Source organism: Hyla sarda, chromosome 10 (assembly GCF_029499605.1).
Source record: "Hyla sarda isolate aHylSar1 chromosome 10, aHylSar1.hap1, whole genome shotgun sequence".
NCBI lineage: Eukaryota > Metazoa > Chordata > Amphibia > Anura > Hylidae > Hyla > Hyla sarda.
Genome location: NC_079198.1, coordinates 36749842 through 36821930, shown reverse-complemented (window position 1 = coordinate 36821930; position 72089 = coordinate 36749842). Strand labels below are relative to the sequence as shown.

Sequence of the window (72089 nt, the reverse complement as noted above, 5' to 3'; positions counted from 1 at the left end):
CAAATTCAAATCATTTTGGTTAATGTACTCCAAAAAATTATCTGCTTGTTCCTTAGACCCAGACCAAACCAGGAGGAGGTCATCTACATTATGGCCATACCACTCAATCATAGACACGAAAGTCAACCCTTTCGTATCTATGATTGGGTGCTACGGTCGATATATAGATGACCTCCTCCTGCTTTGGTCTGGTTCTAAGGAACAAGCAGATAATTTTTGGGAGTACATTAACCGGGATTTTAATTTTCTAAATGTGCATTTATCTGGTAATGTGCTTAATAGTAAGGTTGATATTTGTTTGTATTGTAAGCTCACATCGGGCAACAGTATTCTGAGTGCATCTAGCTGCCACCCACGGCATGTGATCCATAACCTCCTGGTCGGGGAGTTCATACGAGCTAAATGTGCATCCTCCAATGACCAACAATTTAAAAATACATGTGCCAATATTAACACCAGAATGTCGGCAAGGGGGTATTCTAAATCTATGTTAACCAGGGCACGTAAAATACCCGATGCTAGATTGCATACGTTATTACTAAGTTCTGATTGTGAACGTAAAACTGATTCTGAACCAGGCAACATAGTTACATTTACAACCTCTTATAGTGCTGAATTCTACCAGATTAAATCTATAATTCTGATACACCTACCTGTACTTTTTGAAAATGAAGTGCTGAGAGATGTGTTGCAAAATGGAGTGAATATTGTAACTAAGAGAAGATGGTCTTTACGTAACTTATTGTCAACTAGCGATTTTTTTCAGGAGTAACAATGGTACATCATGGTTGGGCACAAAGGGATGTCATAGGTGTTCGAATAATAGTGAAATCTTTGCAAGTTCATCACTGAAACAGATTTAAATCAGTAATCAATAGCAAGACATTTTTGATCAAATCTTTTATTAATTGGGATACTACACATGTTGTATATCTTGTAATGTGTAGTGCTTGCAACATCCAATATGTTGGCTGCACGGCCCGTAAGTTAAAGAGACGCATATACGAGCATATGTACAATTAAGACAGTGCGTCTTTTCATTCCTGTTCTACCTCAGGCTTGACGAGACACATCTGGGAAGACCATGAGGGGAATACGTCAAGCTTGCAGGTAACAGGAATAGAACGTTTACACCTTCCAAAATTGTGTGGAGATTGGTCGCGTTTATTATTCATGCAAGAAGCATACTGGATTTTATGTCTTGATACCAGATTTCCAAGAGAAACGAACTACAAAAATGATTTAGCATTCATCATTTTTGCATAGGGTTAAGTGCACAATCCTATGTTGGTTGCCTACCTTCCCCCACTTCCAGCTTGGTGTTTCCAGCGTGGTGGGGGTGTTCCTGTTGTATCCAGTTTATAAAGGCATATATAGTCTGTATTTTCATGTGAATAGATGAGCCATGATTAAGATCCATAGTGATTGAAATGTGTTGGCGTATGAGGGTTTTAACCTACTTGAGCACTTATATGTGTGTGGTTTTAGTACCATGAGTTTATAATATGGAGATTCATTTTTTTGGGACTTTTAATAATTTTTGTGGAGCTGGACAACTACCTTCATTGTTTGCATATGTGTTTTAGGGTATCATCTATTTCAAAATTAAATATTTTCTAAGCTCTAGAGGCTTGTTGTATGAGAATCCCTCTCATATATGCTTTATGTTATCATATAATTATGGGGTCTTTAATTGAGATTTTATTCATATCAAAGAATACCTTTATTTTTTCATTTACCTTTTGTCCGATTTGAAGGTCTCCCAATAAAATGTATTAGCCCTACACTAGAATGTTGTGGTGGGGTATTTGGGATTATCTATGTTTAGGAAAACTGGAGCATGATTAGTCCATGTAATGGGCCCTATTGTATATAAATTGATATCATTCATCATCCATTTATCTTACGCCGAGCGCTCCGGCTACTCCTCCTCCTCCGGAGCGCTCGCGGCGTCTTCTGCCCTGCAGCGCTCCGGTCGGCAGCGCTGACCGGAGACGCTGCTCTGTTGTGCCCGGCGGGGATGCGATCTGCCTAGGGGGACGTGCCCGTCCGCGAATCGCATCCCGTCCCACTCACCTGTCCCGATCTCCTGCTGGGTCCCGGTGCGCGCGGCCCCGCTCTCTAGGGCGCGCGCACGCCGGGGCTCTCAGATTTAAAGGGCCAGCGCACCGCTAATTGGTGCCTGGCCCAATCACCCTAATTAGCTTCCATCTGCTCCATGTATATAAAAACCCACTTCAACTTCTTGTCCTTGCCGGATCTTGTTGCCTTAGTGCCCTGAGAAAGCGTTTAGTGTGTTCCCAAGCCTGTGCACCCCGACCTCCTGCTGTTGCCCCTGACTACGACTCTTGCTGCCTGCCCTGACCTTCTGCTACATCTGACCTTGCTCTTGCCTTGTCCCTGTGTACTGCGCCTGTCTCAGCTGTCAGTGCGGTTGAGTCGCTATCGGGTGGAATGACCTGGGGGTTACCTGCCGCTGCAAGTCCATCCCGCTTTGCGGCGGGCTCTGGTGAAGACCAGTAACCCCTTAGATTCCGTTCCACTGGTACGGCCCACGCAATCACCTCACTGACACAGAGGATCCACCTCCAGTGTCCTCACTGCGTACCAGTCCGGATGCTGACAATTTATCTGTAATAAAATAATCTAAACTGGTGTAGGTGTTGTGCGGACATGAGTATGTGTAGTCCTTTTCATTGTTGTGTGTAAACCTCCATATGTCTATTAGATTGTTTTCTGCAAACCATTTTTTGTACCTGTGTTTTTTTTGGATTTGAGGTTGTGTCAATACCGGGGTCTCCAATTGCGTTTAGGTCTCCGCAAGTTTGGAGCTTTCATTGTCTAGGTTTGCTTACTTTATTGATCAATTTGTTTAAAAAGGATATTTGTATTTGGTCCATATGCATTAACAATTGTGAACAGCTCATTGTTAATAATAAATACCAGTATTTGATATCTACCCTGAGAGTCTTTAAGTTCTTTAATGAGTTGGAATGTAACATTTTCACTAACCTACCATTAATAAGGGAAACCAACAGGAAAATACCAACTACTTGTTTGAATGAACAATATATAGACAAAAAGGGAAGGATGACAGATTTCAGGAACAATGGGCAATATGGAACAACAGATTCCCAATATAATAGGTACACATGCTATAGACCTCATACAACATGCATAGCATAAATAAAACCCATAAGTGTGAACTAACAACAACTCATCTGTAGGAGGAGAGGGAAGTGGTGAGATCACCTGGTGCTCCGAGGTTTGGACCTGTACAACATACCTCTCTGCGAAACAAAAGAAAAATGAAAGTAAGTAAACAAAAATAATCTAATTTGAATTAAAAAAAAAAAGACAAACTTATAGCCATACAAAAATAAAGAATATTGGTTCAAACAAATTATTTATGTAACCATAATCACAACTGAAACCGCTTTTTCATCTCAAATTCCCTGATGCAAGTTCCATAACAGTTCTTACGTTTACTTTTTTTTTGTATCCCTATTACCCTTTTGTTTTCTTTCTTTTTATTATTATTATTATTATTATTATTACTTCTCTTTGTATCAAAATAGGGATAATACATATTAAGATTGACTTCAGATGTTCAAGAACCACAAGAAAAAAAAATAGGAAATACATGTAATAATAGAAACAATCCCTGTAATAGAAGTAGCCCCCTGTAGCAGCAACAGCCTCTTATAATGGTAGCAGAAGCTCCTCAGTTGTGGCAGAAGCCCCCCCCCCTGCCCCTTACCATAATAGTAGCTGTCCCCTTCCTCTTCTAGTAGGACCAGCCCCCTCTATAGCCCCCACCAAAGTTACAAAAGTTGCCATTGGTTGATGTCACTGGTTGATGTCTATGGACATGTCTCTGCACCAAGCCTGCTCCCAGCAACCACTGCTTTGTTAATGTGGAAAAGCAGAGGACTGCTACATTCAAGTGGCAAGTACACGCTGCACCCCCAACTATCCCACAGGCCATTATTATTTGCACCTGTGAAATCTATAATATATCTGTAAAGGCTGCTCCCATATTTTTTCATGGCCATGCTGGATTGGGCCACGGGAAGGCAGTGTCCCATTACGAGAGATTCCTGTTTCTTATCTTAGCTGTAAGACTTGTAACTCCAATACCTGCACCTATGCTTGGTTTACATCAGTGTTTTTCATCTATGTCTCTATTATAAAAATGATCAAAAGAGGTTAAAAAAAGAGTTAATGAATCCCATTTTTTTTATTTTAGCAGAGAAAAGATATGCATGCAGATTTTTTTCCCATTATAAATTACAAAGGTAGTAATTTAACATTGAAGTCTATGGTGACTTCAATGTTATACTCCATTATTTTTATCCATTATTTAATCCTTTATTGCTACTGAGCATGTTGAGAAAAAAATAATTGGTGAACAAATAACTGACATTAACGAAGATAAACAGATGTTAACACTACCTTATTTTATATATGTTACAAAATATTTTAACATTTTACTTCTGTTAACATCAGTTTCATATCCATTATCTGTCAATAACGGCATATCATAACAGATTTGAACAAAGCTGATGTGAACATAGCCTTAATGTTTATTTGCCTCCTTCATAATACTGTTTTTGCATTTTCTTAATGTTGCACTAATTGTAATCTGCATATGCCTTTTTTGTATAGCAATGCATAAAGTATCTCTTGTATTTAAAGGAAAACTGTCACATGTTCACTCCCGCACTAACCACACGTACTGACTGATAATGCAGGGAATGCTGATTCATATGATCCCTACTCTGCCCGGATCCATCCGGCCTTTCACCTGCAATCTTAGATTAGTTGCAGCGTTTTCAGTAGCCTAGTGGCACTGTGATGTCAGTGCCGCCCGTCTGCAGCACCGCCCGCTTATGAACATTCATCCCCCCTCCCTCCGGCTCTCCCTGACACTCTTAACTGGTCTTCACTGCACATTTTCCGCTTCCTGACATGCATGAATGGTCAGCAATGATTCACTCGCTAGAGTATAAGCAAGTGAGCTGCTAATTTATTTAGGATATACACACAATGCGTTTTGATGGTACTCAGGCTTTATTCATCAGGCATAAAATACATTGAAATCACTTAACTTTTTAAGGACCAAGGGCGTACCTGTCCGCAGTTTAAAGCACGCTGTCTAAATGCGAGATGTACTGGTGCCGGCTATCAAAAATAAGCATAAACATATGTGGTATTGCCATGTGTGTAAATGTCCTAACTATTAAAATATAAGGTTAGTTAAGCTGCACAGTCGATGGCATATACGTAAAAAAAATATCAAAGCCCATTTTTGGTCACTTCATATACCATTAAAAAAATGTTTACAAGCTATCAAAAAGTCACATCAAAACAAAAATGGTACTGATAAAACCTACAGACCGCAACACAAAAAAAGAGCCTCATACATCCCCGTATACGGAAAAATGAAAAATGTATAAAGGGCAGAAGAGGAAACATTTTTTTTTTTTTTTTTTAAATGGGCACTGTCACTCAAACAATTTTTTGCTGCTGCACTCCTTGGTAAATAAAAATGTACTTTGCTTTAAAAAAAGGAAGTTTTATTTGTGTTTAAAAAAGCTGCCACTAGATATCTCCCTACTTGTCCAAAGCACATTTCCCCCCATATTTTGCACAGACGTTGTACTCCTGCTGGCCTGGCAGAAGTCCAAAATCAGGAAATGCAGTCTGGAGTGCATAGGGGTGTGTGTGCAGCCTTAGCCTATCATAGCTCATCTCACACTGAACTGCTCTGGGCTATGTGTAGCAGAGTGAGGAAGTTCTCCCTTGTATGGCTTCAGATGATGACACGCCTACTAGTAGTAAAATAAAATAAAACCTACATAAATTGGGTATTCTGGTAAAAGTGTTAAATTACAGAATAAAGACAAGGTGTCATTTTTACCTAAAAGTGCACTGCGTGGAAACAGAAGTACCCAAAAGTTACAAAATGGCAGGGTCTTTTTTTCAATTTCAAATTCAAATATTTTTTTTATGGATTTTGCTGTAGATTTTGTTATGCAATGATTTATGTCATTACAAATTACAATTGGTGACACAAAAAAACAAGCACTTATATGGGTTTGTAGGTGCAAAATTGAAAATTTTATGATTTTTATCATTAATTAAACCGCATGGTCAAAGGCGTACATGTAAAACAATTCCAAAGTCCAAAATAGCTTATTTTATGGTCACTTTTTATACCATAAAATAATAAAAAGCGATAAAGTCAGATCAAAACAAAATTGGTGGCAATAAAAACTTCAGAAAAATTAGCCCTCATACATCCCCATATGGGGAAAAATAAAAAAGTTATAGGCATCAGAAGAGGACATTTTTAAAAATATAAATTTTCCTGCATGTAGTTATGATTTTTCCAAAAAGTATGAAAAAATCAAACCTATATGAGTATTTCACGCTGCGCAAAATTTACAGCAGCAGTGCGAAATACGCTGCGTATTCCTTGCTCACTATACACACAGGGCTTTCCGGCGGCAGCCCTATGTGTGTTGTGAGTTTTGGAGGCGGAGCCGCGCGTCACAGTCACGCCGGCACATGGCCCCGCCTCTAAAACTCACTACACGCATAGGGCTGCCGCCGGAAAGCCCTGTGTGTATAGTGAGCAAGGAATACGCAGTGTATTTCCCGCTGCTGCCGTAAATTTTGCGCAGCGTGAAATACGCTGCGTATACGCCGTGTGGGAACACACCCTCAGTCAGGATCATTCAAATGTCGCTCACACCTGGATGTAAATTGACATAATGCCTAGAAACACTTTAGTAAAACCAGCGTAATATTAAAGCAATGATTATTCAGTCAACAGTGTAGTGGTTGAGTGGTATGTCCAACAGGAATATTCTGCTATGTAAATAACAAATGAAGACTGGCACGTGAGCCGGTATTTTAGATGAAAACATTCCTTTGAGGTGCAGGACTAAAAAGATGTGGTATTATTTCCAACTGCTTGGCAGCATAAGCATCTATAGAGTAGGCGTTTAAAGATTCCAGGTGGTTTGATGATAGTTTTTTTTGGAAAAATGTTGTCTTCTATGTTGAAATGACTAACCAGGTGCCAACATGGATTTTAGTGTTGGAGCCCGCCTGTAAGTCACTATAGACAAGTTTGTGAGTTAAAGTCATTAAGTTATTTTTATTTTCATACAGAGTAAATCCAAAAAAATGTTATATGAAGAAAAGCAAAAACAGAAGGTGCTCACATGCTCTTGATGTCCACAGTCCATAAGAATGCACAGGTGCTGACAGGGCGTTGCTGCCGCAGGCAAGGTAGGTAGACCTAAACAAGGAAAGCTCCCAGATCCGGGAGCACGAATCCGTAGCACTCTCCACAGAATTTTTAAAACATGAGACTTTTATTAGGTATCCAATTAAAAAAACATCATCCGGAGATTTTTGCTGAATGACTTCAAAAATCAAATTAAGCTGAAACTATTTCCTAACTTTAAATCTTTAGTTATTAAAGGGGTATTCCGGGATTTTTTTTTTATTTGACTATGCTACAGGGGATGTAAAGTTAGTGTAGTTCACAATATAGTGTCTGTACCTGTGTGTGACGGTTTTCTCAGAATTCTTATGTGATTTTCACCCCAATATATATATTTTTTTATTACTTGTTTTTATTGGGTTTTTTAAGAAAAGTACAAACAAGCCAGGTATACCCAGCAACCGTTGAGATACTGTAACAATAGTACACAATAATATAACATTAAAACAGTGAAATCAACATTGGTGAATAAACACTTGTTAACTTATCATTATTATGACAAGGACTATTAGATAAACATTATACTGAAAATTAACTTTTGCAAGGCTGTGAATGATAATAGTATTCTCTATAGGTACATAGATATAGTTGTTTCTGGCCTATTAGTCGTATCACACTACAGAGGTGGATTGTGTCTTCTGGCTGTACGGAGGTACCAGCCAGTAGTGCCACTTAGAGAGATATTTATGGTAAGTGTCATTCCCAAAAGAAATAATTTTCTCATATGTACATGTAAGTCCAATTGCCGCAAGTAGGTCTTCTTAGTTCGGGACTTCGGCTGATTTCAAATTTTGGAGTAATACAGTTTTAGCAATTGCACATATTATACAAGTCAATGCCCTTCCTTTTAGAGGAATATTATCCACCCCTATTAAGAGGAGTACCAATTGGGGAGACCATAAGGTTGGCCAGGGGAATATTTCTCTCAACAGTTTCTTACAATGCAACCAGTACTGTTGAATGCTAGGACACATCCACAATACATGCAGCAGAGACCCTCTGCAACCACAGTCCCTTCAGCAGTTATAAGAAATCAATGGGTATATAAGGGCCAAACGATCTGGGGTGCAATACCATCTCAAAGTCGTTTTCATAACAGACTCAACATGTGAAGAATATTTTAAGTATAAGCGTGACATTTTAAAAGGCTCCCTGCCATTCCTCTGCAGTGAATGAGGATTGTAGGTCCATCTCCCAGCTTTTTAGAGGGTGGGATTTTACAAAAGAGGTATGGTGTATTAAGGCATTATAGAAGGGCTTAAGGCCCCTGTGGGCCCCTGTTATATATAGGAAGGCAAGTCTATCCATCCTGAGACCCGACAATGACATCCCCTGCAATAAATGGTGTAGTTGTAAGTATTTAAAGAAGTCAGTAGCAGGTAGGGAGAATTTAGTAGAAATGTCCTGGAAGGGTAATAGTGTATTGTTGAGAAAAATATCTGCTATCCAACCACTCATGTCAGTTTGTGGTAATAATGCTTGAATGAGGGTTAATGAAAGACATGAGATGTTGGGTATGGTACCCGAGTCACATATTTTGTGAAATGAATGTCATGCCCCAAGTGCTGCTGTCACCGTTGGACCCAGGCCTCTAGGTAAAGGTAAATTTTTAAAATGATAAGTATAGTAGATCCTTCAACACATAAGGTGATGCTAAGGACTGTTCAAGATGTATCCAAGGTATGTCACTATCAGGTTGTACCCACCCCTTAAGCATAGATACTAGTGTCGCTATGTAATATAGTTTTAGGTCTGGCATAGCCAATCCTCCTGTGTCTCTATTTTTTGCCATAATATGTCATGCTATTCGTGGTTTCTTATAACCCCAGACACAAATACAAAAATTTCGGGAGAACGAACATTTTAAAAGTGGCTATTCTGCCGGTCCATGAAATCTCACTTTTAGAGATATCCTCCAACTCCTTCTGCACTTCCTCCAGGAGGGAATCATAGTTTAGTTTGTATATTAAAGATGGAGATGCTGCTAATGTAGTGCCCAGATAATCAATCCCCTTATCTCTAAAGTCAAAAGGGTATGTGGATTTAAAAAATGGCAATTTGTTGTGGGGACATATTAATTGGTAAGGCTTGGGTCTTAGATGAGTTTAATTGTAGTAGGAGAGTCTACCATTGTTGGAGATTATTTCCATTACTGCTTCCAACGACTTCTCTGGATCTGTTAGGGACAGAAAAACATTGTCTGCATAGAGAGAAATAGTATGTGTCCTTCCCCCTATTTCCACCCCACTAATCCGCGCATCCCTTCGTATTGCTTGAGCCAAAGGCTCCATGGCCAACACAAATATGAGGGGGGACAGGGGGCACCCCTGTCTAGTGCCGCTTGTAAGGGAAAAACTATCCGATAATGCCCCATTCACAAAGGTCTTAGTCGTAGAATCATGATACAGCAACTCTATGGCCGTCACAATTGACCCCCCAAACCCCATATGTTGGAGGACGGAGAAGGCGAACGACCACTGAAGGTGGTCGAAAGCATTCTCCGCGTCTAGGGCCAAAGCCAACATGGGTGTCCCTCTAACGGAGACATGGTGTAGTACTCCCAGCATCCTTCTGGTGTTGAAATATGTTTGTCTGGATGGGACAAATCCCGCTTGGTCCACATGGACCAGATGAGGAAGTATATTTGCTATACGGGACGCTAATATTTTTGCGTAGATTTTTATGTCCTGATTAAGCAATGAGATAGGCCTAAAATTTTGGGGCACATCAGGGGTCTTTCCAGGTTAGGGTAAGGTAATAATTAACGCTTGGGAATTTTCAGCTGGAAAGGTACCAGTTTCTAGCGCTGCTTGAAAAAAATCTTTCAAATATGGCGAAAGGATGGCCCTAAATTGTTTATAATAATGACTGGCAAACCCGTCCGGTCATGGAGCTTTATCTTTTGGGAGGGATTTTATTGTTGTTTCTACTTCAGATAGTGTAATAGGTAGGTTAAGTAGATTTAATTGTGCCTGTGTTCATTTAGGAAGGTCCAAAGATGACAAGACGGAATTAGTTTCTGCTTCTAAATTTGGCGGGGTAGATATAGAATCTCTAAGATTGTAGAGGCGGGAATAGTAATATTGAAACCCAATTGCTTGCAATTTTAGGTTAGTTTGTGGATGAATGATATATGGGAGTCTACTTTTTAGTTGCCGCGATTTAAGACGTGCTGCAAGTAGTTTCCCTGCCTTGTTATTCTGTGAGTAATAAGTTGCTTTGGTTTTACGAAAGGCACATTCATAAGACTGTAATAGCAGGCCCCTGAGTTCTAGCCTTTGGTTCCTAAGGGAATCCGCTAAAGTAGAGGAGGGTGAGGATTTATTTGTAGATTCCATCCCCTGGATGGAACGCAGCAAGTCTGCAATACGTTTTTCTTTTTGTTTCTTTAGTATCGCACCCTGCTTGAGGAAAGAGCCTCTAATGCTAGCCTTGTGTGCATTCCATAGTATACTGGGGTTGGGCGAAGAAGGTGCATTATATTGGAAAAACTCAGATCTGAATTAATCTTTTCCCTATGCTGTGGTATCGAGAGCAGGTAGGAATTACTTCTCCAAATATATGTTTGGGTGGAATCATACTGCTCTGATATTGTTAAAGTTATAGCTGCATGATCTGTCCATTTGATCAAACCTATGGAAGATTCCTTCACCAGTGACAACAGGGATCTGTCAATCAGTATGAGATCTATACGGGAGTAGACATTGTGTACCCCAGAATGGAATGTGTAATCACGCTCCCCACCATGATGTATACGCCATATGTCATAATACTCCTCCTTCCACAGAGACGTCGCTAAGGATGGGGAGGATCTTATCACATGTGTAGTAGTATTTACCTGCAGATAAACAGTCAAGTTATAGTCTCCACACTTAATCACATGACCCTGTCTCACTGATCTAACCCTCCGAGCCACTCTACGAAAGAAGGACAGTTGTGCTGTATTGGGGGCATATAGCGATACAATTGTATATGTAACATTGTTAAGGAAGCATATCAATATATAGAACCGCCATAGTGGGTCCACATGGTCTGCTATTTTAGAGAATGCTACCGTGTTTTTAATTAAAATTGCCACCCCTCTTGCTTTAGAATGATAGTGTGAGTGAAAAATATGTGGGAATGCTCTGTTAGACAATCTGACGGCATCCTGTTGCAAAAGATGTGTCTCTTGGAGACACAGGACATCACATTTTAAAGCTATCGCCTCCCTCCACAAATGTGCTCTCCGCATAGGACTATTTAGGCCATTGATATTGAGACTAGCAAACTGTAGTATCATTGTATAATAGTAGAAAAATCATATACATTGTAAAATAGAACAAATCATGTATAAGAGACTTGGCACCTCCCCGCAAGGGCGCCTGCCACTCTATAGACACAGCAATGCAATGAAAGAAATAGTCTGGACATACACCAACAAACATAAAAACAGACACATGGAACAAAAACAAATGCATAACATATGCATAAACCTGTTGGTCAGATGAGTTGTGAAAGGCCGAGGTCTGTCAAAGAACAGGGGGTAACTGTCCATGCTGCAGCCTATAGCTGCACACACCGGAGAAACGTAAATTCGTTACACAGTTCTGCACCTTATATCGGAATTCCACCTGTAAGTCCAGCTTCAGCGAACTGTAGCCCATTCTTCTCTTAGTTTGGATGGGGGTTTGGCAGGTGGATCCGGAATTGCAATTTTCCAAGTGTTAAGGAGCTTCTTTCCTTCCTCCGCTGATCTAATGAGGTGATGTTCATTCTTGTAGTGAACTAGCAGGTGCATTGGGAAACCCCACTTGTATGGTATCTTTGCTTGTCTCATAGCACTTGTAATACAGGATAGGTCCCGGCGAAGCTGTAAAGTCACTGCTGATAGATCTGCAAATAGTAGTACGCCATGATACGGGACAGGGAGGCCCCCATTTTTCCTGGAGAAAATCATGAGAGCTTCTTTCACTCTGAAGAAATGAACACTCGCCAAAATGTAACGAGGAATAGTATCCAGCAGGTGTCTGGGTCGCGGTACCCGATGTGCACGATCTATTTCTAGGTCACTATCAGAGCATTCAGGCAGGGTGGTTTTAATTAATGCACGCACATAAGCATTCACTGGACTGTTTCAGGCACTCCTCATAGCTTAATATTATTTCTCCTGCCTCTGTCTTCAAGATCAGCCATTTTTGCTTTCAGAGTGAGTACTTCATCCTCTAATGTGTTGTGAGCATCTATTAAGGTGTTATGGGAGTTTGCAAAGTCCCCACATTTTCCTTCCATATGATCCACTCTGTTCCCTAGATCTATTAGGTCAGCTCTTATGGGGTTAATCAAAGTTTGCATGTGCAGCAGCATAGATCGGTACTGCAAAAGCAGCATCTCTTTCATAGCAGTGTCAGTCAATGTAACATTAAAGACTGGTAGAGCTAATAAAGCTGTCTCTCCTGTGTTTCCAGATGTTAAGCTGTTATTTCTAGATAAGCAGAGCTTTGATTTATCTGCTGAGTCTAATCACACTCTCTATCTGAGCAGGTTCTGAGAGGGGGATGAAGCATCTGAGTGTGAGGCCTCCCTGTTATCTCGCTCTGTGTCACTCACCGCTCGGTTCACTGCTTCAGGAGATTCGGATCGTCGGGTGGCATCCCGGTCCTCCAGTGTCTCCTCCCGTGTTGACCCTGTCAGCAAGGTAGGGTCAGAAGTAGATCTGCGTAGTGAATTATTTGCAGGGCTGCGAGGTGAGTCAGGTGAAGGAGTGTGGCGCGAAGTTTCCCTTAGGTCGTGCCCGGCGCCATCTTGGGAGGTCTCCTCTCTCCGCACAATATAGAATTTCGATAACTTTGCCTGCTGTGCAAGTCTATTCTTTCTTGTGGTAGGCATGCTAGGAATGCTCCGACACCCCAGGGTATATAAATCTTGAAGCTGGATGCTAGAAATGTCGCTTTATAGCGGTGCTATACCCGGGGCTCAGCACTCGCGCGTGCACACAGCTAGGTAGCCAGACCACGCCCCCTCCAATATTTATTTTTAACAGCATACAAAATGACTGCTGTCTCGGAATTTCTCCCAGCTTGCAATGCGGTCGAGACCTGACTCACTAGTCAGCTGATGACAGGGAGCCTGTCTGCTTCAATGGGTGGAGAGAGCAATCTCCAAGTAATGCAACAGCTGTAGGCATCCTGATTGAAGACCACAGGTCTGCAGCTCATTTAGTTTCAATGGGTGGGGAGGCTGATGTGTGGGAAGGAGGAAAATGGAATCATTGGATTTGTAGGCAAACAAGAAAACAGAAAACAGGAAATACAAGTTCACAGAAAGCTAGCCACAGTGTTATGGTAATATCACAGCATAGCCATTTATCCCCAAGACAAGCGCAGATCCTTCCTAAGCATGTCCATTACTGTCTGCCAGGTACGTACTAAAATCACCTTATGCTGGATAACCCCTTTAAGGTAAAACATTCAATGATTTAGTTGGGTAAATAACTGAATAATTGTTTTATTCATCAACTTCTTACATGCACAATGTATTTTACAACCTCAAACACATTTGCAAGACTTCTTCTCTTAAGTGTTTTTTTATTGAATTTCTTCATTATACAAAAACTGCATTTTGAGCTCATCTCTATACTATATATCTCTGAGCATAAATGTGATGTACATGTGTTCTTATTTTGTATGTACATTTGCGCAGCTTGTTTTCTCCATCATCTGTAGCTGTTTACAAACAAGTCAATTACAGCTATAATACAAATTGTGTTTTATGCACAACTGTATACTTATGTGTATATGTGTGTGTTTTCTAGTGTGGTGATTAGCGTGTTTTCTGACAGATAATAAAGATTTGAAGATTTCATCACAGGATGGCCTCAGAGTATCCCCCAGTGTGCCACACTGGATCCAAATGCAACTCTACGCTCAAGGTAACAGCACCAATCACGAGGTCCAGATATTTAGACTGATCTGTTGTGCTCCTCAATATTCCTGATTCACATTAAAATGTATCTGTATCTACAACAAACATCTTTAAATAGATGTCTACAAAAAGTGGTACTAGATCAGCAGTGGTCTGACTTCTGGGACCCCATCTAATAAGCTGTCTCAAAAGTCTTCTTCAAGCTCTGAAGTCTCTTCAGTGTCTATATCAGCTGCAATGCTGCACTATTAGTATCAGTGGTGCAAGGTACTGCAGCATTGTTCCAATTACTTGAATGAAATGAACAAGTACAAACGAGCTTGCAGCTGATGTAAATAGAGATGAAAAAACTTTGGAACAATTTGATTCGGCCGATTCGCTGAATTTTTGGAAAAAATGTGTTTTGATCCAAATTTATTTGTGGCAAATCTATATTAAAAACAGCTATTTCTGGCCTACAGAGAGCCTCAATAGGGGTGTAGAACACTTTCCTGTGTTCTAACACGCTTATGGAGTGTGCTGGGGTAGTGAAACAATACTGTTATTCAGTATGACATGCAGATCAGAGGTGATGCTTTTAGAATTACTGCTGCAGAATTGCACAATGACAGAACCTGGAGGTGGCATCAATATGAGGAGACCAAATAGTGCCTGAATGACACAGCGTGGAGGTGTTGGCAGCATGAGGAGACAATATAGTGGCTGACTGACACAGCGTGGAGGTATTGGCAGCATGAGGAGACCATATAGTGGCTGAATGACAAAGTGTGGAGGAGTTGGAAGCAGCATGAGAAGACACTAGGCCTTCACAATCCCTAATATTATAAAATTAATTCTGAAATGTAAACCGAAGATTTTGAGTAGCTAGTGCTACCATAAACAAATGTTTATTCCCTGACCCAGGCCCAGCAGAATCAGTAAACCATATATTGCCTGAATGACACAGCCTGGAGTTGGCTGAAGCATAAGGAGACCATATAGTGTCTAAATGGCACAGCGTGGAGTTGGCAGCAGCATGAGTAGACAACAGCGCTTCACAACCCCTAAGAAAAAAGACAAAGTTTTAAATTTAAACTGAAGATTTTGGGTAACTAGTGCAACCATAACAAAAGTTTTTATTCCCAGCCCAGGGCCAGCAGCATCAGTAAACCATATATTGTCTAAATGACAAAGCCTGAAGTTGGCTGAAGCATGAGGCGACCATATAGTGTCTGAATGGCACAGCCTGGAGTTGGCAGCAGGATGACAAGATCATTGAAATTTATGATTTTTACATTTAAGATTTTTAAATTGATACTATGGATTTTGTAATTGAAATTTCACTACTCTGCCTGACATACTTATTGCGTATATGAGGGGAGTATAATACGCTTCACTTCGCTTAAAACAGTATTTGTCTAGAACAGCAGCAGGTGTGTACTATTGGCTGTCCCAGATTACAAAATTCCTTTATAATCAGAAATTGTCAGAATACCACCTGACATTCAAAATAATAAAAAGATACATAGGTTCTCTGAAGAAAAGGATCCTTCATTAGATGACAAGTATTGTGTGTTCCAGTGACAATAGCTCGTCGGAGGAACAGGAAAACAAGATACAACTTAATTCTGCAACTGAAGAACCACAACAAAGAATGAACAACTTAAAGCCTGCTGGAACTAAGGAACTTCAAAATGGTTAATCTACCACCTGGCATAGTCAGTCAATTCCAACAGCTGGTGGTCAGTATCCACAGCTCCCTGTTTCTGCTAGTCCTTGGCAATATTCCTTTTATTACTTGTCTGGTATCAACAGGGCAATAATGCTGGGAGAGTAACTCAAGGATAGCCACATTTTTCCTACAATACACAGTCAATATATGGAGACCATGTCGTGGCTGAATGACACATCCTGGAGGTGGCTGAAGCATGAGGAGAGCATAGACATAAACCATGTAGTTGCTGAATAACACAGACAGGAGCAGTCAGCAGCAGGAGTGCACATGATGGTTTCATAACCCCTAAGATTGAAAGATCAATGTTGAAATCTCAATTAAGCATGTATGTAAGCTAGTGCTAACATCCAAAAATTTAAGGACCAAGCCCAGCAGCATACGTAAGCCAAGTAGTTCCTGAAAGACACAGTCAGGAGTAGGCAGCAGCAGTACTCAAGAGGGTTTCATAACCGCTAAGATTGAAAGATCAATGTTGAAATCTCTATTGGAGAGGTATTTTACCACGTGCTATCATCAAAGCCCAGCAGCATCACTAAGCACAGTTGTTCCTGAAACACACAGCCTGGAGCAGGCATCAGCATGAATTTACAAGAGGGCTTCACAACACAAATGTTAATGTTGACAATTGCTGCCTCAATACAGGTTTAGCACCTCCGGAACTAGCAGTAACTTCCCCTGGCCTAAGGAAACCGTAAAAATTAAGTACATAGTTGTTTTTATTTATACACTATGCAGAAAGCCAAATGGTGCTGTATCCAATAGGTCAGATAAACTTCTGAATATGTCACCTGAAACTGGCCACCTGACCCTTCTCCTAATAGCCGGGGTGCTACGTATTCCGCGAAGCACAGATTTGACAGCATGAACCAAAAATGGTGAAAGCCGGCTTGGATATTCTATGGACTGGAAATGCTGTATACCTGCCAAGTAAACCTTTATCGTGTTGTAAGATAAATTCTTGGTATGATGGCAAAAAGTGATAAAACAAACTAAGTTAGAAATGTAATCTTCAGAAGGGCTGGAAAAGTCTGCAAAAAATTTGTTATATATACTCGACGCTAAATTGTGTGATCGAGTAGTATTGGGTGCTAATGATTTCATCATTAGCTTACGAGCCAGCTGCTTATATTGTTCTAATCCATGCTGAGCAAATGGAACTGTGGAACTGGACAACCAAGTGTATCTGCCCCCGGCATCACCTGAAAGAAAACGTCAAATTTTAACCTAGACAAAGCATCAGATGCTATATTTTTGACACCCTCAATATGTTCTGCCACAAAATTAAATTTAAATTGTAAAGCAATCCATACTAATTTCCTTAAAAACAGACTTTGATCTACCTTTGTTTATGATATCCACCGTTGCCGAGTTATCACAAATGAATACCACTGATCTATTGTGCCAACAATCCCCCCAGATGAGCTGTAGCCACGATGGGGACGATTTCAAAGGTCGTGGAGCTATCCGTGAACCCGGAAATGTTCTGCACCTCTCTGGGCCACCTGCTTGCTATCCATCGTGAACCAGATATAGCTGCGGATACAATACTGGAGGAGGCATCAGTAAATGTGAGGGGGGATTCGGTGGAGACAATTGGCACAAAGAAGGACACCCCACTCCAATTGACCAGAAACTGCTGCCACATGAGCAGATCTGCCATTGCCGTTTGCCCCAACCGGGCCATGCTATCCTGATGAGGTGCAGATGCTAGCAACTCCAATAACCTTAAGATAAAGGCTCTCCCCTGAGGAAATACCCTCATTGCAAATGCCAGAATCCCCAGAAGACTTTGTAACTCTGCTTTATTTTTAACCTGGGACCTAACAAATTTATCCACCATATCTTGGATGCATTTTAGCCTATCTGCAGGTAAACGAGCCTCCATCCTTTGGGTGTCTAGGAATATCCCAAGAAAAGTTAAAACCCTGGTTGGCCCTTCCACCTTTGTAGGAGATACCGTGACTCCTAATAGCTTGAATGTTTCATGTGTTTTCACCAACTGCCAAGGTACCTGTTGAGGGGCCTCTATCAACAGGAAATCATCCAGCTAGTGAATTACGTCATTACAGCCCACTGAGTACTGTAATATCCACTGCAAGGCACAAGCCAATTGATCAAAAAGCCAAGGACTGGACTTTGAGCCGAACGTTAGCTTAACCGCAAAATAATATAGTTGTTGCCACTTGACTCCGTACCATTGCCAAAGTTATTTTTTTACTGGCAGAAGCTTGAAGACATCCATTATGTCTACCTTGGACAACCAGGCACCTGAACCCACCCCTAGCAATAGCTGAACTGCTTGATCTATGGAGGAATATTTCATAGCAAATTCACAAGACGGAATCAACGAATTGATGCTAGGTATGACAGACCCATGAGGTGCTGATAAATAAAAAATCAAACGCTTTATGTTACTGAACTTGCCCGTAACAATACCAATAGGGATTACGTGCCAAGCCTGGAAAGGAGGTACTGGAAAAGGACCACTCATGTAACCCCTCTCTACTTCCTTAACTAGTAATTCTGATACCGTCATGGCTGCCGACAACAAGTTATTATATTCATACATAGTCTGTGGCAAGGCCACCAACCCCGTATGGAACCCGCTACTGAAACCATTCAACAGCCAACGTACCCATTCCGCATCGGGATGGGGCTCCAGATACCTTTTCAATACATTCACCTGTATGACACCTAAATAGGAAGAATCACCTTTAATTGAACACAGTGAACGGGGATGGGCCCGGAAACACTTAAAACACACATGTAACAGTCTGCACTGATTATAATTATATGTTGCTAGATTATAATTGTTACATATATGGTTCTTGCCTAAAAACTTCACCGGTCTACCCAATTTGTCAACTGTATCCATTTGTCTGTGCCCAGCCTGTGACGTGTTAGGTTTACCAGCCGCAGAATCATCCTGCGCCAGATTGCACCAAGCCGTAGCATGCAATATGGATTGGCACAAGGCACACGACAATGCCCTGAAACCCGCATATAACTCTGTATCCAGTTTGGACCAATCATAACAGTAACCGTGTTGTTCGAAGCCTGCCGCTGCCTTTGCGGAAAATGATTTATGATAATCATAGAAATAGGTTCCGCCATACTTGTTGCACAACTCCGCGATATTGAATAAATATGTATCCAATTTCTCTCTCCTTTGTGGCTTGACTGAACAGATCACATCCCTGAACATACTAAAAGCCACTATGAATTCAGAAAGGGATAGTTTCTTATTCAACCTGGTGTCCTTACTTCTTAGTACCACTGACAATTCTCCGCAAGCAACGGTTCTGGTGTCTATCATGTCATGCGTAGCAATAAGCAAAGATGCTCTACATACATTGGTAGGAACAAAATAAGCTGAAGCAACACTAGGTGGCAACATCCCTCTACCGGTATCAGAGCTACATCTCGGTACTGGCACTGCTATTTGCATGCCAGTAGTAGCTTGATCAGGCACCATGACGGGTACAAGAACACCTGATGCTGCCCCTTGAAAGGCGCTGCTCTCAAGATTATCCAATCTAGCTTGCACGCTTGACAATGAGTCCATCATGGTTGACATCATGGCATGTAATTGTCCTAGAGAAGGGATGGTCCATGACCGATACGAGGGACCACCACCCCTCTCAGACACCCTGGATGGGGTATCTAAAATGGACAGTGAATCCTCAATATAAGATCCATGAGACATGCTTGAACAGGTACCTGTCCGGGCCAAGAGGGTACCGGTGGAAAGTGAAAAAGAATAATTAAAAACTCAATCCAGCATGTATCATGAACTTCTCTCCTTTTTTTATCAATACCCACCTAGGGTGCACGGGAATATATCTGAAACAATGACCGTCACTGGACCTGCAATACTAAACGAAAAACCTGACCGTAAACGAAAGATGTGAGTAAATATATAAGTGTAAATACAATAAGTGATATTGTATCTGATCTGAAAACGTGTCAGATCACTTACATGACCACGCTGTATCAGTTGCTCTGAAGATGAGTCAGCAACAACCGTAATTCACCCCCAATCCTGAAAGAACGAATCAGGTAACAGGGTAGTGAATCAACATATAACTGACACGTAAATCACAGCAGTCCCTTGAAGATAACATGAAAACCGTGGCAGTTCATAAAATAACTACTAAAATGAAACGAAAACGTAAGCATTAAAATACAACAAACGAGGTTGTATCTGACCTGAAAACATGTCAAGTCACATGAATAAAATACAATGCCAAATTGCGCTAAAAACGAGTCAGTAATAACAGTAATTAACCCCCTAACCTAAAGAGGAGTCAGGTGACCGGGTAAGTAAATTAAAACATAACTGAACATAAGTGACGGCTATAACTATAAAAACATACAATGCCAAATTGCTCTGAAAACGAGTCAGTAACAACCGGAATTAACCCCCTAACCTGAAGATGAGTCAAGAGACCGGGTAAGTAAATAAACATATCTGAACCTTTAACCTGTTGGGGACGAAGGGCGTATACATATGCCCTTGCGTCCTGGTACTTAAGGACGAAGGGCGTATCCATATGCCCGTGGGAATTTTGGTCCCCGCCGCGCGCCGGGCGGGGACCGGACCGGGGTGACTGCTGATACCATTCAGCACGCACCCCGCACAAATGCCCAGGGGGGTCATTAGACCCCCCCATGTCGGCGATCGGTGCAAATGGCAAGGGAATTCACACTTGCGATTTGCGCCGATTCCGGGTCATTCCGGGTCTATGGTGACCCGGCGACCCGGAATATAAGGGGGATTGCATTTGTCCATGATACCTACGATCCCCCTGAAGGGATAGGAGTGAGGTGGCAGAGGTGCCACCCCTCCTATCCCTGCTATTGGTGGTCTAGACGCGACCACCAATAGCAGATCGGGGGCGGGGGGGTTTACTTTTGTCTTCCCCATTCTGCCCACCCACAATAGGCTGGGCAGAACGGGGAAACCGGCGAGGATCAGCGCCGAAGATCCACTCACCAATCCGGAGGCTGAGGGCGACGGTGATCGGCGGGCGGCGACGTCGTGGGCAGAAGAGGACGGCTCACTGGATCCTACGGAAGTCGGTCAGTTGCCTAGCAACATCTGGAGGGCTACAGTCTGAGACCATTATACAGTGGTCTCTAACCAGTAGCCCTCCAGATGTTGCAAAACTACAACTCCCAGCATGCCCAGACAGCTGTTTGGGCATGCTGGAATATGTAGTTTTGCAACAGCTGGAGGGCTACAGTTTGAGACCATTATACAGTGGTCTCTAAACTGTATCCCTCCAGATCTTGCAAAACTACAACTCCTAGCATGCCCAAACAGCTGTTTGCTGTATGGGCATGCTGGGATTTGTAGTTTTGCAACATCTGGAGGTTCACAGTTTGGAGATCACTGTGCAGTGGTCTATAAACTGTGACCTTCCAGATGTTGCAAAACTGCAAATCCCAGCATGCCCAAACAGCAAACAGTTGTCTCAGCATGCTGGGAGTTGTAGTTGCGTACATCCAGCTGTTGCATAACTACATCTCCCAGCATGCCCTTCTGCAATCAGTACATGCTGGGAGTAGTAGTTTTGCAACAGCTGGAGGCACACTGGTTGGAAAATACTGAGTTAGGTAACAGAACCTAACTGAAGGTTTTCTAACCAGTGTGCCTCCAGCTGTTGCAAAAGTACAACTCCCGGCATGCACGGTCTGTCAGTACATGCTGGGAGTTGTAGTTTTGAAACAGCTGGAGGTTTGCCCCCTATGTGAACGTATAGGGTACATTCACACAGGCAGGTTTACAGTAAGTTTCCTGCTTCAAGTTTGGGCTGCGGCAAATTTTTTGCGGCAGTGCAAACTTCTAGCGGGAAACTCACCGTAACCTGCCAGTGCGAATGTAACCTAAAAACACTACACTGCACTAACACATAATAAAGGGTAAAACACTACATATACACCCCCTTACACTGTCCCCCCCAATAAAAATGAAAAACTTATTGTACGGCAGTGTTTCCAAAACGGAGCCTCCAGCTGTTGAAAAACAACAACTCAAAGCATTTCTGAACTGACTGTTCAGGCATGCTGGGAGTTTAGCAACAGCTGGAGGCACCCTGTTTGGGAATCACTGGCATAGAATACCCCTATGTCCACCCCTATGCAATCCCTAATTTAGTCCTCTAATGCACACGGTGCTCTCTCATTTTGGAGCCCTGTCATATTTCAAGGAAACAGTTTAGGGCCACATATGGGGTATTTCCGTACTCAGGAGAAATTGCACTACAAATTTTGGGGGCTTTTTCTCCTTTTACCCCTTATGAAAAGGAAAAGTTGGGGTCTACACCAGCCTGTTAGTGTAAAAAAAAAAAAAAATTTACACTAACATGCTTGTGTTGCCCCATACTTTTTATTTTCACAAGCAGTAAAAGGAAAAAAAGGACCCCCAAAATTTGTAATGGAAATACCCCATATGTGGGCGTAAAATGCTCTGCGGACGCACAACAAGGCTCAGAATTGAGAGCGCACTATGTACATTTGAGGCCTAAATTGGTGATTTGCACAGGAAGGGTGATTTTTACAGCGGTTCTGACATAAACGTAAAAAAAGAAATACTTACATGTGACCCCATTTTGGAAGCTACACCCCTCACGGAACATGACCAGGGGTATAGTGAGCATTAACACCCCACAGGTGTTTGACGAATTTTCATTAAAATTGGATGGGAAAATGAAAAAAATATATATTTTTTCACTAAAATGCTGGTGTTACCCTACATTTTTCATGTTCACAAGGGAAAATGGGAAATAAGCCCCCCAAAATTTGCAACCCCGTGTCTTCTAAGAAAATATCCCATATGTGGATGTAAAGTGCTCTGCGGGCAAACTACAATGCTCAGAAGAGAAGGAGCGCCATTGGGATTTTGAAGAGAAAATTTGTCCAGAATTGAAGGCCACGTGTGTTTACAAAGCCCCCATAGTGCCAGAACAATGGACCCCCCACATGTGACCCGATTTCTGAAACTACACCCCTCACGTAATGTATGAAGGGGTGCAGTGAGCATTTATGCCCCACAGGTGTCTGACAGAGTTTTGGAACAGTGGTCCATGAAAATGAAAAATTTTATTTTTCATTTGCATAGCCCACTGTTCCAAAGATCTGTCAAACGCCAGTGGGGTGTAAATACTCTCTGTACCCCTTATTAAAATCTGTGAGGGGTGTAGATTCCAAAATGAGGTCACATGTGGGGGGTCCACTGTTCTGGCACCACGGGGGGCTTTGTAAACGCACATGGCCCCTGACTTCCATTCCAAATAAATTTCCTTTCCAAAAGCTCAATGGCGCTCCTTCTCTTCTGAGCATTGTAGTTCGCCCGCAGAGCATTTTACGTCCTAACATGGGGTATTTCCATACTCAGAAGAGATGGGGTTACAAATTTTGGGGGTCATTTTCTCCCATTACCCTTTGTAAAAAATTTAAATTTGGGGAAAAACTGCACTTCAGTGAAATTTATTTTTATTTTTTTCATTTACACATCCGATATTAATGAAAAGTCGTCAAACACCGGTGGGGTGTTAAGGCTCACTGGACCCCCTTATTACGTGCCTTGAGGGGTGTAGTTTCCAAAATGGTATGCCATGTGGGGTTTTCTGCGGTTCTGGCACCATAGGGGGTTTCTAAATGTGACATGCCCCCCAAAAACCATTTCAGCCAAATTCACTTTCCAAAATCCCATTGTCTCTCTTTCCCTTCTGAGCCCTCTACTGTGCCCGCCGAACACTTGACATACACATATGAGGTATTTCCTTACTCGAGAGAAATTGGGTTACAAAGTTTGGGGTGCTTTTTCTCCTATTACCACTAGTAAAAATTCAAAAACTGAGTCTACAAGAACATGCTAGTGTAAAAAATGAAGATTTTGAATTTTCTCCTTCACTTTGCTGCTATTCCTGTGAAACACCTAAAGGGTTAACACACTTACTGAATGTCATTTTGAATACTTTGAGGGGTGCAGTTTTTATAATGGGGTCATTTGTGGGGTATTTCTAATATGAAGGCCTTTCAAATCCACTTCAAAACTGAACAGGTCCCTGAAAAACTCCGATTTTGAAAATTATTTGAAAAATTGGAAAATTGCTGCTGAACTTTGAAGCCCTCTGATGTCTTCCAAAAGTAAAAACATGTCAACTTTATAATGCAAATATAAAGTAGACATATTGTATATGTGAATCAATATATAATTTATTTGGAATGTCTATTTTCTTTACAAGCAGCGAGCTCCAAAGTTAGAAAAATGCTAAATTTTTGAATTTTTCATCAAAAAATCATGCAAGTATCGACGAAAATTTACCACTTCCATAAAGCAGAATATGTCACGAAAAAACATTCTCGGAATCAAATTTATAAGTAAAAGAATCCCAGAGTTATTAATGCTTAAAGTGACAGTGGTCAGATTTGCAAAAAATCTTCCTGTCCTTAGGGTCATAATGGGCTCTGTCCCCAAGGGGTTAAAAAAATTATTTTTTTCATGAACCTCTCTCCTTTTTTTTTTTACAATTTTATTTTTGTTGCTTTGAATGTGTGTCAATAACAACAATGACCAGAAACATGAGTCAGAAATTACCACATGTAAAATGTAAACCTACCCCAAGTTATCTGTTACTGATCAATTAACGACGAAAAGCAACCTCAACGTACCACCAGTATCCAGGAGACCAACGTAACTAATTATACAGTACAAAGCAAAAGGTGGCTAGAACCTAGAATATGACATATTTTCAGTTGTTTCCCACTTTTTTGTTATGTAGATAATTCCACATGTGTTAATTCATACCGTAGTTTTAATGCCTTCAATGTGAATCTACATTTTTCATAGTCATGAAAATAAAGAAAACTCTGAATGAGAAGGTGTGTCCAAACTTTTGGTCTGTACTGTATAATGAGCTATAATTAATAATAAGTTTTCAACAATATCAGTATGTGCGTTTTGCTTTGAAGAACGTGTTAGTAACAATCACTCAACAACCTAAATCACACCTACGGAGCGTTTAGGTGTGACTATTTATACATGCATATAATACCAAAAACCACCTACCCCTGAAAACTTGCACAGTTTTTTGACCACTTCTTTTGACCACACTCCTAACGCCACTGCAGCAACAGAAAACATACATAATCATCAATATTTTCCTTTTTTTTCTTAAGGGATATCCCCCAACGTCTTGTGACCACCACTGACCTGAGGGATACCCCCCCAAACATATGCACATCTTGGCACCCTGGGAATTGTTTGCACACATATTAATCAAAATGCTAAATCGCAGACTTGATTGCTCCAACGTGAGCAGCTGCCCAAAACATCTGATGTAAAGATGCAGAGTCATTGCAGCAGAAGGTAGCCTGCTATGATACCGCGGGAACGGGCAACATGCCCTGACCCCGATCATGCATTTAAACCCTGAACGTAACTTACAGACGCAGGTAAGCCGGCACTTCCCCACCACACGCCTAACTGATATGACCACGCGCGCAAGCCAGGAGCCGAACACCGGAAACAGGAAGTGAGGGCACAAGTGACCTCATTTGCAGCCACACGTGGTAAAACTGCAAAAACGCTGCACCCGCCCCGAGGGAATGAAGACCGGGGTTTATATATGTAAATCCCATCCCACAAATACAGCCCTCTGGGCTTTATACATATCAAGGTTTTACCCAAACCTGGGAAAGATCTACTTTCTTTGCATGGTTACTGTCCTATTTTTCTACTTAATATTGATCTCAAAATAATTTCTACGATTATGACAGACCATCTAGCTCTGGTGCTTCCTTGCTTGATTTCTCCCTCTTAGGATGTTTTTTTTTTTATCAAAGGAGGATCCACAGTTGCCAACATTTAAAAGTTTTGTAGCAAATTGTAAAATTTTCATAAAAATTTCCAAAATCGATTTCTTAAAGTTACCAGTTTATTCCTGAAGTTGTTAGACTCACTGCTGTAGACAGGAACACGGGAGGTAGTAGATCAGCTGGACCTGTGTGGCAGATGACACAGGCCGTGCCAGGGAGCAGAGTCTATGGTGCAGTTGTTTTTCACCAGAGCCCGCAGCAAAGCGGGATGGTCTTGCTGCAACAAGTCTCTACCCCTTGCATGACTTGACCACACAGGCGGCTGAGGTCATGCGAGGAACAGGAGGCATAAGACAGGACGTAGTCTGGATAGCAGGAGGTCAGGGCAGGCAGCACTGGAGTGTAAATAGGAATGTAGCAGAAGATCAGTAGGCAGGTGGCAAGGTACATGGTCAGGTCACGGAATACAAGGTCTGGTACACAGCAAGTAAACACAGTATAACGCTTTCTCTAAGGCAAACAAAGATCTGGCAGAGGTATGTGGGAGGTGCAGAAACGTATAAGTGTGTCACAGATGCAAACCATAATTCCGGGCACAATTGCCCTTTAAATCTAAGAGCTCTGGTGTGCGCATGCCCCTGCCTCCTAGGGCATGCGCACACCGTAGCTGAGAGGAAGTAGAGGAGGACTGAGGTGAGTGATGGGCTGGGATTCGCATGCGGGCACATCCCACGATGCGAATCCCAGCCCCGCCAGCTCGGGAAAAGAGGGGGATAATGCACTCATGGCCAGAGTGAGTGGCCAGAGCTCAAGTTGTCACAGAAGTGGATTTCAGAGATCTGCATATCACCTCATTGTAAAAACTGCACCCCTTTAGGTGGTGCACAGTTAGGCTAAGCTTCCACTTGTTTTTTTTTTTCTGGTAAAAAAAAAAAAAAAAAGTGGAAACTTTGTTTCTTGCGTTTTTTTCTGGCGTTTTTGCCTTTGTGTGGAAATTGCATTTTTGGCTTTTTTTTTTTGTGTTTTTTTATGAATTTTGTTGGGTACCAAAAAAAAAAAAAAAAGCAGTAAGGATTGAAAATAAATGATTTAACAAATTAATATTTTCTACAACAAAATTTTTATAAATTTTTAAATAGGGACCAATTTATTTGGGCGTGCAGGGACCTAAAAATGTAGCCGGCAAAATTTAAAATCACGCGCTGACCCCACGTCATAGCGGGGATCATAGTGATGCCTGGTATTAACCCCTTAGACATGGCGATAGTTGATCGCCGCATCTTAAATGTAAAAAAAATGCTTCCCAGCAGCACAGCGGAGCTGATTGGGACTACTGCGGTAAAACCGCGGTGTCCAGATCAGCTGAGAAGACGCAAGGAAGCTCCCTACCTTCCTCCTCAGCGTCCGATCGGTGATCTACTGCTCCATGCCTTAGATCCAGGCTGGACCAGCAGAGCGCCAAAAACACTCATCAATGCTATGGCATAGCATTCATCAGTGCATGCAATCAGAAGATAACATGTAGTAGTCCCCTAAGGGGGCTATGCAAGTGTAAAAAAAGTGAAAAAAAAAGTGAATAATTTTGATTTAACACCTTCCCTAATAAAAGTTTGAATCACCCACCTTTTACAATTTAAAAAAAAATCTCTGTGAGGGCTCATTTATTTATTTTTTGCTCCATGACCTGTCATTTTTTAAATTACCACTTCTGTGTCTATGTGACTTTTTGATCGCTTTTTATAAATTTTTTTGTGAATGTAATGTGACCAAAAAGCAGCAATTTTGGACTTTTTTCCCCCTACATTTACGCCATTCACTGTACGGGATCATTAACATTATATTTTGCTATATCGGACATTTATGCATGCAGAAATACCAAATATGTTTAATAATTATTATTTATTATGCCTTTTTTGATTAAAATGGGGAAAAAGGAATTAAAATTTTTATTGGGGGAGGGGATTTTTACATTTTTGTAAGTCTTTTTTTGAACTTTTTTTTACTTTTATATTTAACTAATTGTGCCCCCATAGGGGACTATTTAGAGCAATGATTAGATTGTTAATACTGTTCAGTGCCTAGGCATAGCACTGATCAGTATCATCGGTGATCTCCTGCTCTGGTCTGCTGGAAGTCAGATCAGTGCCGATGGACCCTGGAGAGCGGTGCAGGCAGGTGAGGGGGACCTCCAGCCACCATCTTAGCTGATTTGATATCTGCAGCTGTTCTGCAGACGATCAGATCAGCTATTACAATAGCCTCACTGCCACAGATGCCGTGATCTGTATTGATCACGGCATCTGAGGTGTTAATGGCGGACATCAGCTCCATCATCATTGCTGATGTCCATTTTCGTCACCCGGTACTGGTATTGCCACCCACCGCACCACTCTTTCACTGGGTCACTTTCAGGACTCCTGGTGCTGCTGCTGCCACCTCTAGGCTGTTTTATTCAGCCACTATTTTGTCTCCTTATGCTTCTGTCAACTCCAGGCTGTGCCATTCAGCCACTATATGGTCTCCTCATGCTTCGGCCCAATCCAGAAGTTACCATTCAGACACTATATGGGCTCCTTATGCTTTCCCCACCTCCAGGCTGTGTAATTCAGCCAATATATTGATTTCTGATGCTGCTGGGACTGTTTTAGATATAACAATTTTTTTATGTTAGCACTAGCAAACATACATGCTCAATCGAGATTTCAACATTGATCTTTTAATGTTAGGGGTTGGGAAGCCCTCTTATGTACGCATCCTGCTGCCTGCTCCAGGCTGTATGTTTAAGCAACTATATGGTTTAGTGATGCTGCTGGGCCTGTGCCTAAAATTGTTTGAGGTTAGCACTAGCATAAAATCTGTATACAGATTTCAACATTAACATTTTAATTTTAGGGGTTATGAAGCCCTCTTGTTAACTCATGCTGATGCCTAATCCAGACTGTGTGTTTCAGCAACTATATGGTTTAGTGATGCTGCTGGGCCTGTGCCTAAATTTTTTTTGATGTGTTAGCACTAGCTAACATACATCTTCTATTCAGATATCAACATTAACATAATGTTAGGGGTTGTGAAGCCCTCTTGCAACCTCATGCTGATGCCTGCTCCAGGCTGTGTGTTTCAGGGATTACTTGGCTTGGGCCTTATATTTTTGGATGTTAGCACTAGCTTATATACATGCTATACAACATTGATCTTTCAATCTTAGGGGGTTATGAAACCCTCTTGTGCATTCCTGCTGCAGACTGCTCCTGTCTGTGTCATTCAGCAACTACATGGTTTAGTGATGCTGCTGGGTCTGGGACATTACCTATATGTGTTTATGGTAGCACTAGGTACCATACATCTTCAATGGAAATTTCAAAATTCATCTTTTACTCTGAGAGATTGTGAGGCACTATTGTCTCCTCATCTGCCGCCACCTCCAGGCTGTGTCATTCAGCCACTATATGGTCTCCATATATTGACTGTGTATTGTAGGAAACATGTGGCTATACTTAAGTTACTCTCCCATCATTATTGCCATGTTGATACCAGAACAGTAATAAAATGAATATTGCCAAGGACTAGCAGAAACAGGGAACTGTGGATACTGACCACCGGCTGTTGGAATTGACTGACTATCCCAGGTGGTAGATTTACCGTTCCAGTAGGCTTTAAGTCGTTCATTACTTGGCTTATTGATGCTTCTGGGCTTGGGCCTTAAATTTTGGGATGTTTAGCACTAGCTAAATACATGCTTAATAAAAATTTCAACATTGATCTTTCAATGTAAGGGGTTATGAAACCCTCTTGGGTACTGGTGATGCCTGCTCCTGACTGTGTGTTTCAGGAACTACTTGGTTTATTGATGCTTCTGGGCTTGGGCCTTACATTTTTGGATGCCTAGCACTAGCTAAATACATGCTTAATAGACATTTCAACATTGCTCTTTCAATGTAAGGGGTTATGAAACCCTTTGGTGTACTGCTGATGCCTTTGCCAGACTGTGTCTTTCAGGAACTACTTGGCTTACTGATGCTTTTGTGCTTGGGCCTTACATTTTTGGATGTTTAGCATTAGCTTACATACATGCTTAATTGAGATTTCAACATTGATCTTTCAATCTTAGGGGTTATGAAATCCTCTTGTGTACTGCTGATGCCTTTGCCTGACTGTGTCTTTCAGGAATTACTTGGCTTACTGATGCTTTTGGGCTTGGGCCTTAAATTTTTGGATGGTAGCACTACCTAACATGCATCTATAATAGAGATTTCAACTTTCACCTTTTAATTTTAAGGGTTGTGAACCCCTCTTGTGTACACATGCTACCTTCTGCTCCACTCTGTCAGCCCATTGGTCCTGTGACAGTGTGCGACTCCGCCTCCTCATCCTCCACCATGTCCTCAGCCTCCACTGCCTGGACAAGTCTCAGTGGCCCTTCAGCATACCATGTGTGCAGGGCACGGCGGTGTCACACTGTTCTTCACATGGTTTGCCATGGTGAAAAGTGTTGGAAACAATGGCCGGTCAGGGCAATGGAGACATTGTGCCTACTTCTCACAGCTACATGAGCCCTGTGGGGGGTTGTTAAATGTTGGCCTTTGTACCCACACGCCAGGGTCCAAGACACTAAAACTTGGGAGTTACAAGTTCAATTTCAAAATCTTTAATTAAAATTTCAAAATTTTTAATTTTAATAAAAAAATCATACATTTCAATGGTCTCCTCATGCTTCAGTCAACTCCAGGCTGTGTCATTCAGACAATATATGGTTTACTGATACTGCTGCTAGGTCTGGGTCTGGGACTGAAATTTTATTATTGTAGCACTAGCTATCCAAAATCTTCATTTTACATTTCAAAAATTCTTCTGTTTTTTCTTTGGGATTGTGAAGTCTTGGTGTGTACAATGCTTTAGCCAACTCCAGGCTGTGTCATTCGGGCAATATATGGTTTACCGATACCGCTGCTGGGTCTGGGAATTAAAATTTTGTTATGGCAGGTAGCACTAGTTATCCAAAATCTTCATTTTAAATTTCAAATATTCTTGTGTTTTTTCTTTGGGATTGTGAAGCCCTGGGGTCTCCTCATGCTTCAGCCAACTCCAGGCTGTGTCATTCAGGCAATATATTGTTTACTGATACCACAGCTGAGCCTGGGTCTGGGAATAGGAATAAACATTTTGTTATGGTAGGTAGCACCAGCTATCCAAAATCTTCTTTTTAAATTTCAAAAATGATTGTGTTTTTTCTTGGGGATTGTGAAGCCCTGTGGTCTTTTCATGCTTCAGCCAACTCCAGGCTGTGTCATTCAGGCAATATATGGTTTACTACCAGTGCTGGGCCTGGGTCTGGGAATATTTTTTTTTTATGGTAGGTAGCACCAGCTATCCAAAATCTTCATTTTAAATTTCAAAAATTCTTGTGTTTTTTCTTATTTTGAAGCCCTGGGGTCTCCTCATGCTTCAGCCAACTCCAGGCTGTGTCATTCAGGCAATATATGGTTTACTGATACTGCTGCTGGGCCTGGGTCTGGGAATAAAAAATGTGTTATGGTAGGTAGCACTAGCAATCCAAAATCTTCGGTTTAAATTTCTGAATTCATCTTTTAATCTTAGGGATTGTGAAGGCCTAGTGTCTACTCATGCTGCTGCCAACTCCTGGCTGTGCCATTCAGCCACTATATGGTCTCCTCATGCTGCCAACACCTCCATGCTGTGTCATTCAGCCACTATATGGTCTCTTCATGCTTCAGCCACCTCCAGGCTGTATCATTCAGTAATATATATGATTTTCTGATGCTGTTGGGACTGGGATATTAACTCAATATATGTTATGATTGCACTAGCTAACATAAATGCTTAACTAAGATTTCAACATTGATCTTTTAATGTTAGGGGTTATGAAACCCTCGGGTATACTGCTGATACCTGCGCCTGACTGCTCCTGTGTCTTTCAGGAACTACTTGGCTTACTGATGCTTCTAGGCTTGGGCCTTAAATTTTTGGATGGTAGCACTAGCTAAAATGCATCTTCAATAGAGATTTAAACATTAACCTTTTAATGTTAGGGGTTGTGAACCCCTCTTGTGTACTCATGCTGCTTCCTTCTCCCTCTGTGTGTTTTTGGAACTACCCTTACTGTTCCTTCTAGGCCTGGGCCAAAAAATGTTTTGATGGGAGCACTAGCTAACCTACATCTTCAATAGTGATGAGCGGCATTGGCCATATTCGAAGTCACGATATTTCGCTAATATATATATGAATATTCGTCCTATATTCGCGAATTTTGCGTATCAGTTATATTCGCATATGTGAATATTGGCATATTCGCATATGTGAATATTAGCATTTTTGCGTATTCGAGGAAGAAAACAGTGAGGGGGTGGGAAAATATACTATTGGCTGCTAGGGATGTTGTTGATAACTGTCACGATTCGGCTTCCAGGTGGTGGATCCTCTGTGTCAGCGAGGGATTGGCGTGGACCGTGCTAGTGGACCTGTTCTAAGAGGCTACTGGTTTTCACCAGAGCCCGCCGCAAAGCGGGATGGTCTTGCTGCGGCAGTAGCAACCAGGTCGTATCCACTAGCAACGGCTCTACCTCGCTGACTGCTGAGAAGGCGTGGGACAGAAGGACTAGGCAGAGGCAAGGTCAGACGTAGCAGAAGGTCGGGGGCAGGCGGCAAGGTTCGTAGTCAAGATGGGTAGCAGAAGTTCAGGTACACAGGCTTTGGACACACTAAACGCTTTCACTGGCACAAGGCAACAAGATCCGGCAAGGGAGTGCATGGGAGGAGGTCAGATATAGTCAGGGACCAGGTGGAAGCTAATTAAGCTAATTGGGCCAGGCACCAATCATTGGTGCACTGGCCCTTTAAGTCTCAGAGAGCTGGCGCGCGCGCGCCCTAGAGAGCGGAGCCGCGCGCGCCAGCACATGACAGCAGGGGACCGGGACGGGTAAGTGACCTGGGATGCGATTCGCGAGCGGGCGCGTCCCGCTGTGCGAATCGCATCCCCAACGGCCAAGATAGTGCAGCGCTCCCGGTCAGCGGGACTGACCGGGGCGCTGCAGGGAGAAAGACGCCGTGAGCGCTCCGGGGAGGAGCGGGGACCCGGAGCGCTAGGCGTAACAGTACCCCCCCCCTTAGGTCTCCCCTTCTCTTTGTCCGGTAACTGCCTCCCCTGGGATGAGGACACCGGGAAAGAATGGAGGGTTTCCTCAACGGCAGGCAGTACAGCAGGAGTGGGAATGGGGAGGGAGGGCAGAGGGCGAGGCCTGGCACGGGGCAGTGTGACACCAGGACGGGGGCCATGGGGAGGCACAAAGGCTTGCCTGACGGGACTGGGAGGGGGGGAGAGGCACTTCCTGTGGCAGGCAGAGTCCCAGTTCTTGATCTCCCCGGTGGTCCAATCAAGGGTGGGGGAATGAAGCCGGAGCCATGGCAGACCGAGGAGGACCTCAGAGGTACAGCCGGGGAGAACGAAGAGCTCAATTCTCTCGAGGTGGGGTCCAATAGACATCAGGAGGGGTTCTGTGCGGTAACGCACGGTGCAGTCCAATCTGGCTCCGTTGACCGCGGAAATGTAGAGCGGCTTGACGAGACGGGTCACCGGGATGCTGAATTTATTAACAAACGACTCCAAAATAAAATTTCCAGAGGCACCAGAGTCCAAGCAGGCCACGGCTGAGAGGGAGGAGTTGGCTGTAGAAGAAATCCGCACGGGCACCGTGAGACGTGGAGAAGAAGACTTAGAACCAAAAGATGCAACACCCACGTGAGCTGGGTGCGTGCGTGCGTTTCCCAGGCGTGGAGGACGGATAGGGCAATCCACCAAGAAATGCTCAGTACTGGCACAGTACAGACAGAGATTTTCTTCTCTACGGCGATTCCTCTCTTCCTGGGTCAGGCGAGACCGATCCACTTGCATGGCCTCCTCGGCGGGAGGCCCAGGCGAAGACTGCAAAGGATGCTGTGGGAGAGGTGCCCAGAGATCTAAGTCTTTTTCCTGGCGGTGCTCTTGGTGTCGCTCAGAAAAACGCATGTCAATGCGGGTAGCCAAATGGATGAGTTCTTGGAGGTTGGCAGGAATCTCTCGTGCGGCCAGCACATCCTTGATGCGACTGGATAGGCCTTTTTTAAAGGTCGCGCAGAGAGCCTCATTATTCCAGGATAGTTCAGAAGCAAGAGTACGGAATTGTATGGCGTACTCGCCAACGGAAGAATTACCCTGGACCAGGTTCAGCAGGGCAGTCTCGGCAGAAGAGGCTCGGGCAGGTTCCTCGAAGACACTTCGGACTTCAGCGAAGAAAGACTGGACTGTGGCTGTGGCAGGATCATTGCGGTCCCAGAGCGGTGTGGCCCAAGACAAGGCCTTTCCTGAAAGAAGGCTTACTACGAACGCCACCTTAGACCGTTCTGTAGGAAACAAGTCCGACAACATCTCCATATGCAGGGAACACTGAGACAAAAATCCACGGCAGAGTCTAGAGTCCCCATCAAATTTGTCCGGCAGGGACAAGCGTAGGTTAGGAGCGGCCACTCGCTGCGGAGGAGGTGCAGGAGCTGGCGGAGGAGATGGTTGCTGCTGTAGCAGAGGCAGAAGTTGCTGTAACATGGCGGTCAACTGCGACAGCTGCTGTCCTTGTTGGGCAATCTGCTGCGATTGCTGAGCGACCACCGTGGGAAGATCAGCGAGACTTGGCAGCGGCACCTCAGCGGGATCCATGGCCGGATCTACTGTCACGATTCGGCTTCCAGGTGGTGGATCCTCTGTGTCAGCGAGGGATTGGCGTGGACCGTGCTAGTGGACCGGTTCTAAGAGGCTACTGGTTTTCACCAGAGCCCGCCGCAAAGCGGGATGGTCTTGCTGCGGCAGTAGCAACCAGGTCGTATCCACTAGCAACGGCTCTACCTCGCTGACTGCTGAGAAGGCGTGGGACAGAAGGACTAGGCAGAGGCAAGGTCAGACGTAGCAGAAGGTCGGGGGCAGGCGGCAAGGTTCGTAGTCAAGATGGGTAGCAGAAGTTCAGGTACACAGGCTTTGGACACACTAAACGCTTTCACTGGCACAAGGCAACAAGATCCGGCAAGGGAGTGCATGGGAGGAGGTCAGATATAGTCAGGGACCAGGTGGAAGCTAATTAAGCTAATTGGGCCAGGCACCAATCATTGGTGCACTGGCCCTTTAAGTCTCAGAGAGCTGGCGCGCGCGCGCCCTAGAGAGCGGAGCCGCGCGCGCCAGCACATGACAGCAGGGGACCGGGACGGGTAAGTGACCTGGGATGCGATTCGCGAGCGGGCGCGTCCCGCTGTGCGAATCGCATCCCCAACGGCCAAGATAGTGCAGCGCTCCCGGTCAGCGGGACTGACCGGGGCGCTGCAGGGAGAAAGACGCCGTGAGCGCTCCGGGGAGGAGCGGGGACCCGGAGCGCTAGGCGTAACAATAACCTCTGACAAGTGCATTTGCATCATTCTAATTGGCCCACAAGTGAAAGGAAGTAACATGCAAATATTCACATATGCGAATATATGCATATGCCAATATTCACATATGCGAATATGCGCAGATGCGAATATTCACATATGCGAATATGCGCTATTCGCGATAAAAATTTGAAATGTAATTATTCGCGCCCAACACTAATCTTCAATAGAGATTTCAACATTCATCTTTTAATCTTAGGGGTTGTCATGTTTTCAAGACTGAGGCCCTTTTGGCCCTCGACATCATATGACCTGTGGAATTATCACAAGAATCCAATGAAATATGTTGGAGCAATAGCAATGAACCATAACTGATTATATGAAACATTCATACTTTCATAATCAGGGGGGCACTGAGAAGCAGGGGTTGGAACAGGTGGTATCTCACCTGGCGGAGGGCTGCCAGCTCGATGCTCGCCAGAATGGGTAATGTAAAAATTTTCACATCAAATTACATTAAATATGACATAAAAGATCTCTTTATCCTCTTCAATTTTGACACCTTATGGTCTCCCTGCTGCCACATAGATGCTCTGCAGCAGTGATTCTAATAGCAATGCCTGTAATCTGCATGCCAAAGTGAATAACAGTATGATTTCACTGACCTAGCACACTCCCTTTGTGTGTTAAAGCAAGGCAAAGTGTTTTACACCCCTATTAGAGCTATCTGTAGGCCAGAAATAGCCATTTTTAATACAGTTTCACCGCGAATCTATTCAACCCGAAACAAGCTTTTCTGAAAAATTTGGCGAATCGGCCGAACCTAATTTTTGAAAAGTTCGCTCATCTCTAATGTGAACCTAAAATACCAGTGTTGCAAGGCAACAATCTTAATTTCTCAGCCACTGTACCAAGTATTTAGAACATTAGAGAGCTTGGGTGTACCAGGCACTGCTGATTTACACATTTCCGTGAAAACATTTCATACAATTTATACAGTAAATTCAATCTGTGTGGTGAGGGAATCACCTGATGAGACCTGACAGCATTTGTTTATATTCACACAGCGGGATTTCCGCAATTTAGCACAAATTCCATTCAGCTTGCTGACCGGAATAGCAGAATCCAGCAGAAGTACAGCAGAAATGCAGCTTAATTTTGGCAGAATCCTGTTTTCTCTAAACTGCGTTATCTGCCAAAAAATGCAAGCTTCCTTGAGTTCAATGGGATCCTGCCCACAGTTCTGCAAAATTATAAAACTGGACTTTTTTTTGAATGCGGAATTTGTGTGGCGGAAATTCTGCCACAGAAATTAATCTGTCTGAATGGTACAGTGCAAGACCATTGAACATAATGTGCAGTAAATTCCATCAGAATTTTCCATCAGAATTCCACATGGAAATTCTGCTGTGTAAACATGGCCTTACAGGTTTTCAGAAAAATATATACCATGACCTGTATATCCATGTTTGCAAAGATTTGAATTCCAGGAATCCAGAACAGACAAATGCTAAGAACTGATCAGACAAATCTGACAAGAAACATTTCTAATATTTAGTTTTATGTAAACCATCAACAGTGAGGACTCTATGTCAGCTACATTTTTGTTAAATCCTGTACTTCCACCACCAGTGACATGAAGGAGACTTTTGCTTGAGGACTAAAAGAGAGAGAGAGGCTAAGAGGAGAAAAATTTTGATTTTAAATAGATGTGATTTTTTTATACATTCTGAAGCCAGACAAAAAAAATGCCTTAGGAGGTCCCTCTGTCTACTGGGATAAGAGGAATTTAACATATACAGCTTGAGAGTAACTTTGTAAAGAGAATTCTTCTAGACATTAACATGAAAAGGTTTTCTTTCATGCAGTATGTTATAACACAAAAACTGCCTTTTAGACAAATAGAGGTGAGTATATCTAGACATAACACAAACCTGCTGTGTCCTTATACTGTACATTAAAAGAGCCCATTGGTTATATCCATTTTGTTCCATTCAAAAAAGGAAGAAAAAAAAAACTATTCAGATAAACCAGATCTGATTTTACATTGTTATGCAGTGGTTAATGGGAGTTTTCACTTGTACAAAAACAACTTAAGGAGAATTACACCTATTCCTGTTATTGATATTTATATTGTATTATAGTACATACAGTACATAGTAATACAGCCTCCTGTTACCATGTAATGTAATGTCTAATGCAATTTAGATTCTTACACACAAACAGAATCCTTAGGCTAAGTTTCCACACAGTGTTTTGCTGCCGTTAAACACTGCAAAGTTTTATGCAAGAAATCATTCTTTAGGCTTTATATGTTTTTACAGAGAGCACTGTCACATTGTTACATTTGGCACACTTTAATCTTAACTTTAATCTTACTATTTGTGTTTATGAGGCTTACCAAAATTTTTGATTGTATACCTCCGTGCACTAGGAACCATCTAACTCAGTGGTTTTCAACCTGGGGTACAAGTACCCCCAGGGGTACTTAGCAGTTCTCCAGGGGATACTTGAAAAAAAATCAGTAATGGCAGCCACAGCCACTAGTTACTGGTCTGGACCACTTTGAAAGAAATATTAGGCTGACGTCACTGCACCGAGGAGCGGAGCAGGAGGACAGCAAAGGGGAAGTGCGGGCACTGGGCTGCTTTGGGCAGTAACTACCATCACTTTTGTTGCTCCACTGCCCCTGCAGATCGGGGACCTACTGCTATGAGCCATAGCAATAGGTACCCAGACCAGATGAACAGTGGAGCACCATAGCAGGACAGTATGGTGGCCTGCAACTTTATATGGGGGAAGTTTGGGGGCACAGAAGGGGCCTAACAACATTATGGGGACGCAAAGCAGGTACTATTACTGTGTGTGACAATAAACATGGCGACCGCTGGACGTGACCCCGGCACTCCCTGCAAATGGCGTCCGACACTCCCCCTCCTTGTATCTCTATGGACAGCTATTCAGCTATCTCCAGCTAGAGATACATAGAGACAGAGCCGGCTCTGCCACTAGGCAAACTAGGCAACCACCTGGGGCACGGTTGACTTCCCCAGTTAGGGAGTCAGAGACAGGGCTGGAATGCTTGTGTATAATTTCACTGAGAGTGGGTAGCTGCGCCTCTTGTATGGCGCCCCCGGCTGGCCACCTGTCTTCTGCTCCACTCACTATAGCCACAGCTCCAGGAGCCGAGCTGTGGATCTGGGTGAGGGAAGTCAGCTTGGGAGCGGGACCATGCTGGCCAGTACTACAGGTGGATTGAGAGCAGCACTAGAGCTCAAGGCCTGTTCTTCTACGGGACCCTACAGTCCTTACTTTACTGGCTCAATTCCTAACATAAATAGCTACCATAGCTGTAGGCGGGGGCAGGCACATGGGTGGTCTGAGGAGTCAGGACACTCCCCTTCCCCCGCAGAGGCCATGGTGACATCCCATGTGCTTTAAATTTTAAAACCCATGTGATGCTACTGACAGGGATAAAATGGCTCCAGCTCCCCCTGCCTTACATTTGGGGCTTAAAGGAGCAATGAAGAAGAGTCTGCCGACACAGCCAGTCAGCATGGTAACCTGGTGCTCACAGCCCGCCCAGCAAGAGCATAGGCTTCTCCTGATACTCAACAAGGATATACAGACAGCTAATGTAGGTAAGTGTGCGTAAGATGGAGGGTGGGAAAGGGGCATATCACAGATGTCCTCTGCCGGCAGCTTTTGGCTCTATTCACTTCTTTATTCCCTCTTTGGTTTCCTCCAACATCTGCTGCCCTGTGTTTAAAAATGTTATCCATAGGAGGGTTAACTCTTTTAGTTCCAGTTTACAGCTGGCTGAGCAAAGTGTGTATTTAGGTAGGTAATAAAAGGGTTAACACCTTTTAGCTTATGTAAACACTGGACAGTGATAAGGCACTAATAGAAGCAATAGCATTGAAGTTTCTTGCCCCAATTCACAGTCTATGGGGCAGTTTTATCAAAACCTGTGTAAAAGTGTGGGGCAGTTGCCCATAGCAACCTATCAGCTTGGTTCTTTTTTTCACAGGCCTATTTAAAAAAATGAAATAATCTATTTGATTGGTTGCTTTGGGCAACTGGTCAACTATTCCTTTACACAGGTTTTTATAAATCTCACCCTGGGACACAGTCACACAGACTGGCTGTAAAAGTCATTGCATACAACCCACCTACACTTAGGGCACAGTGTCTGGCAGGGTTATATTGATTAACCCCTTAACGACGCAGGACGTATATTTACGTCCTGCGCCGGCTCCCGCGATATGAAGCGGGATCGCGCCGCGATCCCGCATCATATCGCATCGGTCCCGGCGCTCATCAACGGCCGGGACCCGCAGCTAATGCCACACATCGCCGATCGCGGCGATGTGTAGTATTAACCCTTTAGAAGCGGCGGTCAAAGCTGACCGCCGCTTCTAAAGCGAAAGTGAAAGTGACCCGGCTGCTCAGTCGGGCTGTTCGGGACCGCCACGGTGAAATCGCGGCGTCCCGAACAGCTGACCGGACACCGGGAGGGCCCTTACCTGCCTCCTCGGTGTCCGATCGGAGAATGGCTGCTCCGTGCCTGAGATCCACTGATAACACTGATCACAGACGTGTTAATACACGCCTGTGATCTGTGTAAAAGATCAGTGTGTGCAGTGTTATAGGTCCCTATGGGACCTATAACACTGCAAAAAAAATGTTTAAAAAAAATGTAAAATGTAAAAAAAAAATAAAACAGTGTAAAAATAAATAAAAATAAACATATGTGGTATCGCCGCGTGCTTAAATGTCCGAACTATAAAAATATATCATTAATTAAACCGCACAGTCAATGGCGTGCGCGCCAAAAAATTCAAAAGTCCAAAAAAAGCGTATCTTGGTCACTTTTTATACCATTAAAAAATGAATAAAAAGTGATCAAAAAGTCCGATCAAAACAAAAATCATACCGATAAAGACTTCAGATCACAGCGCAAAAAAAATGAGTCCTCATACCGCCCTGTACGTGGAAAAATAAAAAAGTTATAGGGGTCAGAAGATGACATTTTTAAACGTATAAATTTTCCTGCATGTAGTTATGATTTTTTCCAGAAGTGCGAAAAAATCAAACCTATATAAGTAGAGTATCATTTTAACCGTATGGACCTACAGAATAATGATAAGGCGTAATTTTTACCGAAATATGCACTGCGTAGAAACGGAAGCCCCCAAAAGTTACAAAATGGTGTTTTTTCTTCGATTTTGTCGCACAATGATTTTTTTCCCGTTTCGCCATGCATATTTGGGTAAAATGACTAATGTCACTGCAAAGTAGAATTGTCGATGCAAAAAATAAGCCATAATATGGATTTTTAGGTGGAAAATTGAAAGGGTTATGATTTTTAAAAGGTAAGGAGGAAAAAACGAAAGTGCAAAAACGGAAAAATCCTGAGTCCTTAAGGGGTTAATGTCTTTATATAGAGTATAGGGATCTGCTGATAAAGTGAGTAACCAATGATGTCCGGGTGTCAGACTCTGCAGGGGAAGATGTAGCAAGAAGCCGGAGCAGAGAAAAAAAGACTATGGAGAAGATGTCTCCTGTGAGTTGTTATATCATTGTGTGTTCTTCCTGATTGTGTCCTATCACTGCTGTAGTCACTTGTAAATTCAGCAGGTGTGATTAGTGAAACTATAACTCCCAGCATACCCTTATCACTGCTTAGATCATACTGGGAGCTGTTTCAAATAGTAAAAACTTCTTTGGCAATTGGTGTGTTTGAGTAATATAATCAAAATTGTTATCCGCAACACACTACATTGCAGGTCCTCCACGCCAAGTAGGGAACCTGATGTCACAAATTTACATCCTACCCCTGATGCCATCAGATGTCTTGCTCGCAGAATGGAAAAAAAAAACGGAAATGGGGAGTGACAAGGGGAAAAAATAAGGGGGGAGGGGGGCGGAGGTGCAAGTAGATTGCTTTACCTAGGGTGCAAAATAGTCTAGCACCGGTCCTGCAAGGAGATACAAGGAGGGGTCATCCCAGTCCCAGGTAAATGAGCATTCCTAGCTAATAATTTGCCTGGCCAACAATAACCATTGTTATTGGTCGCACATTGCCTTGTGTAAACAGATGAAGTGCAGCGGTTAACGGTAAATTTAAATGGCCACACAAATGATCCAGCAATTGTTTATGTGGCCTGGCCACACAATTGAGTCTTGTGAAGGCACAGCAAACACAAAATCAGTAAGTTTGGCACTTGTTTGCTGCTTCCCATCAGCCCCTCTAAAATATCATCTATAATGGAGGGTTCACACAGAAAAAATCAGCAAATAGAAAAACTGATTGCTGGATGTTTGAAAATGTGGTGTGAGAAGAGCCTAAGGCTATGTGCACACAGAGGTGGTGTAGATATTTATGGCTGGGTTCACATCACATTTCTTATCTGGCTGGGAAATTGGGCGCTCCGTATCCCCGCTGGATCCAGCCCCTAACTCATTCATTTGAATGAGTCGACCCAAGTCAGATAGTAACTCCGGTCGGCTCATTTTTGCACCATATCCGGTTTTGTGACCAGACTTAAAACCGCAATATTCAGTGCTCCAGTGCAACATTTGTAACAGGGCCACAAATATAAGACTTTACTTAAAATACTTATCTCATTAAATAAGAAAGAGAGACCTAATGGGCTCCGGGGCCTAGTGGAACCAATAATAGTTACACCCCTGCTTGTTATATTTTTAAATCCAGCTTGACCACTTATATTCCAAGAAAAAACCTAATCAGTTAAAAGAATGGTATAATTAAAGAGAATATCCTTGGGAAAGTATAGGAAGAGGCCACAAAAAAGTTTGTGTTTACGTTTAGACATACTCTTATAAATGTTGTAGTCAAATCCATAGGCACTGCCACTTGATAAAAAAATAACACAGATTACAGAGAAAAAAACATTAGTTAACTTCTACAGAAATTGTATGTATTGGTACCTAAAGAGAATTACTGGTACAGTGGGCCAAAAACATATTTAGTCAGCCACCAATTGAGCAAGTTCTCCCACTTAAAAATATGAGAGGCCTGTAATTTTCATCATAGGTATATCTCAACTATGAGAGACATAATGAGAAAAATAAATGCGTAAAATCAAATTGTCTGATCTTTAAAGAATTTATTTGCAAATTATGGTGGAAAATAAGTAATTGGTCACCTACAAACAAGCAAGATTTCTGACTCAACTTGTTATCAGTATAAAAGGCACTTGTCCACAACCTCAAACAGTCACACTTCAAACTCCAATATGGCCAAAATCAAAGAGCTGTCGAAGGATACCAGAACTACACCAGGCTGGAAAGACTGAATCTGCAATAAGCAAGCAGCATAGTGTGAAGAAATCAACTGTTGGAGCAATTATTAGAAAATGGAAGACATACAAGACCACTGATAATCTCCCTCGATCTGGGGCTCCATACAAGATCAAAATGATCACAAGTGATCACACAGCGATCAAAAATCCCAGAACCACATGGGGGAACTAGTGAATGATCTGCAGAGTGCTGGGACCAAAGTGACAAAGGCTACCATCAGTAACACACTACACTGCCAGGGACTCAAATCATACAGTGCCAGACGTGTCCCCTTCTTAAGCCAGAACATGTCCGGACCCATCTGAAGTTTGTTAGAGAGCATTTGGATGATCCAGAAAAGGATTGGAAGAATGTCATTGTTACGATTCGGCAGGCTGGATGTGGATCCTCTGTGTCAGCGAGGGATTGGCATGGACCGTGTCGGTGGACCGGTTCTAGGGTTGCTACTGGTTTTCACCAGAGCCCGCCGCAAAGCGGGATGGTCTTGCTGCGGCGGTAGCAACCAGGTTGTATCCACCGGCAACGGCTCAACCTCGCTGACTGCTGAGAAGGCGTGGGACAGAAGGACTAGGCAGAGGCAAGGTCAAACGTAGCAGAAGGTCGGGGCAGGCGGCAAGGTTCGTAGTCAATAAGGATAGCAGGAGATCTGGAACACAGGCTTTGGACAACACTAAACGCTTTCACTGGCACAAGGCAACAAGGTCCGGCAAGGCAGTGCAGGGGAAGTGAGGTAATATACACAGGGAGCAGGTGGAAGCTAATTAGGATGATTGGGCCAGGCACCAATCATTGGTGCACTGGCCCTTTCAATCTTAGAGAGCTGGCTCGCGCGCGCCCTAAGGAGCGGAGCCGCGTGCGCCAGGACGTGACAGCCGGGGACCGGGACAGGTGAGTGACTTGGGATGCGATTCCCGAGCGGGCGCGCCCCGCTATGCGAATCGCATCCCCGCCGGCAATGTCAGTTCAGCGCTCCCGGTTAGCGGGTCTGACCGGGGCGCTGCAGAGAGAGGGACGCCGAGAGCGCTCCGGGGAGGAGCAGGGACCCGGAGCGCTTGGCGTAACAGTACCCCCCCCCCCTTAGGTCTCCCCCTCTTTTTGTCGGGATGTTTCTTCATCCGGGATGAGGCCTGTATGAGGGATTTTTGAGTCTCTTTCCAGATGGTGGAGAAGTCCCGGGAAACCTCATCAACAGAGGGCAAACCAGAAGGCGTCGGAGTGGGGAGGGGGGGGGGAAGAGGTTGAAGCTGGGCACGGGGCAAAGTGTTACCAGGACGGGGGCTATGAGGAGGAGACACAGCATAGTCCAGATAGGCCGTGAGGCATTTTTAATGGCAAGAAGCCCCCCAGTTCTTGATCTCCCCGGTGGTCCAATCAAGGGTAGGAGAGTGGTGTTGGAGCCATGGCAGACCAAGGAGGACTTCAGAGGTGCAGTTGGGCAAAACAAAAAGTTCAATTTTTTCGTGATGCCGTCCAATACTCATGAGCAGGGGTTCTGTGCGGTAACGCTTGATGCAGTCCAATTTAACTCCATTGACCGAGGAAATGTAGAGCGGCTTGACGAGACGGGTCACCGGGATGCAGAACTTATTCACCAAAGAGGCCAGAATAAAATATCCAGAAGAACCAGAGTCCAAGAAGGCCGCGGCAGAGAAGGAAGAGTTGGCAGAAGGAGAAATCCGCACGGGCACAGTGAGATGTGGAGAAGCAGACTTCGTACCAAGAGACGCCACACCCACGTGAGCTGGGTGCGTGCGTTTCCCAGACGTGGAGGGCGAATAGGGCAATCCACCAAGAAGTGTTCGGTACTGGCGCAGTACAGACATAAATTGTTATCCCTACGGCAAGTCCTCTCTTCAAGGGTCAGGCGAGACCGATCCACTTGCATAGCCTCCTCGGCGGGAGGCACAGGGGTAGATTGCACAGGATACTGTGAGAGAGGTGCCCAGAGATCAAGGTCTTTTTCCTGGCGGAGCTCCTGGTGTCTCTCAGAAAAACGCATGTCAATGCGGGTGGCCAAATGGATAAGTTCTTGCAGGTTGGCAGGAATCTCTCGTGCGGCCAGCACATCCTTGATGTTACTGGATAGGCCTTTTTTAAAGGTCACGCAGAGAGCCTCGTTATTCCAAGATAATTCGGAAGCGAGAGTACGAAATTGGATGGCATACTCGCCTACTGAAGAATTACCCTGGACCAGGTTCAGCAGGGCAGTCTCTGCAGAAGAAGCTCGGGCTGGTTCCTCGAAGACACTACGGACTTCAGCGAAGAAGGACTGGACTGTGGCTGTGGCAGGATCATTGCGGTCCCAGAGCGGTGTGGCCCAAGACAAGGCCTTTCCAGACAGAACACTCACTACGAACGCCACCTTAGACCGTTCTGTAGGAAATTGGTCCGACAACATCTCCATATGTAGGGAACATTGAGACAAGAAGCCACGTCAGAGTCGGGAGTCCCCATCAAATTTGTCCGGCAGGGACAAGCGGAGGCTAGGAGCGGCCACTCGCTGCGGAGGAGGTGCAGGAGCTGGCGTAGGAGATGGTTGCTGCTGTAGCAGTGGCAGAAGTTGCTGTAACGTGGCGGTCAACTGCGACAGCTGCTGTCCTTGTTGGGCAATTTGCTGTGATTGCTGGGCGACCACCGTGGGTAGGTCAGCGAGACTTGGCAGCGGCACCTCAGCGGGATCCATGGCCGGATCTACTGTTACGATTCGGCAGGCTGGATGTGGATCCTCTGTGTCAGCGAGGGTTTGGTGTGGACCGTGTCGGTGGACCCGTTCTATGGTTGCTACTCGTTTTCACCAGAGCCCGCCGCAAAGCGGGATGGTCTTGCTGCGGCGGTAGCAACCAGGTCGTATCCACCGGCAACGGCTCAACCTCGCTGACTGCTGAGAAGGCGTGGGACAGAAGGACTAGGCAGAGGCAAGGTCAAACGTAGCAGAAGGTCGGGGCAGGCGGCAAGGTTCATAGTCAATATGGATAGCAGGAGATCTGGAACACAGGCTTTGGACAACACTAAACGCTTTCACTGGCACAAGGCAACAACATCCGGCAAGGAAGTGCAGGGGAAGTGAGGTAATATACACAGGGAGCAGGTGGAAGCTAATTAGGCTGATTGGGCCAGGCACCAATCATTGGTGCACTGGCCCTTTCAATCTTAGAGAGCTGGCGCGCGAGCGCCCTAAGGAGCGGAGCCGCGCGCGCCAAGACGTGACAGCCGGGGACCGGGAGAGGTGAGTGACTTGGGATGCGATTCGCGAGCAGGCGCGTCCCGCTATGCGAATCGCATCCCCGCCGGCAATGTCAGTGCAGCGCTCCCGGTCAGCGGGTCTGACCGGGGCGCTGCAGAGAGAGGGACGCAGCGAGCGCTCCGGGGAGGAGCAGGGACCCGGAGCGCTTGGCGTAACAGTACCCCCCCCCCCTTAGGTCTCCCCCTCTTTTTGTCGGGATGTTTCTTCATCCGGGATGAGGCCTGTATGAGGGATTTTTGAGTCTCTTTCCAGATGGTGGAGAAGTCCCGGGAAACCTCATCAACAGAGGGCAAACCAGAAGGCGTGGGAGTGGGGAGGGGGGGGGAAGAGGTTGAAGCTGGGCACGGGGCAAAGTGTTACCAGGACGGGGGCTATGAGGAGGAGACACAGCATAGTCCAGATAGGCCGTGAGGCATTTTTAATGGCAAGAAGCTCCCCAGTTCTTGATCTCCCCGGTGGTCCAATCAAGGGTAGGAGAGTGGTGTTGGAGCCATGGCAGACCAAGGAGGACTTCAGAGGTGCAGTTGGGCAAAACAAAAAGTTCAATTTTTTCGTGATGCCGTCCAATACTCATGAGCAGGGGTTCTGTGCGGTAACGCACGGTGCAGTCCAATTTAACTCCATTGACCGAGGAAATGTAGAGCGGCTTGACGAGACGGGTCACCGGGATGCAGAACTTATTCACCAAAGAGGCCAGAATAAAATATCCAGAAGAACCAGAGTCCAAGAAGGCCGCGGCAGAGAAGGAAGAGTTGGCAGAAGGAAAAATCCGCATGGGCACAGTGAGATGTGGAGAAGCAGACTTCGTACCAAGAGACGCCACACCCACGTGAGCTGGGTGCGTGCGTTTCCCAGACGTGGAGGGCGAATAGGGCAATTCACCAAGAAGTGTTCGGTACTGGCGCAGTACAGACATAAATTGTTATCCCTACGGCAAGTCCTCTCTTCAAGGGTCAGGCGAGACCGATCCACTTGCATAGCCTCCTCGGCGGGAGGCACAGGGGTAGATTGCACAGGATACTGTGAGAGAGGTGCCCAGAGATCAAGGTCTTTTTCCTGGCGGAGCTCCTGGTGTCTCTCAGAAAAACGCATGTCAATGCGGGTGGCCAAATGGATAAGTTCTTGCAGGTTGGCAGGAATCTCTCGTGCGGCCAGCACATCCTTGATGTTACTGGATAGGCCTTTTTTAAAGGTCGCGCAGAGAGCCACGTTATTCCAAGATAATTCGGAAGCGAGAGTACGAAATTGGATGGCATACTCGCCTACTGAATAATTACCCTGGACCAGGTTCAGCAGGGCAGTCTCGGCAGAAGAAGCTCGGGCTGGTTCCTCGAAGACACTACGGACTTCAGCGAAGAAGGACTGGACTGTGGCTGTGGCAGGATCATTGCGGTCCCAGAGCGGTGTGGCCCAAGACAAAGCCTTTCCAGACAGAAACAGTCATATGGTCAGATGAAACCAAAGTAGAACTTTTTGGTAAAACTCAACTCTTCATGTTTGGAGGAGAAAGAATGCTGAGTTGCATCCAAAGAACACCATACCTACTGTGAAACATGGGGGTGTAAACATCATGCTTTGGGGCTGTTTTTCTGCAAAGGGACCAGGACGACTGATCCGTGTAAAGGAAAGAATGAATGGGGCCATGTATCGTGAGATTTTGAGTGAAAACCTCCTTCTATCAGCAAGGGCATTGAAGATGGAATCTGGCTGGGCCTTTCAGCATGCCAATGATCCAAACACACTGCCCGGGCAATGAAGGAGTGGCTTTGTAAGAAGCATTTAAAGGTCCTGGAGTGGCCTAGCCAGTCTCCAGATCTCAACCCCATAGAAAATTTTGGGAGGGAGTTGAAAGTCCGAGTTGCCCAGTGATAGCCCCAAAACATCACTGCTCTAGAGGAAATCTGCATGGCGGAATGGGCCAAAATACCAGCAACAGTTTGTGAAAACCTTGTGAAGACTTACAGAAAATGTTCGACCCCTGTCATTGCCAACAAAAGGTATATAACAAAGTATTGAGATTAACTTTTGTTCTTGACCAAATACTTATTTTCCACCATAATTTGCAAATAAATTCTTAAAAAATGTGATTTTATGGATTTTTTTTTCTTATTATGTTTCTCATATTCGAGGTATACCTATTTTTTTAGTGGGGGAACTTGTACAATTGGTGGCTAACTAAATACTTTTTTGCCCCACTGTACTTGTTTTAAAAATATAATCTGAATACCTGTGGTCTACTGAGCATGAAGTAACAAATATATGTTTTTCATCTGATTTGTTTTCTTCCTGCAGATTTTTTTTTATGGGAAAAAAACATTAGGAGTTTATATATAAGGTTTCTAGAACATTATAGATCCAGTGTTGGCAGCCCAGTTTATTGAACATATAAACTCTGGGCGAGATTTATGAAAACCTGTATAGAGGAAAAGTGATGCAGTTGCCCATAGCGACCAATCAGAGTGCTTCTTTAATTTTTCACAGGCCTCTTTAAAAATGAAAGAAGCAATCGGATTGGTTGCTATGGGCAACTGCACCACTTTTGCTCTACATAGGTTTTGATATATCTCCCCCTCTGTTTCTACAATGATGACCCAGATATGCTCTGCTTTGCAGATCTCGAGGTAATAAATGTGCCAGGACAAGACAGGATTACCACAGACTAGTTTCATAAGGTTGAAAAAAGACCAGAGATAGCAAAGTGGATACTTACAATAGAAGTAATGGGCCCTCTTGATTTTAAAGAAAATTTCTCATCAGTGTCCCTTGCTCTAACTTGTTGGTACAGACTTGTAGTGAGGGTAAGAGTACGTTCAGAAGAGTGGATCCACAGCGTATTATGTCCTGCAGATCTGCTGCTGAAGGACCCCTGCATGGTGGCTTTACATGTGCCTGCTCCGAGCGGCAATACGCCGCTATGAACAGACACACTGTGATGTGCGAGTTGCAGTGTGCATGCGCAGTATACTCGCACATCGCGGCAGCTCTCTGCCTAGCTCATGAAGAAGGGGGAGCAGCTGCAATGTGTGCGAGTACACCGCACATGCACGGCAACTCGTACATCACATTGTGTCTGCTCATAGAGGCGTATTGCCACTCCAAGCAGGCACATGTAAAGCCGCCATGCAGGGGTTCTTCAACGACAGATCTGCAGCGTAAAATACGCTGTGAGTCTGCTCATGTAAATGTACCCTTGCAAAGCAAAGTTAAACAGATTTGTAAATTACTTCTGGGTCTATAATATTCTGATATATTGATCACTATATCTATACTCACATGCCTTTATTAAATCCTATATGCTATTGCTATCTGAGAAGAACTTTGCTTTCCTTGATTTAAAACATTTCAGCTTGCTCTTTGCCTGTAATTAAGACTAGAACCTTGAGATGGAATCTGTGGATACAAGAGGTCTAAACATTGAGTTTTGTGGAAAAAAATCTCAAGCTAGAGACCTTGCAACATAAGTGACTTTTGCTACACCATGCTCAAATGACCAATCAGCATATAACACGATGATTTGATGCATAGTTTTTCCCTCCCCTTTTTGTCAAATTGTAAAAACTAATGTGATTTCCGGATAATAAACAGAACTCCCTGGAGTCAGTACCGAGGAGGGAATGAATACCAACATTGTCTGGTGTGAATTTGTCGACACTCGGCAAAATAGCATAGCGGTAGTCACTAACAGTTTAAGGCCTCAAATTAACCCATCCTTAACACTTCTATTTAAAAATCTTAATCCTTCCAGTACTTATCAGATGTTGCATGCCCCAGAGGAAGTTATGCCCCAAGGAACTCTGGGAAGGTGGGAACAACGGTAGGTGGGATGACCCTGAATCACATGTAAGATGCAGCCTATCAGCAGCCAGTCACCCCTGTGATGTCACAGCCCCATGTAATCGGTAGCCATATTTTGACTCGTCACTTCATTCATTACACTTCAGAAAGATAGGACTGAAAGCCTATGTGTGTATGTGTGTGTGTTACACAGGAAAGCTTTTTCCAGCAGCGTTTCACATCCTAGTCACATTAGCGTTCTGGTGGACAGAGCGCAGTGCTTTTTTTCACTGAAAAGAATTTTTACTGCAGCCATTAACCTCCCATTTACTTTCTACAGCATTGTATTACATAGAGGGGCAGATAGCTGTGTGTTGCCTCATACATTTCAACAAGCTGCCTCAATTTCATAAACCTTAGCAGAGCAGGCAGGAATAATTTTTCAGCGCAATTCTGTGTCTTTGTTCCACAACAGATCATCTGCTGGTTATACTGGTCTCTAGATGGTATAATACCCAGCAGTCCATTCCTAATAGTCTTTGACAGAGTGCAATTTTGGGTTTAGTACACAGCTTTTGTGTGCTGCAGCACTGTTGTGTACTGCTGGTGTTCTGCAAAACTGTTTTTTTTAAGCATACTGTAGCGCATTTTTCTGCCCTCATAAGTGCATACCACATACCTAAATCTAAGTAGTGTACTATTTTGTAGCTGTTAATCTGTCAAGGGCCTAGATACTGCGAAAGTCCAGGCAAAAGTAATCACCGGCTGTTGTTTTACTCCAATGCATTTTTTTAAGCATACTGTAGCACATTTTTATGCCCTCTTTGTTCCACAACAAATGATCTGCTCGTTCTACTAGTCTGTAGACTGTATAATACATACCCAGCAGTCCATTCCTAATAGTCTGTGAGAGAGTGCAATTTTGGGTTTAGTACACAGAGACTGTAGTGTACTGCTGGTGGTGTGCAAAAATATGCATTTTGAAGCATACTGTAGAGCATTTTTCTGCCTTCATAAATGCATACCACGTACATACATCTAAATAGTGTACTATTTTGTACCTGTTAATCTGTAAAGGGCCTAGATACTATGAAAGTCCAGGCAAAAATAATCACTGGCTGTTGTTTTACTCCAATACGTTTTTTAATTGTACTGTAGTGCATTTTTCTGCCCTCATAAGTGCATACCACAAACATACATCTAAGAATTGGACTATTTTGTACCTTTTAATCTGTCAAGAGCCTAGATACTGTGAAAGTCCAGGCAAAAGTACTCATCGGCTGGTGTTGGACTCAAGGGCCTAGGTACTGTGAAAGGCTGGGGAAAAGTAATCACCAGCTGATGTTTTACTTAAATATGTTTTTTAATCATACTGTAGCGCATTTTTCTGCCCTCATGAGTGCATACCACATGCCTACATCTAAGTAGTGTACTATTTTGTACCTGTTAATCTATCAAGGGCCTAGATACTGTGAAAGTCCAGGCAAAAGTAATCACCGGCTGGTGTTTTACTCCAATCCGTTTTTTAATCGTACTGTAGCGCATTTTTCTGCCCTCATAAATGCATACCACATATGTACATCTAAGTAGTGTACTATTGTGTACCTGTTAATCTGTCAAGGGCCTAGATACTGTGAAAGGACAGCATGTAGTACACACCTGCTGCTGTTCAAGACAAATACTGTTTTAAGCATAGTGAAGCTATGTACTCCCCTCATAGTGAAGCTTTGTACTCCCCTCATATACTCAATAAGTATGTGATGCAGAGTAGTGCCAGGACGTGCACAGAGGAGTGGCAGAGGCCTAAATTCATCAGGCGCAGGCAGAGGTCACAGCAGAGTAGGGCAGCCGGAATGTGGCAGCCGGAGTCACAGCGAGAGGTCTCGAGAGGCCTCTCCCTATTTCCAACTAAAAACCATGGGAAATGGCAGTGTTTTTAGTTGGAAATAGGGAGAAGTTCTTGTGTGGGGCCGCCCTTTTTAGGACGAGAAACCCTTGCCAATGAGGGAATTAATAGTGCAAGAGTAGGGCCTTACAGGGGAAGTTTTTACCCATACCTGTTACAATATACCGTACGTTGTTCCCTTCCACCTTTTAGAGGTCTTTGCATCACATAACTATTTGGTGGTATTGGTGGCACATGGTGTTTTTGCACACCTTTCTTTTTGTTAGATTTAAAAAACTATTTTGGGTCCATATATTTTATCCTAAAAAAAATAAAGTTTTACATAATGCATATCACCAATACTTTGACAAAAAGACCATTTTCTTCTGCCTACCTGCCTCAGCTACTATTCTGATCCTCCCACCCGCCTGATGCCACACATCTGATGCCAAGTTCTCCATCTTTCACCCACCTTCATCACAGAGTACTGGTATTGCCACCCACAGCACCACTCTGTCATCGGGTCACTTTCAGGACTCCTGATGCTCCTGCTGCCACCTCCAGGCTCATACAGCAACTATATGGTCTCCATGCTTCAGCCACCTCCAGGCTGTGCCATTCAGCCACTATATGGTCTCCTCATGCTTTAGCCAACTCCAGGCTGTGCCATTAAGCCACCATATGGTCTACTCATGCTTTAGCAAACTCCAGGCAGTGCTATTAAGCCACTTTATGGTCTTCTCATGCTTCAGCCAACTCTAGGCTGTGCCAATCAGCCACTATATGGTCTCCTCATGCTTCGCCACCTCCAGGCTGTGCCATTCAGCCACTATATCATCTCCTCATGCTTTAGCAAACTCAAGGCTGTGCCATTCAGCCACTATATGGTCGGTCTCCTCATGCTGCCACAAATTCCAGGCTGTGCCATTCAGCCACTATATGTTATACTAATGCTGCCGCCAACTCCAGGCTGTGCTATTCAGCCACTATATGTTCTCCCAAAACTGATGCCAGCTCCAGGCTCTGTCATTGTGCCGTCATGTAACATGTGACTCCTTGTTAGATTTGGTCCTTTGTAACCACACACCGGGGCCCAGGACAATAAAACTTGGGAGTGTAATCTTAAATTTCAATTTCAAAACATTGATGCAATCTTTTCAAGACTGTGGCCCTATGGTCGTTGACGTCATATAGTAGCTGTGGAATTACCACAAAAATCCTATGAAACACATTGGAGCGATCACAATTAACCATTACTGATTAAATAAAACATTTGCAGTTCCACAAATGAGTAAGACAGTGGGATGGGGCTGAACCACCAGCTCGATGCTCACCAGAATGGGTACTCAAAATTTTTTAATAAATTCAAATTAAATTAAATTAAAGTGACAAAAAAATCTATTTATTCTCTTAAATTTTGACGCCATATGTTCTCCCTGCTGCCACATTCAGATGCTCTGCCGCAATGATTCTAATAGTGATGCCTGAAATCAGCATGTCATACTGAATAACAGTATTATTTCCCTAACACAGCACACTCCCTATGCATGTTAGATCAAAGCATTCTGTTTTACACCCCCTATTGAGGCTTTCTGTTGGCCAGAAATAGCTGTTTTTAATACAGTCTCTCCTTGAATAAAATTGGACCTAACCGAATTTTTCAGAAAATTCAGCGAATCGGCAAAATCTATTTTTTTTAAAGTTTGCTCATCTCTACTAGACACCAATGGCGCCAAATTGACCTCATTGACTTCAATGTCACTTTCTATATTAGTGAATGAACAAATGAAAGAAAACGGAGGGAGCACTCACGTTAAGGAAGTGTCTTCAAGTGGTAGCTTTATTCTCTATGCATCGATGCAATACAGGTGCTTCAAACAGCGGGATGCCACGGACAAGACTTTCTATATTAGGTCAATAACTAATGTTGGCTACATGCTGTGATGTCATTATGATTCAGATGAGCAGCCTTTAAAGGGTACGTGTCACCAAACTAAACTTTTAATATATTGTTCCTTATGTAATTATAAGACACTTTGCTGTCTACTTGCTTTTACATTCTCAACCTTTATATGTGTTAAGCCGAGCGCTCCGGGTCCCCGCTCCTCACCTGCTGACCGGGTGCGCTGCGATATTGCTCCCAGCCGGGATGCGATTCGTGATGCGGGACGCACCCGCTCGCGATGCGCATCTCGGCCCCCGTACCTGACCCGTTCCCCGTCTGTGTTGTCCCTGTGCGCGCGGCCCCGCTCCTTAGGGTGCGCGCGCGCCGGGTCTCTGCAATTTAAAGGGCCAGTTTACCAATGATGGTGCCTGGCCCAATCTCCCTGATTAGTTTCCACCTGTGCACTCCCTATTTATACCTCACTTCCCCTGCACCCCCTGGCCGGATCTTGTTGCCCTTGTGCCAGAGAAAGCCTTTCCTTGAGTGTTCCTAGCCTGTGTTCCAGACCTCCTGCCGTTGCCCCTGACTACGATCCTTGCTGCCTGCCCTGACCTTCTGCTACGTCCGACCTTGCTCTTGCCTTATCCCTTGTACCATGCCTATCTCAGCAGTCAGAGAGGTTGAGCCGTTGCCGGTGGATACGACCTGGTTGCTACCGCCGCTGCAAGACCATCCCGCTTTGCGGCGGGCTCTAGTAGCAACTTAGAACCGGTCCACCGACACGGTCCACGCCAATCCCTCTCTGACACAGAGGATCCACCTCCAGCCTGCCGAATCGCGACAGTAGATCCGGCCATGGATTCCGCTGAGGTGCCGCTGTCAAGTCTTGCCGACATTTCCACGGTGATCGCCCAGCAATCCCTAATGATCACCCAACGAAATCACCAGCTGTCATACTTGACCACCGTGACACAGCAACTTCAGTCATAGATACAGCAGCTGCTGCCGCAGATACAGCAACTTCAGTCACAGACACAGCAGCTGCAACAGCAACAACCATCTCCTCCGCCGGCTCCTGCAACTCCTCCGCAGCGACCGGCCGCTCCTAACCCCCGCTTGTCCCTGCCGGACAAATTTGATGGGGACTCTAGACTCTGCCGTGGTCTCCTGCCTGGGAAGGCCCTGCCATGGGCCACACCGCTCGGAGCACCTCTCTCACAGTATCCTTTGCAATCTACCCCTGTGCCTCCCGCCGAGGAGGCTATGCAAGTGGATCGGTCTCGTCTGACCCCTGAAGAGAGGACTCGCCGCAGAAAGAAAGATTTACTTCTATACTGCACTGTGCGTTACCGCACAGAACCCCTGCTCTTGAGCATGGAACTGCATCTCGAAAAAATTGAACTTTTTGTTTTGCCCAAATGCTCCTCTGAAGTCCTCCTCGGTCTGCCATGGCTCCAACGCCACTTCTCTACCCTTGTCTGGACCACCGGGGAGATCAAGAGCTGGGGTGCTTCTTGACACAGAAAATGCCTCACGTCTGCTCCCAGTCCCGTCAGTCAAACCTCTGTGTCTCCTCCTTTACCTGGTCTCCCCATGGCCTATCTGGACTATGCTTTGCCTCCTCCTCACAGCCCCCGTCCTGTTAACACTCTGCCCCGTGCCAAGCTTTACCCTCTTCCCTCCCTCCCCACTCCCACGCCTTCTTGTGTGCCCGCTGTTGATGAGGTTTCCCGGGGCTTCGCCACCGTCTGGAAAAAGACTCTAAAATCCCTCATACTAGCCTCATCCCGGGTGAAGAAGCTTGCCGAAAAAAAAAGAAGAACTCCTCCTGTTTTTGTGTGGCTCTCCGCCAAGTATATCCGCTTCCGTGTCCCCAGTTTTAATCTGGGACCACGTTATCTTGGACCCTTTGTAGTTAAGTGCCCAGAGGAGAGATCTTGGGAACCTGAGGACAACATCCTGGACAAAAGTCTTATCCTCAGGTTCTCAGGCTCCAAGAAGAGGGGGAGACCCAAGGGGGGGGGGGGGTACTGTTACGCCGAGCCCTCCGGGTACCCACTCCTCCCCGAAGCCCTCGCAGCGTTCTCTTATTCGCAGCGCTCCGGTCAGACCTGCTGACCGGGTGCGCTGCGATATTGCTCCCAGCCGGGGTGCGATTCGCGATGCGGGACGCGCCCGCTCGCGATGCGCATCTCGGCCCCCGTACCTGACCCATTCCCCGTCTGTGTTGTCCCTGTGTGCACGGCCCCGCTCCTTAGGGCGCGCGCGCGCGCCGGGTCTCTGCAATTTAAAGGGCCAGTGCACCAATGATGGTGCCTGGCCCAATCTCCCTGATTAGTTTCCACCTGTGCACTCCCTATTTATACCTCACTTCCCCTTCACTCCCTGGCCGGATCTTGTTGCCCTTGTGCCAGAGAAAGCCTTTCCTTGAGTGTTCCTAGCCTGTGTTCCAGACCTCCTGCCGTTGCCCCTGACTACGATCCTTGTTGCCTGCCCTGACCTTCTGCTACGTCCGACCTTGCTCTTGCCTTATCCCTTGTACCATGCCTATCTCAGCAGTCAGAGAGGTTGAGCCATTGCCGGTGGATACGACCTGGTTGCTACCGCCGCTGCAAGACCATCCCGTGTTGCGGGGGGCTCTGGTGAAAACCAGTAGCAATTTAGAACCGGTCCACCGACACGGTCCACGCCAATCCCTCTCTGACACAGAGGATCCACCTCCAGCCTGCCGAATCGTGACAATATGTTTCTAATGTGATTGAAAAAACTGCCACTAGGTGGCTCTGTTTTGTTCCCTCCAGGCCTGGCAGGAGACTAAACTCAGGAAGTGCATTCGGGGTATGGCGGGGCACAGCTCTCACATGCTTCAGTGAGGCTGTGCCTGCTGGGGAATGCCCACTTTCTCCTGTGGGAGCTCACGCAATGTGAACAAGGGCTTTTTAAAGCTTGGAAAAAAATTTAAGGGCAGGAAGGGTGTTAGGAGTTGTTTGGTAATATTATTAAGGCTGGCTGCTGGTTAGGCCTTAAAAATGTGAGTGACTGCCGTATATATACTGCTGAGTATTGACACAAGCAATAAACACCAGACAAAATGTTGGTATAAAACTTCTTCTCAGCATACTGGTAAGGAGCTGTCCCAAGGAGTTCTGTTTATTATACGGAAGTACATTATTTTTTACAGTTGACAAAAAAAGGGGAGGTTAGTTATCATGTCAAAATCATCATGTTATATTTTGATTGGTTATTTGAGTATTTCGTCTGTATATATTAGCATTTTAAGCATCCATTTGTTTCTTAACCATAGGTCACTTATGTTGCCATTCCTCTATACTACCAAAAAATTCAAGATGTCTCCGTCCTTCTGCACAGTCTATCTTTCTTCAGATGTTTTGTCTCTAACTTCCAACTTCTTCTTTATCTTGCGTTGTTTGGCCTCATGCCAAGGTCTACATCTTAGTTACAAGCAAATAGAAAGCGGATATGTCTCATAAGGAAAATAATGTTTTTTCTGCAGCATATTAGCTGTCACTATTCGGCTAGCTGGATGTGGATCCTCTGTGTCAGCGAGGGATTGGCGTGGACCGTGTCGGTGGACCGGTTCTAGGGTTGCTACTGGTATTCATCAGAGCCCGCCGCAAAGCGGGATGGTCTTGCTGCGGCGGTAGCAACCAGGTCGTATCCACCGGCAATGGCTCAACCTCGCTGACTGCTGAGAAGGCGTGGGACAGAAGGACTAGGCAGAGGCAAGGTCAGACGTAGCAGAAGGTCGGGGCAGGCGGCAAGGTTCGTAGTCAATGTGGATAGCAGAAGATCTGGAAACACAGGCTTTGGACAACACTAAACGCTTACACTGGCACAAGGCAACAAGATCCGGCCAGGGAGTGCAGGGGAAGTGAGGTATTATAGCCAGGGAGCAGGTGGAAGCTAATTAGGCTAATTGGGCCAGGCACCAATCATTGGTGCACTGGCCCTTTAAATCTTAGAGAGCTGGCGCGCGCGCGCCCTAAGGAGCGGAGCCGCGCGCGCCAGGACATGACAGCCGGGGGCCGGGACAGGTAAGTGACTTGGGATGCGATTCGCGAGCGGGCGCGTCCCGCTATGCGAATCGCATCCCCGCCGGCAATGTCAGTGCAGCGCTCCCGGTCAGCGGGTCTGACCGCGACGCTGCAGAGAGAGGAACGCCGTGAGCGCTCCGGGGAGGAGCAGGGACCCGGAGCGTTCGGCGTAACAGTACCCCCCCCCCCCCCTTAGGTCTCCCCCTTTTTTTGTCCGGCAACTGCTTCACATGGGACGAGGACACTGGGAGTGATTGTAGGGTTTCCTCAAAGGCAGGCAGTACAGCAGGAGTGGGAATGGGGAGGGAGGGCAGAGGGTGAAGCTTGGCACGGGGCAGGGTGTCATCAGGACGGGGGCCATGAGGAGGCACGGCACAGTCCTGATAGGCCTTGGGGAGACCAGGTGTAGGAGGAGGCACTGAGGCTTGCCTGACGGGACTGGGAGGAGACGTGAGGCATCTCTTGCGGCAAGCAGAACCCCAATTCTTGATCTCCCCGGTGGTCCAGTCAAGGGTGGGAGAATGATGCTGGAGCCATGGAAGACCGAGGAGGACTTCAGAGGTGCAATTGGGAAGGACGAACAATTCAATCTTTTCGTGATGGGGTCCAATGCACATTAAGAGGGGTTTTGTGCGGTAACGCACGGTGCAATCCAATTTAACTCCGTTGACCGAGGAAATGTAGAGCGGCTTGACGAGACGGGTCACCGGGATGCAGAACTCATTCACCAAAGAGTCCAGAATAAAATTTCCAGAGGCACCAGAGTCCAAGCAGGCCACGGTTGAGAGGGAGGAGTTGGCAGAAGGAGAAATCCGCACGGGCACCTTGAGACGTGGAGAAGCAGACTTCGTACCAAGAGACGCCACACCCACGTGAGCTGGGTGCGTGCGTGCGTTTCCTAGACGTGGAGGACGAATAGGGCAATCCACAAAGAAATGTTCGGTACTGGCACAGTACAGACAAAGATTTTCTTCCCTACGGCGAGTCCTCTCTTCCTGAGTCAGGCGAGACCGATACACTTGCATGACCTCCTCGGCGGGAGGCACAGGCGTAGATTGCAAAGGATACTGTGGGAGAGGTGCCCAGAGATCTAGGTCTTTTTCCTGGCGGAGCTCCTGGTGTCTCTCAGAAAAACGCATGTCAATGCGGGTGGCAAAATGGATAAGTTCTTGCAGGTTGGCAGGAATCTCTCGTGCGGCCAGCACATCCTTGATGTTACTGGATAGGCCTTTTTTAAAGGTCGCGCAGAGAGCCTCGTTATTCGAAGATAATTCGGAAGCGAGAGTACGAAATTGGATGGCGTACTCGCCTACTGAAGAATTACCCTGGACCAGGTTCAGCAGGGCAGTCTCGGCAGAAGAAGCTCGGGCTGGTTCCTCGAAGACACTATGGACTTCAGCGAAGAAGGACTGGACTGTGGCTGTGGCAGGATCATTGCGGTCCCAGAGCGGTGTGGCCCAAGACAAAGCCTTTCCAGATAAAAGACTCACTACGAATGCCACCTTAGACCGTTCTGAAGGAAATTGGTCCGACAACATCTCCATATGCAGGGAACATTGAGATAAGAATCCACGGCAGAGTCGGGAGTCCCCATCAAACTTGTTCGGCAGGGACAAGCGGAGGCTAGGAGCGGCCACTCGCTGTGGAGGAGGTGCAGGAGCTGGCGGAGGAGATGGTTGCTGCTGTGGCAGAATTTGCTGTAACGTGGCGGTCAGCTGCGACAGCTGCTGTCCTTGTTGGGCAATCTGCTGCGATTGCTGGGCGACCACCGTGGGAAGGTCAGCGAGACTTGGCAGCGGCACCTCAGCGGGATCCATGGCCGGATCTACTGTCACGATTCGGCTAGCTGGATGTGGATCCTCTGTGTCAGCGAGGGATTGGCGTGGACCGTGTCGTTGGACCGGTTCTAGGGTTGCTACTGGTATTCACCAGAGCCCGCCGCAAAGCGGGATGGTCTTGCTGCGGCGGTAGCAACCAGGTCGTATCCACCGTCAACGGCTCAACCTCGCTGACTGCTGAGAAGGCGTGGGACAGAAGGACTAGGCAGAGGCAAGGTCAGACGTAGCAGAAGGTCGGGGCAGGCGGCAAGGTTCGTAGTCGATGTGGATAGCAGAAGATCTGGAAACACAGGCTTTGGACAACACTAAACGCTTACATTGGCACAAGGCAACAAGATCCGGCCAGGGAGTGCAGAAGAAGTGAGGTATTATAGCCAGGGAGCAGGTGGAAGCTAATTAGGCTAATTGGGCCAGGCACCAATCATTGGTGCACTGGCCCTTTAAATCTTAGAGAGCTGGCGCGCGTGCGCCCTAAGGAGCGGAGCTGCGCGCGCCAGGACATGACAGCCGGGGGCCGGGACAGGTAAGTGACTTGGGATGCGATTCGCAAGCGGGCACGTCCCGCTATGCGAATTGCATCCCCGCCGGCAATGTCAGCGGGTCTGACCGGGGCACTGCAGAGAGAGGAACGCCGTGAGCGCTCCGGGGAGGAGCAGGGACCCGGAGCGCTCGGCGTAACATTAGCATATATATCTATTTTTAATATATATATATATCTATATATAGATCAGTAATGAAAAATCATAATGGTCATCCTTATCAATATAATTAAGTTTAGAAAACATGGTTTGATGACATGTACTCTTTAACATGAGATGTCTAGAGGTTCTAGATATTCAGGATTTTCACAAGAAGGACTATCTGAGAAGGCCCATTAATAGTCAGAGCTGGAGCCAAAACCAGCAAAGAAGTTTTTTTTTCCCTCAACAAATAAGGAAGAAAGTAGGATGAATTTCCCTTTTTATTTACCAAATATGACAATGTCTAAAAATTGAACAACACTACTTTTGTTCAATAAAGAAGATGTTGGCTTTATTGGGCCCTGGGTGAAGAAAGAATAGCGTAAGGACCATGTCTTTATACTTAGTATTTCTGAGCGCAGCAATACTTTTCTGCGCATGTCTTTGAACTTAGTTTCTCTTAGTTTCTATGAGTTTCTAAGTCCAAAGACATGCGCAGAAAAGTATTGCTGCGCTCAGAAATACTAAGTATAAAGACATGCGCATAACCCATACAAGCCGAACTCACAAATACTAAGTCCAAAGACATGCGCACAACCCAAAGAAAGCGCAGTCGGTCAAAATTAGAAGCTGAAATTTTCTAAGTCCGATAGCATGCGCAAGACAGCAATCCTCATTGGCCGATACTGAAGCCACACTTACCAATAAAAGTCCAATACGGGTATGACCAGAATGATGTAAGAAGCAGTATGAAGTACTATTGGATAAGAACGCCGAACAATTAGCGCCATTAGCAGCGAGGGTATAAATATCGAGAGGAGCCAGTACTCAGTGTACCTCATACTCTTGAAAAAGCTAGGTCCAACTAGCGAAATGTTGAGCCAGAGGAGGAGATTTTAGCTCAGTCCCATTGTTATAAAATGGATGGATCACGGTGCGCAGTGACACTATGTCTATAGACGGTGTCAGAGCAGAGCTGTTAAGCCGAGTGCTCCGGGTCCCTGCTCCTCCCCGGAGCGCTCGCGGCGTTCTCCTCTCTGCAGGGAGGAGCAATGAAAAAGGTAAATAAAGAAACAATGTGCTTTGCAGTGTTATAAACACTATTTAAAAATGCTCATAATGTCATTGTTCTGTGAGTCTGTAGAAGGGGGGAACAGGTGATTACGGGTTTTTCCGTGGTGGAGAGTTCACTGGGTCCCAGTGAACTCTCCACCACGGAAAAACCCGCAATCACCTGTTTCCCCCTTCTACAGACTCACAGAACAATGACATTATGAGCCTTTTTAAAAAGTGTTTATAACACTGCAAAGCACATTGTTTCTTTATTTACCTTTTTCATTGCTCCTCCCTGACACGCACGCCTGTCAGTGACGTCACCCGACCAGCCCACATTCTGGGCTTTTTTGCATTTTTTTTGTGTATATAAAAAGCATTGTTACTTGTCACTGTACCCATGACCTGAGGAAGAGGGGTGATCCCTCGAAACACGTTGTCTGTCCTTTATGAAGCAATAAAGACTGAATTCTTTATCACACCTGAAGTCTCTTACCTAATTTACCACCAACACGGATCCTGCGAGCGCCAGAGAAGTATCCAATTTTTCTAATCTGTGACCTCTGCCATAGGCACAGAACTCGCATCTTGACTGAACCGCCTCGACTATCTCGAGAAACGGAAGGACAGAGGCTGCCGCGGATCATGTCATCTCCATACCAAGCCCACAACGGTGTCGCGCTCGCAGCGCCACACAATAAGGTGAGCAGTTTTCCATCCCCATTCCACCTGACTCTTGTCCCCACGAGGTAACGGCACAGGGTGCGCTGGTCTTTTGTTCCCTTTTTCCCATCTCTTTTTCAAGGTTGTTGTTTGATATATAAGTGCCCGTAGACCCTCTAGGGGGTATTTGTGAATTTACTAAACTAAATCCCCGCTAAAGCTAGCGTGACTACTGGACCTCGACTAAATCCCCTAAATCCAGCGGAACAGCGCATATCAGTCTACAGACTATAAAACGCTTAAGGTCCCAACCACTGTCAATCTATTTGAGACTTTGCATGTATAGTGACTGTTTCGGTTATGAAGCTTGCATAAAATCTTCAGTAAAAATTCCGACTGTTTTCAGCAAACTCTCCAGTTGTGGACATTCAATTATTACCTCCCTATCGCTCTTGGGAAGGGTGGGGGTAGGACAAGCATCGCAGAGGAGCCCTCACCCTGGCATCACAAATAGAAAGGGTTAATCAGACACCCTTTAATTACCACACAGCTACACCCCATATATACCCTACTCCTCCAGGCTATCACAGCAGCTGACAGCTAAAAATTACTGAGGTCAACTGGAAAAGCACCTTTACCCTCTGGTGCTGTAAATTGTATACAACTGTATAGCCTATTGGATTAGTAGGATTCCAGGCCTCAAAGAAATCACTAGGTCATGTAATGAACTATTGCCTGGCAATTTTGGGATAACTAAGGAATATAATGACCATAAACTATAATGAAATACTGTATATTGAGAGAGACTGTGCTTCAAATACATATGAAATTTCAGTTTAATAAAAACAATTTTTTTTAAAACCACACCACACTCACAGGGTCCTTGTAAGAGGGCATGGAAATACATACATTGAATAAATCAAACAGCACCTGACATGTACTAAAATAAATCCTACATCGCTGTATATACAGATTAAATTTCAAATGTTATAATCCGATGCAGGTCTAAAGGGAACTATAGATATATACTATATTTTCTCGGTCCAGTGGTAGACAGGACATCCAGCTGGAATAACCTCACTCCAGGTTAAATCATAAAGGTAATGTGCTCAGTAGCTGTAGGATAAAGTAGTTGTGGGATAAAGTTCAGTATGAAGTAGATTTGGCACTATGTGCCAGTATCACTGCTCAATCATCCACTGGAGTAGAAGATGAACAAAGGTGGTAGGTGGTGTCAGGAGGTACAGTAAATTGTAAAATGTACAGTAGCTGGTAAATTGCTCTGAGGCAGATTGTTTGCCCTCCAAGTTAGCAGGCTCTGGGCAGCTGGGATCCCGTTCTCAGCAGTAGATGGTGTGCAGTACTGCAGATAGGGATAGGGAATGTTCCCCGCTGCTGATGGAGATTTCACTGTAGAAGATCCTACACTCGGTCTGCGCAGGTTCAAAAGTGGATCTTGGCAACAAAATGAAGGTGCATTTGTAAGGTTAAATGCGTTTCAGGGTACACAAAATGAATAAAATTGGAAAGACCCCTTCCTCAGTAGAGATGGCTTTTTATAAACTTGTTTTTATTAAACTGAGATTTCATATTATTTGAAACATGATCTCTTTCAATATATATTTCATTATAATTGATGGTTATTATATTCCTGAGTTAAGCCAAAATTGTGACCCAGTCTTTGAGGGCTGGAACCCTATTGATCCAAAATTACAATGAAGAATCTGTTTCCCTTTCCTTCAATTACTGATTTGATCAATTAACCACTTGCAAAAAGGTTCACTAAAGTGGAAAAAAAAACATTACTGACTATCATGTACTTCAGATTTACCACTCTAAAAGGGTAATACAGTTGTTTTGGTGGTAGTGGACAGATTTAACAAAGTGATCCACTTTATTCCATTTTTGCCAAATACCAAAAAACTTTCTTAATTGTTTGTTATTCATATTTTTTAAATACATTAAGCTGGGTTCACACTACGTTTTAAGCAATGCAAGACCGTGTACAGCTGGGAGGAATGTAAACCTGGCGCACCCCTATCCCAGCCGTATCCAGACCGTATATAATGCATTTTAATGAGCCAATACAGGGAAAAAATGAGTCGACCAGAGTCAGTGTTTGACCCCGGTCGGCTCATTTAAATGCATTACCTACAGGCCGGATCCGGCTGGGATACGGGAGCGCCCGGTTTTCGCACCCCCCAGCCATATACGGTCCTGTATTGCTTAAAATGTAGTGTGAACCCAGCCTTAGATACCTGAAAACATATCAGGTGATGGAGTACAATTTCTGTGTAATTTCTGTAGCTTTTCATCCATTGGTATTTCCGCATTCTTATGTAATAATGGTTACCATCCCTAGGCCTGTTGATTCTCAACATCTTCTTCTGACAATCCTAAGGTAGATGCTATCTTTAAACAACTATGCACAGTCTGGGCTTTGGTTGAGGCCATGATCACACAGTTTAAAGGGGTATTCCAGGCAAAACCTTTTTTTATATATATATCAACTGGCTCCGGAAAGTTAAACAGATTTGTAAATTACTTCTATTAAAAAATCTTAATCCTTCCAATAGTTATTAGCTTCTGAAAATTTCTGTCTAACTGCTCAATGATGATGTCACTTCCCGGGACGTGAATCATCAGAGAGCAGTTAGACAGAGAACAACAACAACCCAACTTCAGAAGCTAATAACTATTGGAAGGATTACGATTTTTTAATAGAAGTAATTTACAAATCTGTTTAACTTACCGGAGCCAGTTGATATATAAAAAAAAGTTTTGGCCTGGAATACCCATTTAATTTGTGTGGAATGTCCGCACAAAAAACACATGTAGACATTTTGCACATTTGAAGAATCTGGCATCAGCTAGGACAGCTCAGAAATGCAGCATCTCAAAGACGTCAATGCATTTCGGAGCTAAATCCACAAAAATTATAAACATGTCTATTCTTTTTGGAGACACCGGAATCAGGTGAAGTCCACCGTGTGAACAGTGCAGCAGAATCGCATTTAATTAAATGGGACTCTGCTGAAGTGGAATGTCCTTGCGGAATATTCCTGCGGAATTCCGCAAGGACATTCCGCCGTGTGAACATACCCTTAGGCGAACCTGCTGAAATGCCAGGTTCGCCTTTGTCAGAAAAAAGCTGCTGACAAAAAAGGTCAATAGTGTGTGAGTTCTGGGTTGGGGTCTGGTTATTTGCAAAGAATCTGCATTTAAGAGCTTCCTCTGGTAAATTTGCCGGCAGATATGGCCTGTATATGTGTGTCTGCCTCAAAAATTGTAGTCTTAAGTTGTTTCTGTTTTTTTTTTGTTGTTTTGTTTTTCAATTTTATTACATAAAAAAAGTACAGAGCTACAGAGTTACAGGTACCAGTAGAAAAATATAGCAGACAATGAAACATTTCCTTTAATGAGATGAAAGGAAATGAGATATTTCCTTTAATCAATATTTAAAGGGGAAAAAAAAACACCTATATCATGCACCTATGTGCACAATAAATGTGGCTGAGAGAGTATGCTTGAGGAAATTAGCATATGTTTAAAAGAAGGTATCATCAGAAAACAAGAGTTTGGGAGCCATAAATTTGGTGCTGTTACACCCACTTACTTAACATTATCGAGACACCTGGTAGATGCCAACATGACAGATTCTCCTAAAGTGACCCCAATGCAAAAAACATGAGAAGATGTGAATAAGTTATTAGTAGATATATGAGTTTATATAATAATCACTGATACACTGTACCAAAGGTTAAAGCTTTATTGGGTTTTTACACTTCATTTTAGCAAATAAATAATGTATTACTAGATGGGACTAGCATAGTATTTGCTGATGTTTTTGTTCTCTCAACATTTCTTATGTACTCAGGCAACCATCCAAATGTTTCTTACTCATAGGGGAGATTCAGCATACTGTTTGTATAGATTCCAGACCTTCAGCAGCACAAACAATTACGGGAATGTACAAAGTCTTTATTCACTGGAAAAAAGAAGAAAAATAAACTGAGAAGGAAAATGTGAAAGTCCAGTTGTAATAGCAAGGTGGTATACTGGTATTCTACCAATCACTAAGAGCAGTCATATTATGAATAGCACTTTTGAGCAGCCAGAGGCAGGAATATTGGCAGCAAAAACTCCCAAAAATGTAATTAAATAGTCGGTTTATAATAACTTTAGTAAAACAGAGAAGACTGACATTTTTGTACAAACCCATTAAAATTTTTAAAGGGGTTATTAACCCCTTAAGGACTCAGGGTTTTTCCGTTTTTGCACTTTCGTTTTTTCCTCCTTACCTTTTAAAAATCATAACCCTTTCAATTTTCCACCTAAAAATCCATATTATGGCTTATTTTTTGCGTCGCCAATTCTACTTTGCAGTGACATTACTCCTTTTACCCAAAAATGCATGGCGAAACGAAGAAAAAACGCCATTTTGTAACTTTTGGGGGCTTCCGTTTCTACGCAGTGCATATTTCGTTAAAAATTACACCTTATCATTATTCTGTAGGTCCATACGGTTAAAATGGTACTCTACTTATATAGGTTTGATTTTGTCGCACTTCTGGAAAAAATCATAACTACGTTTAAAAATGTCATCTTCTGACCCCTATAACTTTTTTATTTTTCCACGTAAAGGGCTGTATGAGGACTGATTTTTTGCACCGTGATCTGAAGTTTTTATCGGTATGATTTTTGTTTTGATCGGACTTTTTGATCACTTTTTATTAATTTTTTAATGGTATAAAAAGTGACGAAAAATGCGCTTTTTTTTACTTTGGAATTTTTTTGCGCGTACGCCATTGGCTGTGCGGTTTAATTAATGATATATTTTTATAGTTCGGACATTTATGCACGCGGCGATACCACATATGTTTATTTATTTATTTTTTTACACTGTTTTATTTTTGTTTATGGGAAAAGGGGGGTGATTCAAACTTTTATTAGGGAAGGGGTTAAATTACCTTTATTAACACTTTTTTTTTTTTTACATTTTTTTTGCAGTGTTATAGGTCCCATAGGGACCTATAACACTGCACACACTGATCTTTTACACAGATCACAGGCGTGTATTAACACGCCTGTGATCAGTGTTATCAGCGCTTGACTGCTCCTGCCTGGATCTCAGGCACGGAGCAGTCATTCGCCGATCGGACACCGAGGAGGCAGGTAGGGGCCCTCCCAGTGTCCTGTCAGCTGTTCGGGATGCCGCGATTTCACCGCGGCGGTCCCGAACAGCCCGTCTGAGCAGCCGGGTCACTTTCACTTTAGAAGCGGCAGTCAGCTTTGACCGCCACTTCTAAAGGGTTAATGCCGCACATCGCCGCGATTGGCGATGTGTGGTATTAGCCGCGGGTCCCGGCCGTTGATGAGCGCCGGGACCGATGCGATAAGATGTGGCGCGATCCCGCTTCATATCGCGGGAGCCGGCGCAGGACGTAAATATACGTCCTGCGTCATTAAGGGGTTAAAGACAGTAATGGACATGCTTAGAAAGGATCTACGCTTGTCTTGGGGCTAAATGACTATGTTGGGAGATCCCCATAATACTGTGGTTAGCTTTTTGTGAACTGGAATTTCCTTTTTGAGTTTTTTTCTTTTGCCTACAAATCCCATGATTCCATTTTCCTCCCTTCCACACATCAGCCACCCCACCCATTGAAACATAAATGAGCTGCATCCATTCAAAAGACCTGTGGTTCTCAATCAGGGTGCCTACAGCAGTAGCATTAGTTGTAGATTGATCTCTCTCCCACCAAGCGATTGCTCCACCCATTGAAGCAGACAGGCTCCCTGTCATCAACTGACTAGGGAGTCAGGTCTCGGCCAAATTGCAACCTGGGAAAAATCTGAGACAACAGTCATTTTGTATGCTGTTAAAAATAAATATTGGGCTAAAAACTTTAAACTTCTAGAAATTATTATCAAAGTGCATCCTCATTAATAAAGTTTTTAATTAGTAATTTCATTCCAATGCTATATGTGTAACTTAATAATACATTTAGACTTTGTGCAACAGTTTAGGGAAGGTCTTTTCTGTTCCAGCATGACTGAGACATAACATTTTTCTATAAGTCTGAACATGCTTAATTTGCATTTATGGAGAAGTACTGTAGTAGTGAAGCATCAGGAAAAGCCTAAAGAGTATGTTCATCTACACCAATAGACTTTAATCTCAATGGCCCTGATTTACTATTGTAAACCCGACCTGTTTTGTCGGCGTGTGCTCCAGAAATTCTATCTGCGCCAGAATGTGTGCCAGAATTTGCACCAGATTTTAAAAAACCCGACTAACTTTCCATTTTACTAAGAAAACCTGAAAGGGGACATGGTCATCTGGGAAAGTGGCCAATATCTATTATAATAGGGTTTATGGGTTTATTGTAATGATCCTATTTGGGGAGGTCATTTCACTGGCGCAATGTAATCCTGTGATTTCAGGTAGTTGTGAAGGATATCTAAAGCTACACAAAGACCACAATATAACCACCCGGTAGACAGAGGTAGTCCTTTGGTTGCCCAATAAATGTCAAAATGTTGAGTTTATTTATACAGAAGTTCCCACAAAAGCAAATTATCAGAGGTTTTTTCTCATCTTTACCGTAATATAAAGTGTACTGAGAAATATTAAGAATCTCTTAACATTTTCTCCATTTTGTTACATTGCAGACTTATGGATAATAGTTTTTTTCATTAATATTAATTATACTAAAAGTATGTCAATTGAAGTAAGGCAATGTTAGTAATTTGGTCTCCATTTGAGTGGGGATTGCTAAATTTGGCTTAGGCTATGTTCACACGTTGGAATGTCCACACGGAAAATCTCTGTGCAGACATTCCGCAGACTGCGTGCACCTGCATAATGTGTCGGTGCTAAGATTGCACGGTAAGGCTAAGTTTCTACTTGTTTTTTTTTTCTGGCAGTCTTTGGAATACTGTCACTGCACTTTTTGAGCCAAAGCCAGAAGTGTATTCAAAAGGAATAGGACATATAAAGGAAGAACTTAGACTTTTCCTTCCTTATGGATCCACTTCTGACTTTGGCTCAAAAACTGCATTGGCAGTTTTCCAAAAACTGCCAGAAAAAAACAAGTGGGAACTAATCCTAATGCAGCATGTCATAGATGGCTATGCATTTTGTCTAGAGTCCGCAGAAAGAATGAACATGTTCATTCTTTCTGCGGACAAGGAAAATGGAAAAGTCAACCACAACTACCCCACCAAAAGCTATTGCCATTATGACTAGTGTTGGGTGCGAATATTCACATTTCGAAGTTTTATCGCGAATATCGCAAATTCGAGAATTCACAAATATTGTGAATTTATTGTCTATATATTCGAAATTATGAATATTCACTTTTTTCCGCATATTCGCAAATGTGAATGTTCGCATATTCCTTCTTTTCACGTGTGGGCCAATTAGAATGATGCACATACACTTGTCAGAGGTTATCAACAACATCCCTAGCAACCAATAGTAAAGTTGCCCACCCCCTCATTGTTTTCTTCCTCGAATACGCGAATATGTGAAAATGCGAATATAACGAATATGTGAAATTCTCGAATATAGGACGAATATTCGTCTATATATTCGTAAAATATCGCAAATTTGAATATGGGCAATGCCGTTCATCACTAATTATGACTACTGACACTTACAGCTCAGTGTCTGCAGTTTAAAAACACACTTTATTATCAATATTCCAACATAGGCTATTTATTATTTTTTTTTAGAAATCTACTAGTGCTAAATTATTTAAAACAGTGGTAAGTCATATTCCTTTATAAATATTCCAGTATAAATTTGCTTTCAGACGCCATAAGAAAATAGTCAATTCTATTGTCTGCCATAAACTCTTCACTTAGGAGTCGGCTGAGACACTAAACAATAAAGTGTATATTAAAGAAAAAAGCTAGAAGCTTCCAGAGCTCAAGGGACTTAACAAATACAATTCTTATATGCCATCACCTAACAAATATCATACAGTAAATATTTCCCATAACAAGACATTGTATGCAATAAGGTTGACACTGAATGTGGACAAAATACATAAATTTACACTTGCACAACAAATAATAGGCCCAAGATAGCTAAATAAATTACTAAATTACTGGGTAATTTTTTTTTTCCCTAAAGAAACATTAGAGAATAAGTGTTCAGGTGCTAGCCTGTGCACCTCAGGCTACTAGTCAATAAAGCTTGATCCTTAACCCCTTAAGGACCGAGGTCCTTTTGGCCTTAAAGTGGTACTCCCTGTTACGCCGAGCGCTCCGTGTCCCCGCTCCTCCCCGGAGCGCTCGCAGCGTTCTCTCATTCGCAGCGCCCCGGTCAGACCTGCTGACCGGGTGCGCTACGATATTACTCCCAGCCGGGATGCGATTCGCGATGCGGGACGCGCCCGCTCGCGATGCGCATCTCGGCTCCCGTACCTGACCCGTTCCCCGTCTGTGTTGTCCCGGCGCGCGCGGCCCCGCTCCTTAGGGCGCGCGCGCGCCGGGTCTCTGCGATTTAAAGGGCCACTGCACCACTGATTGGCGCAGCAGGCCTAATCAGTATCCTCACCTGTGCACTCCCTACTTATACCTCACTTCCCCTGCACTCCCTCGCTGGATCTTGCTGCCATTGTGCCAGTGAAAGCGTTTCCTTGTGTGTTCCTAGCCTGTGTTCCAGACCTCCTGCCGTTGCCCCTGACTACGATCCTTGCTGCCTGCCCTGACCTTCTGCTACATCCGACCTTGCTCTTGTCTACTCCCTTGTACCGCGCTTATCTCAGCAGTCAGAGAGGTTGAGCCGTTGCCGGTGGATACGACCTGGTTGCTACCGCCGCTGCAAGACCATCCCGCTTTGCGGCGGGCTCTGGTGAATACCAGTAGCAACTTAGAACCGGTCCACCGACACGGTCCACGCCAATCCCTCTCTGGCACAGAGGATCCACCTCCAGCTAGCCGAATCGTGACACTCCCGTGGCAAACTTTTTTTTTTTTTTAATCAACTGGTGCCAGAAAGTTAAGCAGATTTGTAAATTATGACAATGTCGAAGAAATGATGGCACTCACCCGATGAATGGACTTGCAAGGATGACTTTTATTTCATGCTTGTCAACCAAAGTGCATGTGCATGGCAGCGTACAGCGTTCAGGCACGTAAAGCAGGCAAGGATGCCGGGAGAACCAGCGTGCAGGTGGTTATAGCTGTCTCACACTTCCGTGCTTCGTGAGACCATATCCGCTCCCAGCCTGATCCCAGGTAAATACCTGTAAGATCTCCCCTAGGGGCGAAAACTTAGAACACCATGTGAGGCAATGAAACAAACGGTGAACAATGTGTAAAGGTTAAAAACACTTAAAAACACAACATTATATAGCAATGCTGGAGTACAACTGAATGTAAATGACATTTAAATAAAGATGCCTAGGTCCAGTTTATCATTAAGACCAAGTCTACCTTGTGCGCTTGTGCGCATAATCCATCTAGCTTCGGTCTGGAATAGGTCTTTGCGCCTGTCAATTCCATCTTTCTCTGGCACCCTTTCGATACCGAAAAACCAAAGTGATGCAGGATTTCCATTTTGGGCTTCCCAAACATGATCTATAATTCTCGGTGAGCCTTTTCTGCTTTGCAGAGAAAAGATATGTTCACGGAACCTAATATGTAGTTGGCGGGTGGTGCTCCCAATTTAGAAACGTCCACAATTGCACTTGAGTCCCTATACTAAATAATTGGTTTTACAACAACAAAAATCTTTGATCTTAATATCTATATCTCCTATAGTTATTACTTTACTACATAAAAGTTGAGGGCACCATTTACAATTACCGCACTTATAGTTACCTTTTAGATTAAGCCACTGTGTTTTTTTATTATTCTGAGAGGACACAAATTTACTGCGAGTAAGAATATTACCTAGATTATTGGCTCTGCGAAATGCTACAATTGGTTTCTTAACAGAACATTCTGTGTGTTTGAGCATCTCCTCTATATAGGATATCCAACAATTTGAACTGTGTGCCAGTATGACTAAGATCGCCTAGGCGGTCAAAACGCGTCACTGCTGTTCATTTTACCTGTACTGCCGTGTCAGAATAAAGATAACCTGCATTTGAGCCTTTGCTGTGCTGGACAATCTTCTTCTTTCCAGTATGCCTACAGCCTAGTCCGGGCTGGGTCCACAGCGCGTGAGTGGCAACTTACTAGGGGTGAGCTGGATATACCTTTGGACTGTGCTATTATATCGGACTTGTTCCGCGCTCCCCCTACCTGAACCTCCGGTGTGAATCATCACCAAAGAAATGGATGAGGCAACTGCTGCCAATATAATACCGGAGGATCTCCGCCAAGCTTGCTTTGAAAGAATGCTTTTGATGTTTAACACTACTGACACGGCAACTCAGGATAAGTTGGAATTACAAACTCTTATGAGGGAGCTGAAGGAATCTCTAACCTTGGAGTCTCGTACATGGTGGGACGTAACCACGTTAAAGAAATACGTAGAAAATCAGATGATCCGGTCTCCGTATCAAGAAGTTCCCAACC

At 44.3% G+C, this 72089-nt stretch overlaps 1 non-coding gene across 1 annotated transcript; it reads left to right on the top strand.

Moving 5' to 3' along the window:
* Positions 1–36819: 36819 nt before the first annotated feature.
* Positions 36820–36885, top strand: LOC130294748 (small nucleolar RNA U54). The gene has a single exon (XR_008848620.1). It is a non-coding gene; the product is annotated as a small nucleolar RNA U54 (small nucleolar RNA).
* Positions 36886–72089: the final 35204 nt, after the last annotated feature.